The sequence below is a fragment of the Aquarana catesbeiana genome, linkage group LG02 (assembly GCF_042186555.1).
Source record: "Aquarana catesbeiana isolate 2022-GZ linkage group LG02, ASM4218655v1, whole genome shotgun sequence".
Lineage (NCBI taxonomy): Eukaryota > Metazoa > Chordata > Amphibia > Anura > Ranidae > Aquarana > Aquarana catesbeiana.
Genome location: NC_133325.1, coordinates 427,172,195 through 427,244,283, shown reverse-complemented (window position 1 = coordinate 427,244,283; position 72,089 = coordinate 427,172,195).

Genomic DNA, 72,089 nt, shown 5'->3' with positions numbered 1-72,089 from the left:
TGAGGGCATGTGGCCTGGTACGGTTCAGGAGGGGGGCCGCTCTCTCGTCCCCCCTCTTTTCCTGTGGCCTGCCAGGTTGCGTGCTCGGATAAGGGTCTGGTATGGATTTTTGGGGGGACCCCACGCCGTTTTTTTTTTTAATTTTGACACGGGGTTCCTCTTAAAATCCATACCAGCACTGAAGGGTCTGGTATGGAATTTAGGGGGACCCCCACGTCATTTTTTAAAAAATTTTGGCCGGGGTCCCCCTTAATATCCATACCAGACCTGAAGGGCCTGGTATGGAATTTAGGGGGACCCCCACGTCATTTTTTTTTTTTAATTTTGGTTCGGGGTTCCCCTGTGGGGAATTCCCATGCCGTTTTTATCAATGAACTTCTATGTGTATTGTCGGACCGGCAATGCAATAGCCGCAAGTAGTTTTAAATGACTTTTTTTCCTTTGAAATTTCATTTTGCTGTCAGACTGTCCTAAACACGGGAATCATGCGCCCCTTTACAGGCATACTATAGACACCCCCCAGGTACGAAATTTAAAGGGATATTACACTTTTATTGTTTGACTTTAAGCATTATTAAAATCACTGCTCCCAAAAAAACAGCCGTTTTTAAAACTTTTTTTTGCATTGATCCATGTCCCCTGGGGCAGGACCCAGGTCCCCAAACACTTTTTATGACAATAACTTGTATATAAGCCTTTAAAATTAGCACTTTTGATTATTCATGTTTGTGTCCCATAGACTTTAATGGTGTTTGCGTGTTCGAACAAACTTTTTTCCTGTTCGCATGTTACTACTATTACTGGTGGAAGCAATATACTGACATCTCTGGAGTAAAAAGGACTTCTTAGTTCTTTTAAGCATTTTTTGTGTGTGATTTTTACTTTCACATTTGTATGCAGATGATTTATAGTGGATGTTTTAATTTATTATTTACTTGGTTATTTAATGTGTTGCTGCTATATTAAGGCGCTTCACCTTTATTACTACTAATTTGTTTACATGCCTGGGGATTCTGGCATCCTGCTACTACATATGATGTTTGATACTACCAAATGGGCTGAAAATGTAATTTTTAGGTGAAGACCAGAACAAGGAAAGTTCAGTCTGAGCCTGTGTTTGGACTGAACCCAGAGCTCATGTCTAAATGGGACCGTGTCCAAGTTTTCCCACCTAAATGCCTGGCCCAGTCTTTGTGTTGAACTGAAAACTTCTTTAACATACAGCACTGGTCTAATCATAGCCTGCTACCTATTCAGATAACAGACACACATCTTAACATTTAAAACATATTTGACCCATAAACAAATATCTGAAAGGTTGCAGCTTACCAGTTACTAGATGTGGTGGCTGCATTAGTGTTGTTATTTCAGCCTTTTTTCCCCTTTATTTTTTCCTAGTAATCCTGCAAATATTACACTTCCTATCCTTGAGTGGCTATGCCAACTCCTTCACTGTGTCTATTGAGGGAGCCATGATTGTCATCCAGGCCGCTCCCCCAATTTGTACTACAAACTGGTCTTTTTCTGTTTATCTACATTACATTGGTAGTTATGTCTGCTTGCTATTATACTTTGCATTGTTTTAAGGAGTATGCCAAAAAAGTGTCACACTTACAGACTATTTTGTTACATATAAAAACAGTATAAAAGAACAAAAATCAGATTAATACTGTTCAAAATGTATGTGTTCTTTGTACCCATGTGTTTAATTGTTAAATGACAAGAGAACAGACAGATCCAAGCTAACTATGAGACATATATCACAAGATGAGGTGATACAATGACTGTGTCCTGCGTGGTCTGCTGTCAATCAGCAGTGTCATGAGTGCTGTGCTTTCTACAAACAAAAAAGAAAATCTATTGGCTTGTGAAATGACAAAGCAAGCTGAGCATATGCTGCTATATAATGTACCCACACAAGCTAATTTCAGAATGCCATCCAAAGTGTCTTCTGCTCTATAAATAAGTGGAAAACAAGTTAGACATGTTTCACATAACAGGAAAGTCCCTTAAAATGATCACAGCTTGAACTTGAAATAAAATACACTGTATTAAAGGAATAATAAAAATCCTGTATTGAAGATTTGGTTATTTCTATAGAAAGTCCAGTGAAATATACAATACACTATATTGTCAAAAATATTGGGACTCCTGCCTTTACATGCACATGAAATTTAATGGCATCCCAGTCTTAGTCCGTAGGGTTCAATATTGAGTTGGCCTACCCTTTGCAGCTATAACAGCTTCAACTCTTCTGGTAAGGCTGTCCACAAGGTTTAGGAGTAGTTATGAGCTTCGTGTTCGGGTCAAACCCATGTTCGACTCGAACATCATCTGTTCGATCATTCACCGAATTGCGAACGATATGGGCCGTTCGTGCCAAATTCGTATGGCGCGTCATGGCCCATAATTCACTGCGGCATCGCAGTGCATTGCTGGCTGATGATTGGTCAAGCATGCACTATGACCCGCATGCTTGGCCAATCACAGCGCCGTCTGTAGAGAGAGCTGTAATTGGCCAAAGCCAGGGTGGCTTTGGCCAATTATGGCTCAGGGGGTTTAGTACACGCCCCACACTATATAAGGCTGCCTACACGGCGGCCCTGTGTAGTGTGTTCCGGCGTTGAGAGACAGAGACAGAGACAGAGAGACAGTGTCATTTGATTTAAGTTAGATAGATTAGGCAGGACAGTCAGTCAGTTAGCTGCACTTACAGTGTATATATATGCATGCCAGGTGTTGTATATATATATATATATATATATATTGTGTTGTTACAGTATTTACAGCTACTTGAAGAAAATTGCTGGTGTTCTTCTGATCCTATTAGTACCACAGTCAGGCAGCTAGACTATTTACAGTTAGTGTAGTGCGTCCTCCTCACAGTGTTCAGCTAAAGCTACACGTTAGTTTAGTGTGACCTCTGCACAGTGTTCAGCTAAAGCTACAAGTTAGTGTAGTGCGTCCTCTGAACAGTGTTCAGCTAAAGCTACAAGTTAGTGTAGTGCACAGTGTTCAGCTAAAGCTACAAGTTAGTGTAGTGCGTCCTCCTCACAGTGTTCAGCTAAAGCTACAAGTTAGTGTAGTGTGACCTCTGCACAGTGTTCAGCTAAAGCTACAAGTTAGTGTAGTGCGACCTCTGCACAGTGTTCAGCTAAAGCTACAAGTTAGTGTAGTGCGACCTCTGCACAGTGTTCAGCTAAAGCTACCTGTAGAAGGTTGATGGTGTTTTCCTGATCCTATCACTACCGCAGGCAGCTACATTATTTACACGTTAGTGTAGTGCGTTCTCTGCACAGTGTTCAGCTAAAGCTACCTGTAGAAGGTTGGTGGTGTTTTCCTGATCCTATCACTACCACAGGCAGCTACATTATTTTAACGTTAGTGTAGTGCGTCCTCTTCACAGTGTTCAGCTAAAGCTACCTGTAGAAGGTTGGTGGTGTTTTCCTGATCCTATCACTACCGCAGGCAGCTACATTATTTTAACGTTAGTGTAGTGCGTCCTCTTCACAGTGTTCAGCTAAAGCTACCTGTAGAAGGTTGGTGGTGTTTTCCTGATCCTATCACTACCGCAGGCAGCTATATTATTTTAACATTAGTGTAGTGCGACCTCTGCACAGTGTTCAGCTAAAGCTACCTGTAGAAGGTTGATGGTGTTTTCCTGATCCTATCACTACCGCAGACAGCTACATTATTTTAACGTTAGTGTAGTGCGACCTCTGCACAGTATTCAGCTAAAGCTACCTGTAGAAGGTTGGTGGTGTTTTCCTGATCCTATCACTACCGCAGGCAGCTACATTATTTACACATTATTGTAGTGCGACCTCTGCACAGTGTTCAGCTAAAGCTACCTGTAGAAGGTTGGTGATGTTTTCCTGATCCTATCACTACCACAGGCAGCTACATTATTTACACGTTAGTGTAGTGCGACCTCTGCACAGTGTTCAGCTAAAGCTACCTGTAGAAGGTTGGTGGTGTTTTCCTGATCCTATCACTACCGCAGGCAGCTACATTATTTACATGTTAGTGTAGTGCGACCTCTGCACAGTGTTCAGCTAAAGCTACCTGTAGAAGGTTGGTGGTGTTTTCCTGATCCTATCACTACTGCAGGCAGCTACATTATTTACATGTTAGTGTAGTGCGACCTCTGCACAGTGTTCAGCTAAAGCTACCTGTAGAAGGTTGGTGGTGTTTTCCTGATCCTATCACTACCGCAGGCAGCTACATTATTTTAACGTTGGTGTAGTGCGTCCTCTGCACAGTGGTCAGCTAAAGCTACAAGTTAGTGTAGTGCGACCTCTGAACAGTGTTCATCTAAAGCTACCTAGAGAAGATTGGTGGTGTTCTCATACTACAGGCAGGCAGTTGATTTTGCTAGCTGCAGTATCAGTAGATATATATATATATATATATATATATATATATATATATATATATATATATCCCAGCTACAAGTTAGTGTAGTGTGACCTCTGCACAGTGTTCAGCTAAAGCTACAAGTTAGTGTAGTGCGACCTCTGCACAGTGTTCAGCTAAAGCTACAAGTTAGTGTAGTGCGACCTCTGCACAGTGTTCAGCTAAAGCTACCTGTAGAAGGTTGATGGTGTTTTTCTGATCCTATCACTACCGCAGGCAGCTACATTATTTACACGTTAGTGTAGTGCGTTCTCTGCACAGTGTTCAGCTAAAGCTACCTGTAGAAGGTTGGTGGTGTTTTCCTGATCCTATCACTACCACAGGCAGCTACATTATTTTAACGTTAGTGTAGTGCGTCCTCTTCACAGTGTTCAGCTAAAGCTACCTGTAGAAGGTTGGTGGTGTTTTCCTGATCCTATCACTACCGCAGGCAGCTACATTATTTTAACGTTAGTGTAGTGCGTCCTCTTCACAGTGTTCAGCTAAAGCTACCTGTAGAAGGTTGGTGGTGTTTTCCTGATCCTATCACTACCGCAGGCAGCTATATTATTTTAACATTAGTGTAGTGCGACCTCTGCACAGTGTTCAGCTAAAGCTACCTGTAGAAGGTTGATGGTGTTTTCCTGATCCTATCACTACCGCAGACAGCTACATTATTTTAACATTAGTGTAGTGCGACCTCTGCACAGTGTTCAGCTAAAGCTACCTGTAGAAGGTTGGTGGTGTTTTCCTGATCCTATCACTACCGCAGGCAGCTACATTATTTACACATTATTGTAGTGCGACCTCTGCACAGTGTTCAGCTAAAGCTACCTGTAGAAGGTTGGTGATTTTTTCCTGATCCTATCACTACCACAGGCAGCTACATTATTTACACGTTAGTGTAGTGCGACCTCTGCACAGTGTTCAGCTAAAGCTACCTGTAGAAGGTTGGTGGTGTTTTCCTGATCCTATCACTACCGCAGGCAGCTACATTATTTACATGTTAGTGTAGTGCGACCTCTGCACAGTGTTCAGCTAAAGCTACCTGTAGAAGGTTGGTGGTGTTTTCCTGATCCTATCACTACTGCAGGCAGCTACATTATTTACTCGTTAGTGTAGTGCATCCTCTGCACAGTGTTCAGCTAAAGCTACCTGTAGAAGGTTGGTGGTGTTTTCCTGATCCTATCACTACCGCAGGCAGCTAAATTATTTACACGTTAGTGTAGTGCGTCCTCTGCACAGTGTTCAGCTAAAGCTACCTGTAGAAGGTTGGTGGTGTTTTCCTGATCCTATCACTACCGCAGGCAGCTACATTATTTTAACGTTGGTGTAGTGCATCCTCTGCACAGTGGTCAGCTAAAGCTACAAGTTAGTGTAGTGCGACCTCTGAACAGTGTTCATCTAAAGCTACCTGTAGAAGATTGGTGGTGTTCTCATACTACAGGCAGGCAGCTGCAGTATCAGTAGATATATATATATATATATATATATATATATATATATATATATATATATATATATATATATATATATATATATATATATCCCAGCTTAGTGCAGCTACATCTCACTGCAGGCCATTAGTATGTCTGGAAGGCCAACAAGGAGAGGCAGACAGTCACAAGCCAATAAAAGAGGGCAAGTAGGCTCTGTGTCTAGAGGCAACAGTGCTGGTCGTGAAAACAGTGCATCCTCATCAGCACGTGGCCGTGGGACACGCTTGGCCTTTTTCTCGGCAGCTGGCCATGTTGAGCCGCAACATGTGGAAGACTTGGTCGAGTGGATGACCAAGCCATCCTCATCCGCCTCATCCTCTCTCACCCATGCTCAGGGAACTTTGTCTGGCAAAGCAGCTGCCAACGCGGCCTCTTCCCTCAGCTCAATGGCATCAGTGACTCTTTCCCTAGCCCCACCATGTCCTGCTGAGGAGTCCCTCGAACTGTTTGACCACAGTGTTGGGTACATGCTCCAGAAGGCTCTGATGATGATACTAAGCTAGATGAAGGCAGTAACGTGAGCACGGACAGAGGGGGTGCCCAAGAAGGACAGCAATCTGGCAGTCATGCTCCCCCTGCTGCAGCATACTGCCAGGTTTGCTCCAGTGATGAGGAGGGAGGGGATGATGAGGTCACTGACTCAACGTGGGTGCCTGATAGGAGAGAGGAGGAGGCACATCACCAATGAGGCAGGATGCCCTCCAGGGGCCAGCCTAAGGGCAGCACACTGACTGCATCACACCGCAAAGCTCCGCATGTGCAGGTCGCTGTTGTCTCTCCGCGTTATTCCAAAAGTTCTTTGGTGTGGGGCTTTTTTGAGATGAGTGCATAAGATTGCACCGCTGCTATTTGAAACATATGTCTCAAGCGTATCTCGCGTGGCCAAAACATCTCCCGCTTGGGCACCACATGCTTGACCAGACATATGTTGACCTGCCATGCAGTTCATTGGCAAACGTATCTAAAAGACCCACACCAAAGAACAAAGAGGACCTCTCCTTGCTCCTCATCAGCTGAGATCTCCAACCCCACTATACCTTCAGTCCTCTCTGAGACCTGCACTGAGAGGAATGAAGGTGTAGAATTAGGTGTGTCACAGCCAAGTACTTGTGGGCAATATGCTTTCGGTACACCGATGTCAGATTGTACCAGGCAAATTTCCCTGCCCCAGCTGCTGCAGTTCGCACCCAGCCATCCACATGCCCAGAGGTTGAATGCTAGCTTGGCAAAATTGCTAGCACTTCATCTGCTACCTTTTCAGTTGGTAGACTCTGCCCCCTTTTGTGAGTTTGTGGAATCTGCGATTCCTCAGTGGCAGGTACCCAAATGCCACTTTTTCTCGTGGAAGGCGATTCTGGCTCTCTACCGGCATGTGGAAGGCGATGTCCATGCCTCGCTGAACAGGGCGGTTAGCGGTAAGGTGCATATTACCGCTGACTCATGGCCCAGCAGGCATGGACAGGGACGTTACTTAAGTTTCACGGCGCATTGGGTGACTTTGCTGGCAGCTGGGAAGGATGCAGGACAAGGTGCAGTAGTGTTGGAGGTTGTTCCGCCACCACGGCTCCAAAATGCCACTACTAATGATTCTGACATACCTCTCTCCTCCACCCTCTCCTCTTCTTCTTCCTCCATGGCATCTTCCTGTACTTTGTCCTCAGAACCAGTGATGCTCCGTAGGCGTTCAAGGGGCTACTCAAGTATGCAGGCTAAAGATGCCATGCGGTGCTTGAGCTGGTGTGCTTGGGGGACAGGAGCCACACTGGGGCAGAGGTTCTGTCAGCTCTGCAGGGGCAGGTTCAGAGGTGGTTGATGCCACGCCAACTTAAGGCAGGAATGGTGGTTTGCGACATTGACACCAACCTCCTCTCCGCCCTCCGACAGGGACAAATGACCCATGTGCCCTGTTTGGCTCACATCCTTAACTTGGTGCAGCGGTTCTGGGGCAGGTACCCGTGCTTACAGGATGTCCTGAGGCAGGCCAGGAAAGTCTGTGTGCATTTCCGCCAGTCATATAATGCCAGTGCTCGGCTGGCAGACCTCCAAAAGGAATTTAACCTGCCCAAGAACCGCCTAATTTGTTACATGCCCACCAGGTGGAACTCAACGTTGGCCATGCTGCAGTGGCTGCACACGCAGCAGAGGGCCATCAATGAGTACCTGTGCGACTATGGCACCCAGACAGGGTCAGGGGAGCTTGTTTTTTTTCCCCACGCCAGTGGGTCATGATCAGGGATGCATGCACTGTCCTGTCACCATTTGAGGAGGCCACGAGGATGGTGAGCAGTGACAGTGCATGCATCAGTGACACTGTCCCCCTTGTCCACCTGTTGGAGCACACGCTACGTGGAATAATGGACAGGGCACTTGAGGCAGAACAGAGGCAGTAAGAGGAGGACTTCCTTAGCTCTCAAGGCCCTCTTTATCCAGGCAGTGTTCCTGAGTGCCCGCCGATCACACAGGAAGAAGACGAGGAGGAGGAGGAGGATTGTGTCAGTATGGAGGTGGAGCCTGGCACTCAGCATCAGCAGCAGTCTTTAAGGGATCATTTACAATCCCAAGAAACACATGGACTTGTACGTGGCTGGGAGGAGGTGGCTGTGGATCATGTCGTCCTTAGTGACCCAGAGGACTCCGGACCAAATGCCTCAGTAAACCTATGCTGCATGGCCTCCCTGATCCTGCAAAGTGTATTCGTGGTATCAAGGAGAAGGAACAATACTAGCTGGCAACCCTCCTTGATCCACGTTATAAGGGTAAGGTTGCGGACCTTATCTTGCCGTCGCAGAGGGAGCAGAGGATGAAACATCTTCGGGAGGCCTTGCAGAAAGGTCTGTGCAATGTGTTCCCAGAGACTGGGAGGTTACACACTCCTGTTTCTGGACAACGTGTTGCTGAGGCTTCAGTCAGTCAAAGAAGGAGCGCTGGAGAAGGTGGCCGTCTGACCGATGCGTTCAGACAATTTTTTAGTCCACAGCCCCAAGGTATGATCGGTTCCAGCAACCATCGCCAGCGTCTGTTTTACATGGTGCAGGAATACCTAGGGGCAAGATCTGACTTGGACACCTTTCCCACCGAAAATCCTCTGGGTTACTGGGTCTTGAAAAAGAGTAAAAAGAGCAATCAAAAGCTAAGTACAAACAGGTTAAATAAACTTGATGGGGATATCTGTATAAGTAGATGTCAGCTTCTTCCCGTATTGGGTCATACAAACGAAAAAAAAAGTTCTATACAGTATTCATGTTTCGGACAGAAAAAAAAAAAAAGTAAGATTATATAAATGAAGAAACATAATGTATCAACTACAAGTTCAAACAAAAGGATGCTCAAAGAGTAGTGCTAATGGGAATCAAGAAGATGCGGGGTTGTGAGGATCAGGAGAAAATATTGAATCGTCCCAATGTTTCCAAATTTTTCCAAATTGGGGAAGTTTACCTTCCATTTTTGCGGTTAAGTGTTCCATTCTGCGCATATCTGTTACTATGGAAAGAACATGGTGTAAAGTGGGAGAGGAGGTAGATAGCCAAAGTCTAGGGATGGCTCTTTTTGCTGCCAAAAGTATGAAAGACCCGAGTTTCTGTAATGATTTAGGGATGCCCGGGAAAGGTAGACCCAAAAGAAAGTGTATGGGGTTTAATGGGATAGATGTTGGGAAAAGTGTTTGTAATAAATTTTGTATCTCAGTCCAATACGTACTTAAGATATGGCAGTCCCAGAAGATGTGAAGATGAGTACCTACGGACTGCCCATACCTCCAGCACAAATCAGAAAGAGAAGGGTTTTGGGCATGTAACAGCTCAGGAGTTCTGTACCAAAGAAATAATATCTTAATAGCGGTCTCCTTTTGTGCCACACACCTTGAAACTTTGAAAGCTGACTCCCAGATTTTCCCCCAATCCAACAATGAGATTGGTCTATTTAGCATTCTGGACCATTTTGTCATTTATTTATGTGTGGAGTTAGTTAGAGGGGGTACTGCATGGAGTATTTTATATATAGATGAAATTAGTTTTGGTTCATATGGGCCATTTGCACACAATATTTCAAAGTCTGTGGGTTTCTAAGGATAATGAAGGGAAGTTGGATTGGAAAAAATGTTTAATTTGTAAATAAAAGTATTCTATAGAGGTTGGTAAATCATGTTTTTCTTTGAGATCTGAAAATGATAGAAGCTTACGTGTGACCGGATGCACCAGGTGTCGCGGTTGAAATATGCCTGCATGAGTCCATGAGAGTGTTCGCAGATAGGATAGTCCATCTGGGATGTCTGGGTTAAAGAGAATATTCTGGAGTGGGGAGCAAGGTAAGGAAAGAGAAAATTTGTCTTTACATCTTTTCCAAATAGATAGAGTAAAAAGCATCGGGGACAAACATAAAGACCTTAGTTGGGGTATGAATTTCTTTGAAGATGGCCATAACATGTAACAAGGATGTACTGGGGCAGTAATCCCCATTTCAATTTCAGCCCATCTACTTGTGGCTTTCCTTGAGGTCCAGGTGGTCAGTACCCTAAGATGAGAGGCATAATAGTACTTAATGAGATTAGGGGCGGCCAATCCACCTTTAGCTCTAGGGGAGAAGACTACTGATTGAGCAATTCTATGGGATGCATTGTTCCAAATAAAATTGAGGCACTTTCTCTGGAGATTTTTCAACTGCGACAGTGGGACTAAGATTGGTAGCGTTTCAAATAAATACAATAATTTGGGTAGTACCGACATTTTGAGGATGTTAATTCCGCCAAGGAGAGAGAGTGGGATGGAAGACCAAAGTTGCAGGAGTCTAGAGATTTCTGCAAACAAAGGAGGGAAGTTAGCTTGGTAAAGTGAGTGATATGAGGGGGTAAGATGAATTCCTAAATACTTCAGTGAGGTCTGACACCAGCTATATTTAAATCTGTTTTGTAAAGAGCTAAGCATGTCTGAGGGTATATTGATGAGAAGAGCTTCTGTTTTGGTCTGGTTAACACGAAAACCTGATAAGGATCCAAAAATGGAAAGGATTTTATGTAAAAAGGGTAGGGAAGTGTCGGGATGAGTGATGGTTAGTAAGATGTCATCTGCGAATAGGGATAGTTTGTAATCTTGTTGTCGCAATGGGTCTCCCCTGATATTAGGATGGGATCTGATAGCTGCTGCTAAAGGTTCGAGACTTAGTATGAATAATAAGGGTGACAAAGGACATCCTTGTCTGGTGCCGTTGCTGAGAGTAAACCGTTGTGACATATAGGAGGACATCTGGACTAGAGATGTAGGGAGGGAATATAGGGTTCGTAGAGCCTGTATAAAGGGACCTGAGAATCCGAATCTGGTTAAGACTGCAAAGATGAAGGCCAAAATATAATTTAGAATTTAGAAAGTGCAGCGCTGGACATGTGAGGTGAATTATGAAATTTGATAAACAAATTAATAAATTAATAAAGAAAATTAATCAAAAAATAAAAAACAGTGATACAGTCATACGTGTTAATTATGTGAAGTGTTTCTTGAAACGTGAACATATAAACAAAAAAGGAGTCTTTCCTTATAAAAAACTTAAGAAAACACATAAACGTCCACAACAGTGTATTTGATACAAGTGTAGATTTCAGGGGTACATTCTTCAATGTTCCATGTTGCCCACCACCGAATAGAAGAATGAAAGGCTTACCAGAAAGCCTGTGACCGCCCTTACTCAGGGGGGTCAAAACAGGCTTAGTAGATATGCTGAAACCGCCACAGGGATACTCCAAGGGCCACCGATGGATAGGTGCGTCAGGAATCCTCGCCAGATAGCCGACCAGCCAACAACCGCTGTAGATGTTCTCCTGAGTACTATCCTCTCATGGGGCAAGCTTGAGATTTTCCACAGATCCAATGCAAAAAGGGGTAGTTATCATGCCAAAAGAAACAAAAAAGGAGATGCTCCGCTGGTGCAGATAACTTTTGGTTTTCTTTTTATTGGCAAAATAACGTTAAAATAACAAAAAAGAGGAGCAAAATAAAAAAACGACACTACCGCCGTTTATTTTAAAATCGCGCATGCGCGGTGCGTGCAATGTTGTGACCCTACGGCCGTTTCGTCACAACTGACGTCATCAGGGGTACGCACCGACGCTCGCGCATGCGCACTAAATACACAAGCGTCAAAAGAGAGGACGCTATGATTGGTTCACAAGAGGCTCTGCTTCATTTTGATAGGTTCCAAAAAATTAGCTGCAGAGGGTAATTGCCATCTACATGGAGATCATTAATCAATTAGAAAGGAGGATCGTCAAGCCATTAAACTTCACCCCATGAAGATAACAGCAAAAGGACATTCCACCTATGCCACCTAGTGACTTTTCAAAAGTATTACACTAAAGTTCACCAGCTGCCACCTAGTCACTAGGTTTTCCTAGGTTTTCCAAAAAGCTTAAAATAGATTTTTTGGCTGGAGCTAAACATGTTAAAAATGCACCAGTTCAAAATTACAAACAGATTCTACTTAACAACAAACCTACAGTCCCTGTCTTGTTTGTAATTTGGGTGCGGGGTTCCCCTTAATATCCATACAAGACCCAAAGGGCCTGGTAATGGACTGGGGAGTACCCATGCCGTTTGTCTCACTGATTTTCATCCATATTGCCAGGACCCGACATTACATTAAAGCCGCAAGCAGTTTTAAATTACTTTTTTCCTTTAACCACTTCCCACCCGCCCTATAGCAGCTTTGTCCGGGAAGTGGTTCCGTTATCCTGACTGGACGTCATATGACGTCCAGCAGGATAACATGCCGCCGTGCGCCTGTGGGGGCGCGCATCGCGGCGATCGGTGGAGCGGTGTGTCAGCCTGACACACCGCTCCACCGATCTTGGTAAAGATCACGGCTGATCACGCTGTCAATAGGAAGAGCCATTGATCAGCTTTACCTCACTCGCTTCTGACAGACACGAGTAGAGGAGAGCCGATCGGCGGTTCTCCTGACAGGGGGGTCTGTGCTGATTGTTTATCAGCGCAGCCCCCCTCAGATCACCACACTGGACCACCAGGGATGCCACTAGGACCACCAGGGAAGGGGGCAACATGTGGATGGCCAGGTATGTACCCCATGGCCATCCACATGTGCCCAATGTGCCCAATCTGTGCCAATCAGTGCCCACAAATGGGCACTGATTGGCACCATTATATTTTAGTTATGCCCAGCAATGCCACCAATACATTTTATCAGTGCTACCAATCAGTGTCATCAGTGCCACCTGTCATTGCCCATTGGTGCCACCTGTCAGTGCCCATCTGTGCCCATCAGTGCCCATCAGTGCCCACCTATTAGTGCCCATCAGTGGCACCCATCAGTGCCACCCATAAGTACCCATCAGTGCCACCCATATGTACCAACCAATGCCACCTACGAGCTCCCATCAGTGCCGCCTATGAGTGCCCATCGGTGCCACCTATGAGTGCCCATCAGTGCCGCATACCAGTGCCACCTATCAGTGCCCATCAGTCCCACCTATCAGTGCCCATCAGTACTGCCTATCAGTGCCCATCATCAGTGCCCATCAGTGCCACCTCATTGGTGCCACCTCATTGATGCCACCTCATCTGTGCCCATCAGTGCCGCCGTATCAGTGCCCGTCCGTTTTTAAAAGTTTTTTTTGCATTGATACATGTCCCCTGGGGCAGGACCAGAGTCCCCAAACCCTTTTTAGGTCAATACCATGCAAATTAGCCTTTAAAATGAGCACTTTTGATTTTGAACGTTCAAGTCCCATAGACGTCAATGGGGTTCTAACGTTCGTGCAAATTTTCGGTCCGTTCGCAGGTTCTGGTGCTAACCGAAACGGGGGGTGTTCGGCTCATCCCTATTTAGTAGTGTATCTATGGGAATGTTCGACCATTCTTCCAGAAGATCATTTGTGAGATCAGGCATTGATGTGGACAAGAAGGCAGCAGTGTCTTCTCTAATTCATTCCAAAGGTGTTCTATAGGGTTGAGGTCAGGACTCTGTACAGGCCAGTCATGTTCCTCCACCCCAAACTTGCTCATCCATGTCTTTATGGACCTTGTTTGTGCACTGGTCCAAATCATTTGGTGGAGGGGGGATTGTGGTGTGGAGTTGTTTTTCAATGGTTGGGCCTGGCCCCTTAGTTCCAGTGAGAGGAAGCCTTAAGGTGTCAGCGTACCAAGACATTTTGGACAATTTCATGCTCTCAACTTTGTGGGAACAGTTTGGGGGTGGCCTCTTCCTGTTCCAACATGACTGCACACCAGTGCACAAAACAAGATCCATAAAGACATTGATGAGCGAGTTTGGGGTGGAGGAACTTCACTGGCCTGCACAGTGTCCTGAACTCACAAATGCGCTTCTCTAAGAATGGTCTAACATTCCCATAGACACACTCCTAAACCTTGTGGACAGCCCTCCCAGAAGAGTTGAAGCTGTTATAGCTGCAAAGGGTGAGCAAACTCAATATTGAACCCTACGGCCTAAGACTGAATTGCCATTAAAATGTATGTGTGTGTAAAGGCAGGTGTCCCAATACTTTTGACAATATAGTGTATCTTCATTAGTCCATGCCCTAACCCCAGGGTTAGATTAAAGTAAAACTGTATCAAGGAAGGTGTGCAAAGTAAGCATAACATCGTATAGCTCCTACCTTTATTGAGGGCTTTCACCAATCCTAGACATAGTATTTCTTGACATGGGAAACAAGTGTACAATACCACTTGCCACCCAAAGGTAAAACTTAAGCCAATACCCTTCCAAGGAAGTTGGAACTCTCCCTTTTTCTGACCTATCTCTCATGTTCTGTAAGTTTATATCCTCCCTGTGGATTACTCTGTAAGTTAAAATAATATCCTTTGGAAGTACTCTGTTCTGTAGTACATCTCATTACTCATGTATACTATGCAAGACATCATTGACACCGCTTTTTTCTCTCTCTCTTTGTAAAGAACAGTAGGAACGCATAAAGGATGAACTGGCAAAAACATGTTTTTGTTTAATCATGTTTGGAAAGGAACAGAGATTTTATTAATGCTTAAAGTGAAACATTAAAAATGCTTGAGGGATGCCCCAAACCTACCCGTTAAGTGGCACATCTGTGTGTTGTGTAAATTGACAGTTAAAAAAAAAAAGGGGGGGGGATTCCTTTCATAGTTACCAGACCTTAATATTGGATACACATACCAGACCCTTATCCTTGGTGAGCATCTGATATGGACGTCAATGGGGACCCACACAAAAAACAAACAGTAAAAAATATTGGCCCCTCTCCATACCAGACTCTTAACCCATCATACAACATGGCAAGCCAAGCAGGCCAAGAAAGAGCAGTACGTGTGTACCCCCCTCCTAAATCATTCCAGGAGACCTGACCTCAACATGGGGGGATCTATAACAAGGGGGACTTGATGTTGATGAGGACAAGAATTTGAAAGTCTCATGACATATATGATTATGGGGCTAAATTACCTTATGTTTTTTCCCAAAACTGTATGGTAAAGCTAATCAAGGAGAACCTGGTAAGAGGTTGCACCTTGAAGTCCACATTTCCAGTTGATGTCTCCTTTCCTGTAGTAAAATAGCAGGATATAGAAAATGTGTCAGAAACAAATTTAAAACATATCAGTTTTGCTTTCAAGTTACAAAATAGCATCCTTTGTTGGCATTTGCAGCTTAAGAAAACAAATTCTTTGCCTTTTACATTTCTACAAGACCATTAGCTTTGGGGGACTTGCAAATTAAATCATTATAAGTGGAAAATGGTATCCAACACTGCACACTATGAATAATAAATTATGCCTCTTGGGTTAGAAAACGCCTATGTAATGCACCACATTCCCAGTTCTTGCACAAGTTAGGTCACTATGTGGGGTAGGCTGTAATGCTAGGACCAATTAAAAATTGAAATTGCAAACTTAAACGCATATGCACTTCCGGGAGTATGTGATGCCAACATGGAACCACAGGCATGTGGTTTATTATCACCTAACAAAAAGCCTGAAATTATTCAGACCTACTGCTAAGCACTGGGCCCATCGCTTGACTCTTTTGCGCCATTGGTACCCAAAACTGCAGAAATCAGCCAATGTTTATCCACAATTTACTTATCCTTCCCTTTGCTAGTAAATTGGTAAAGAGGACCTCTTCACCAAAAATTCTCCCTCACCAAAACACCCACTGCTTTATTTAATGAGAAAAATGTAGTTACATGATCAAAGCCATGGTGAATGGCTTTGTTTTACCAGGGTTCTGTGTAGCCCAATTTCGCTGAACGCTGCCTGCACTTCTGCCTCCTACAGTGCCCCTTTATATTATTAATCACAATCCAGACACTTGGCGCGCTTCTTTCCAGGGTTGGATGGTGGCTGGCCAATGCTCTTTTGTCAAAGAGAACTGTATACTGTACACAGCAGCCTGAGATACTCCATATGCAGCTAACTATTTAAACAAGACCTTCGTAACTTAAATGTAGCTCGTGATTTCAATGCCACCATTGATCATTTCCTAAATTGCTTCAATCCATGTAATAATGCACCCTATACATCCACAGGAGATCTAAAGCACCTACTTACCCATACTTTCTTAGTGAACGCCTGAAGACTCCTAAACCCAACAGAGTTGGATTTTACTTGCTACTTTTGCACGCATGCCACATTCTTAAGAATCAATCACATTTTTGTTGATGACACCCAATTCCCCAGAGTAACTAATGTGGACTAACAGAGTATTGGTAACTGTAAGCGCAAACACACAAGTCCATAAATAACAGGAGATATAAAGGGCTGGGCAACTTAGTCCATAGGGGACAGGCTGGAAGTTCAAGGGTTAAGTGGTAACCGGTAATGTAATGGTTAAAGTAGGCTGGTAGGCTAGGCGGCTGCTGTTTCCTTAGAGAGCTGGCTCTGTGATGGATGAGAGAGGGGTAGAGAAGGAAGCACCACCTGAGTGTAGTATTAACAAATGATGTTTAATGACACCAGGTAAAAACACACTTACAGGATAAAAACATATAAAAGGCTCATCTGTATGAGTATGTGGTCCTCAGTGTTCCCTCTGATCCTGTGGTGGTGACGCTGCAGGGATGCTGGGCTGCAGAAGGTGGATTACCAGCCAGGAGCTCCTTCTGTGGCCATCAGGAAGAGACGCTTCACGTGCGCTCCACGCCGGCCCCTAGTCTGAGGACCACATACTCATACAGATGAGCCTATTATATGTTTTTATCCTGTAAGTGTGTTTTTACCTGGTGTCATTAAACATCATTTGTTAATACTACACTCAGGTGGCGCTTCCTTCTCTACCCCTCTAACTAATGTGGACTATAGGTAATCTCAAAAAAGTAAAGATGGCTAGATGGTACCAGAGGATACAGCACCTCATCCCCTAAATAATCAAACGTTAGATGGGTGTGTGGACAAGGGATTATAGCGGTGCTAGGGTCAGGAAGATTAGAGAAGAAAAGATAAAACAAAAAATACAAAAAATAATAATAATTATGACACATGACTATCTTTACATTCCTTTGCCAGGTCTACTGTATGCCCCCTGCAGGCATAATTTACGGCGCGGTCTGCCTGCTCCGCGGTGGGGATCTCCTTGGGTGGCTGTGTTCCCCCTCTCCCTCTCTTCCCTCCCGTCTTGGGCACTGACGCCCCAGGTATGTCCGCAGTTCCGTTTAGTGGTGTGGAGCTTAGGGTCGCATGAATGTCCAGCCACAGTTGCAATGTGTCATTGTTTTTACTATGCAGTGTTTGGTCAAATTAATATTTCTAACATGTGTTTTCATGTCCACCACACAGAATTTTTTATATATATCCACCCTATGAGCTCCTGTTCCCTGAAGAAGCCAATGTTTTGGCGAAACATGTAGGAAAACGAGCCCCCCCTCCTTCAACGGCCACTTGCCATCTGGCCCACTTGACCATTCTTAGGGTCACTTACAGTACATGTATCCACAAAATTTGTATAATTACTGTATGAATTGTTTATAATGTACATTGTATTTTTGATAGACTATTAATAAAATTTGTAATTTTAGTATTTTTTGTTTTATCTTTTCTTCTCTAATCTTCCTGACCCTAGCACCGCTATAATCCCTTGTCCACACACCCATCTAACTATAGGTAATCTCACACGTTCAGATCATACTCCATTAACTTTATCTGTTTCCTTACTGTGGCACCCTCTGGTGTGCTAGGTTTGTTAGTGTAGGTTTGTTAATGCAGAATTGTTAGTGTAGGAAAATTTAGTTCAGCTCAGGGCTAAGCCTGAGCTGTAAATCTGGGCCAGGGTTCAGTGACGCAGGACTGCATGACTCATCCTAGCAGCCTCTCCGGTGCCTCCCCCTGTTTTCTGGGACATTGAAAAATGTTCTAGACATAGTGGCTGGAGGTTAGGAGGCGCTGCTTGGCATATTTATGAGGGCCTCAGCCAATCTCCAGTAAAAGTATGGCAGGGGGCAGGCCCCCTCATAAATAGGCATGAGTAATGCTAGCAGGGGCAGTTGGGTGGAAGATGAAGATGGAGTGCTGAGGAGGCTGTCAGTGGCTCTCAGGGGTGCCCCCTAGTCTGGGGGGTGACCTTGGGCCAGGGGGTTGGGTGCTGGAAGGATCCTGCCAAAACACACAGAGGAAGCCCTTCCTGGAGGCATGGGAGCAAGGAAAGAGGACAGCAGGTCAGCACTACTGGGAGGTCTCCTGAGAGTCAGCCAGGCAGGCTGGTGAGTGTCAGTCTGGAGGACTGTGGGGAAAAGTTAGCCCGCAGAGCGAGTGAAAGGGGCAGCTGCAGTCAGATGGGTCAGCAGTGCCTGAAGAGGTGGTGCTGGGATCAGCAGCCATAGGAGTGATGCAAGCTAGACACTGTTCTTTTTGCTATATATTTTTGCACATACAGATATGAAAGCACATAGGGCTTTTTTATATATAAAAGCAAATTCCAGTTAATAGTGGTAAAAGTTGTCAATGATCAAGGGGGACCCAAGGAACTCTGGGAACGTGGGGGGGGGGGACTCTGTTGACCAAGGGGGAAACCTTTATATCAGTTCCTCCTTACATTATTGTATTCACTCCTCCCTTATGTCAGTGACCCCCCCAGACTGGCCTGATGGCGATGTCACTGACCTCCTCTCAGGTGCACAGTGCAGGGCTCAGTCAATCGGCTCCAGCTTGGTGGCTCTGGTTTAATCAAATAGTCTCCTCTTCACAGTCCACACACGTCTGACTTCTCCCATGAACCCCATCCTGGTGGCACTCCCACTCTTGACTCCTCTCCAGATTCCTTCAGAGACTGCAGACATGATATAAAACAAGAGATGGTCAAAGGTTGTGGACATGATACAAGAGATGGTTAGAGGCTGCGGACATGATACAGGGGATGTCAGAGGCTGCGGGCATGATACCAGACATGGTTAGAGACTGAGGACATCATACTAAAGATGGTCAGAGACTGCAGACATGGTACAAGAAATGGTCAGAGAATGCGGACTTGATACAAGAGATGGTAAGAGACTGCGGACATGATACAAGAAATCAATGCAGTGTCACCTGTGCCCATCAAATGCAGCCTCACTATGCCCATCAATGCAACCTCACATTGCCAATAAATACAGCCTCACTGTGCCCATCAAATGCAGCCTCAGTGTGCCCATCAATGCAGCCTCACTGTGCCCATCAATGCAGCCTCGCTGTGCCCATCAATGCAGCCTCACTGTGCCCATAAAATGCAGATTTACGGTGCCCTTGAATGCAACCTCACTTTCCCCATCAATGCAGCTTCACTGTGCCCATCAATGCAGCCTTATTTTGTCCATCATTGCAGCCTCACTGTGGCCATCAAATGCAGCTTTACAGTGCCCATGAATGCAGCCTCAATGTGCCCATGAATGCAGCCTCACTTGGTGCACAATTGCAGCCTAACTGTCCATTAATGCAGCCTCACTGTGCCCATCACTGCAGCCTCACTGTGTCCACGAATGCAGCCTCACCATGCCCATCAATGTAGCCTCACTGTGCCCATGAATGCAGCCTCACTGCCCATCAATGCAGCCTCACTGTGCCCATGAATGCAGCATCACTGTGCCCATGAATGCAGCATCACTGTGCCCATGAATGCAGCCTCACTGCCCATCAATGCAGCCTCAGCCCATGAATGCAGCCTCACTGTGTCCATCAAATGCAGCTTTACTCTACCCGTGAATGCAGCCTCACTGTACCCGTGAATGCAGCTCCACTGTGCCCATGAATGCAGCCTCACTGTGCCCATGAATGCAGCCTCACTGTGCCAGTGAATGCAGCCTCACTGTCCATCAATGCAGCCTCATTGTGCCCATGAATGCAGCCTCACTGTGCCCATGAATGCAGCCTCACTGTCCTCATCAATGCAGCCTCACTGTGCCCATGCAGCTTTACTGTGCCCATCAAAAGCAGCTTTACCGTGCCCATGAATGCAGCCTCACTGTGCCCATGAATGCAGCCTCACTTTGCGCATGAATGCAGCCTAACTGTCCATCAATGCAGCCTCACTGTGTTCATCAATGCAGCCTCAATGTGTCCATGAATGCAGCCTCACCGTGCCCATGAATGCAACCTCACTGTGCCCATCAATGCAGCCTCACTGCCCATTAATGCAGCCTCACTGTGCCCGTGAATGCAGCCTCACTGTGCCCATCAATGCTGCCTCATTGTGCCCATTAATGCAGCCTTACTGTGCCCATGAATGCAGCTTCATTGTGTCCATGAATGCAGCCTCACTGTGCCCATCAAATGCAGCTTTACTGTGCCTGTGAATGCAGCCTCACTGTGCCCATGAAAGCAGCCTTACTGTACCCATGAATGCAGCCTCACTGCCCATCAATGCAGCCTCAGACCATCAATGCAGCCTCATTGTGTCCATCAAATGCAGCTTTACTGTGCCCGTGAATACAACCTCACTGTGCCCGTGACTGCAGCTCCACTGTGCCCGTGAATGCAGCCCAACTGTGCCCATGAATGCAGCCTCACTCTGCCCGTGAATGCAGCCTCACTGTCCATCAATGCAGCCTCATTGTGCCCATGAATGCAGCCTCACTGTGCCCATGAATGCAGCCTCACTGTCCCCATCAATGCAGCCTCACTGTGCCCATGAATGCACCCTCACTGTGCCCTTGAATGCAGCCTAACTGTGCCTGTGAATGCAGCCTCAATGTGCCCATGAATGCAGCCTCACTGTGGCCATGAATGCAGCCTCACTGTGGCCATCATTTCAGCCTCACTGTGCCCATCAATGCAGATTCACTGTGCCCATCAATGCAGTCTCATTGTGCCCATCAATGCAGCTTCACTGTGCCCATCAAATGCAGCCTCACTGTGCCCATGAATGCAGCCTTACTGTGCCAGTGAATGAAGCCTCACTGTGCCTGTGATTGCAGCCTCAATGTGCACATCAATGCAGCCTCGCTGTGTCTGTGAATGCAGTATCATTGTGCCCAGTAATGCAGGCCCACTGTGCCCATCTTTGCAGCCTCACTATGCCCACCAATGCAGCTTCACCGTGCCCATGAATGCAGCCTCACTGTGCTCTTGAATGCAGTCTCACTGTGCCCATGAATGCAGCTTCACAGTGCCCATGAATGCAGCCTCACTGTGTCCATGAATGCAGCCTCATTATGCCAATTAATGCAGCCTCACTGTACCCACCATTGCAGCCTCACTGTGCCCATCAATGCAGCCTCACTGTGCCCATCAATGCAGCCTCACTGTGCCCATCAATACAGACTCACCATAGCCTGTATCACACACACACAGTGGGCATCTCCCGCTGTGTGTCATGGAGCTGGGTCTGTGTTCGGCGGTGTTGTAACAAGGTCCCGCCCCCCCTAGACCGGCTTGTGTGATAGACAGAACACTGATTCACACACAGTGAAGATGCCTGCTGTGTGTGACAAATAAGAGTAGGATTAGAGAGGGAGGGAGGGGAGCGCTGCAGCCACAGCTCAAAGTGGCTTCAGGGCAGGTATCCTGCTGGGAAATTCCCTGGTATTCCGGTAGGCCGGTCTGGCCGTGATGCCAGTTTATCTGCGGCCCTTAAGGGCGTGTGCTACATTACAAAATCCCCTATGCAAATTCCAGACATGGAAATTCCCTAATTTTCTTTCCAAGTCCCCACAGTTCAGGGCATTGAATTGTGGCGAACTTGAAAGCTGGTTATGTGATTAGGTGGTATATGGTTAGGTGGCATCACATTGTAGCGTATGTTGCTCTTCCTTTTAGGGAAGCGCTTAAAAAGTATTCGGACATACAAATAAGCTTACACAGGTTTATAAACATCACCTTGAGCATAATACACTACAGTCTAATACAGTCTAAATGGGAATGGCAGAAGGCAATGATCTATCGTCCTGGAACCCTGAATGCTAGAGTAGGAATATCCAAATAAATTTTGGAATAGCCTGACACTTTACCACTGATGATATCCAGATAGCAATTAGAACCCAGACTAACAACAAGACCCTGGATTTAATGAAGCACATACTACACTAATAATAAAGTAGGTAAAGCTGTGGATAAAGCTGTGGATAAAGGGGAGAGACAAAGATGAAAGCTGTAGATGGAGGGGGTGTGCAGAGGTGATATCTGTAGACAGAGGTGAGGGAGAAGTGAACAGGTGAGAGCTGTGGGTTAAGTGTGGAGGTACAGAGGGAGAGCTGGGTGCAGAGTTTTGGACAGGGAGGGTGGTGTCCATAGATGGGACATGTAGATGGGAATGACTGGGTGAAGAAGTGAGAGCTTTGGGCAAGTGAAACTGTAGTTAAAGTGGAGCTGCACCCAAAAGGGGACAATCTGCTTGTTTGCTCCCTCTCCCCTCCACTACCACGTTTGGCACCTGTGGGGGGAAGGGGGGAGCGGGTACCTGTTTTTGACAGGTACCCAACCCCACTTCCGATAGACCTTGCCGTGGCGAGGTACCCAGAAGTACAGCACCCCTGCTTCTTTCCACCTCCGCCGGGCCATTCAGAAAGCACAGTGTGCTTTGCGCATTCGCAGTAGGGAACCAGGTTCTCTTACAAGGAATGGCAACGGCAGCACCCGAGAGCCGATTGAAAAATCAGCTGGGGTGCTGACATTGCGAGATCCCTGGACAGGTAAGTGTCCTAATAATAAAAGGCAGCAGCTAAAGCATTTGCAACTGCAGACTTTTAATTTTTTTGTTGGGGGGCTGGACCTCCTCTTTAAGGTTGCAGAAGTGAAACTTCTCAAAGGCAGAGATACAGAGTTTAATGGTCAAGTGTATGTTATGTATGGGATGGCATACTGAATGCAGCAGTCAGGATTTTGTATCATAACATGTACAGTATATTACATACACAGAATTGCTATATGTTACACGTTTCTTATTGTCATATAATATATATTAATGGCTGCTGGACTGTACTCCTGAATGCTACACTCTGTAAGATGAGTTGTATATTACATATTACTAAAACCTGCAACCTGTATGCTGGGCTGCACATTACATGATCTGTCCAATACACTCTTTATGCTAGACTGTATGATACATACTTTTGATCACTGCACTCTGTACACTAGGCTGTATAATACATAATCCTGGCCAGTAGCTGTGCGTACATACGGGCGCTCGGGCGCCGCCCCCTCTCTCCAGCCACCCCTCTAGCACCAATAATTAGATTCAGGCATTGCATATCTATGGCTGCCGCTGCCACCCCCTATTCAGGCGCCCAGGCCCCTTTTCAGGTGTCGGGCGCCTGAATTACAGCAGCAGGGTTTTTTTAAGTACCTGATTAGAGCCATAGGCTCTAATAGGCATCAAAAAAGTGACCTGCGAGTGCCATGCTGGGCGCTCACAGGTCACTCAGCTGTGTTAGAAAAGTGAATCAATATTCACTTTCCTAACACTAAACCGCCTCTCCGCCAATCAGGTTCTCTGATCTGTTACCCGTCACCTGATTGGTGGCTGAAATGACAGGGGCTGTGATTGGATGCCTATCAGGCGTCCAATCATAGCAGAGGATGGGAAGAAAGGATGGGAGAAGACATCAAAGTGCTGTCCCACCGCCACAAAGACAGGGTAACTACAGACGGCGGGCGGGGGGCACACTGACAGCATTTGATATGGCACAGTGGCTGCATTTGATGGGGCACAGTGGGAGCATTTGATGGGGCACAGTGAGGCTGCATTTGATGGGGCACAGTGAGGCTGCATTTGATGGGCACAGTGAGGCTGCATTTGATGGGCACAGTGAGGCTGCATTTGATGGGACACCATGAGGCTGCATTTGATAGGCACAGTAACTGCATTTGATGGGCACAGTGGCTGAATTTGATGGGCACAGTGGCTGCATATGATGTCACAGTGGATGCATATGATGGGGACAGTGGCTGCATTCGATGCCGCACAGTGGCTGTATTCGATGGGGCAAAGTGGCTGCATAAGATGGGCACAGTGGCTGTATTTGATGGGGCACAGTACCAGCATATGATATGGCACAGTGGCAGCATATGATATGGCACAGTGGCTGCATTTGATGGACACAGTGGCTGCTTTTGATGGGCACAGTGGCTGCATTGGATGGCACAGTGGTGGCAATTGTTGGGCACAGTGGCTACATTAGATGGCACAGTGGCTGTGTTTGATGGTATAGTGGCAGCAATTGATGGGCACAGTGGCTGCGTTTGATGGCACAGTGGCTGCGTTTGAAGGTACAGTGGCGGTAATTGATGGCACATTGGCTGCAATTGATGGGGTTATTTTTCAGAATTTTTCAGTTTGTTTGCGCCCCCCAAAAAATTTTGAGCACCAGCTGCCACTGATCCTGATAACTCTGGAGGTGCAGCACTCTGGAGTGTGCAAAATACAGCACAGCATATAGAGTTCAGCACTCAGAAGAATGTAATGCACAGTACAGCTGACAGAATGTAGTGATCAGGGTATGTGATATATTATTTAATGTATAGCTTAGTATACAGGGGCAGCAGTCAGCAGTATGCAATGTATGACACAGCATACAGATTGCAGCAGTCAGGATTATCATGTGACATACAGTGTACATTACATACTTCCTTCTCTGTTTTGTGCTATCTGGTACGTATTCTTTATTGTTGTATTTTACTTACTTATGGCTACTGCACTCTGTATTCTTGACTTTACATTGAATAACCATGAAAGCTGGACTCTGTAAGCTGGGCGACACATGAGACCCGTTGTATATTGCACTTGCATTAATTTTATGTATTTATGTATTTTTTTTTATTTATTTTAGGTCTTTTTTCTTTATTTTCACCTGGTGATACAGCCAATAAAGGTGGCCATACATGGAACAAAATTTGGCTTGTTCAGCAGGGAACAGACAAATTTCGATCCATATATCGCCACTGTGGTCAGAATACAAAGATATCGTGTGGAGGATTTCCCTATCCACAACAAATGTTAGCTGAGGTTTGGTTTAGATTTGTTTAGTGCATCTAAATCAGCTAGTCATTTTAACACTATCCTCCTCCTAGACTGACAATGCTGCTATTCAAAGGTTTCTCTATTGTTCCTCCATCCAGAACAGGCCCGCAGCTAAAGGGAACCTGGGTGGAGAGCCAGCATGACTGGGGGGGGCAGCTGTGGTAGGTAGCACAGGGAATTTCCTGTTAGGAAGTGGGTTAGGGTTAAAAGAGGGGAAGTTATGGTCAGTGGTGAGGGGTAGGTGTGGCTGTAGTTAATTTTGACCCCTGCAGAGGGAGGGGTAAGCTCACTCGTGGGGCAGCAGTGTAGGAGACAGGACACAGGCAGTAAGTTTTTCCTGTATGCAACTAGGGATGAGCTTCGAGTTTGAGTCGAACTCATGTTCAACTTGAACATCGGCTGTTCGCCAGTTCCCCGAACAGCGAACAATTTGGGGTGTTCGTGGCAAATTCAAAAGCCGCGGAACACCCTTTAAAAGTCTATGGGAGAAATCAAAAGTGCTAATTTTAAAGTTTATATGCATGGTATTGTCATAAAAAGTGTTTGGGGACCTGGGTCCTGCCCCAGGGGACATGGATCAATGCAAAAAAAAAGTTTTAAAAACAGCCGTTTTTTTGGGAGCAGTGATTTTAATAATGCTTAAAGTGAAACAATAAAAGTCTAATATTCCTTTAAATTTCGTACCTGGGGGGTGGCCTGAACCGTACCAGCCCACATGCCCTCAACATTGGGAGGGTGCTTTGGGGTAGCCCCCCAAAACACCTTGTCCTCATGTTGATGGGGACAAGGGCCTCATCCCCACAACCCTTTCCCGGTGGTTGTGGGGGTCTGTGGGCGGGGGGCTTATCGGAATCTGGAAGCCCCCTTTAACAAGGGGACCCCCAGATCCCGGCCTTCCCCCCTGTGTGAAATGGTAAGGGGGTACAAAAGTACCCCTACCATTTCACAAAAAAACTGTCAAAAATGTTAAAAATGACAAGAGACAGTTTTTGACAATCCCTTTATTTAAATGCTTCTTCTTTCTTCTGTCTTCTTTCTTCTATCTTCTATCTTCTATCTTCCTTCGATTTCTTATTCCATCTTCTTCTTCTGGCTCTTCTGGTTCTTCCTCCGGTGTTCTCGTCCGGCATCTTCCTCCGCGGCGTCTTCTTCCCTTCTTCTCCTCGGGCTGCTCCGCATCCATGATGGCATGGAGGGAGGCTCCCGCTGTGTGACGCTTCTCCTCTTCTGATGGTTCTTAAAAAACGGGGGGGTGGGACCACCCGGTGCTTCCGCCCCCCTCTGACGCACGGGGACTTGACGGGGACTTCCCTGTGGCATTCCCCGTGATATCAGAAGGGGGTGGGGTTACGTAACGGGTGACCCCGCCCCATCTGACGTTACGGGGAATGCCACAGGGAAGTCCCCGTCAAGTCCCTGTGCGTTAGAGGGGGGTGGGGTCACCGGGTGGCCCCGCCCCCGTTATTTAAGAACCATCAGAAAAGGAAAAGCATCATACAGCGGGAGCCTCCCTCCATGCCATCATGGATGCAGAGCGGCCTGAGGAGAAGAAGGGAAGAAGACGCTGCAGAGGAAGATGCCCGACGAGAACACCGGAGGAAGAACCAGAAGAACCAGAAGAAGAAGATGGAGGAAGAAACCGAAGGAAGATAGAAGATAGAAGAAAGAAGATAGAAGAAAGAAGAAGCATTTAAATAAAGGAATTGTCAAAAACTGTCTCTTGTCATTTTTAACATTTTTGACAGTTATTTTGTGAAATGGTAGGGGTACTTTTGTACCCCCTTACATTTCAAACAGGGGGGAGGTTCGGGATCTGGGGGTCCCCTTGTTAAAGGGGGCTTCCAGATTCTGATAAACCCCCCGCCCGCAGACCCCCACAACCACCGGGCAAGGGTTGTGGGGATGAGGCCCTTGTCCCCATTAACATGGGGACAAGATGTTTTAGGGGGGCTACCCCAAAGCACCCTCCCAATGTTGAGGGCATGTGGCCTGGTACAGTTCAGGGGGGGCACTCTCTCGTCCCCCCCTTTTTTCCTGCGGCCTGCCAGGTTGCGTGCTTGGATAAGGGTCTGGTATGGATTTTTTGGGGGACCCCACGCCATTTTTTAAAAAAATGTTGGCACGGGGTTCCCCTTAAAATCCATACCAGACCTGAAGGGTCTGGTATAGATTTTGAGGGGGACCCCACGCCATTTTTAAATTTTGGTTCAGGGTTCCCCTGTGGGGAATTCCCATGCCACTTTTATCAATGAACTTTTATGTGTATTGTCGGACCGGCAATTCATTAATAGCCGCGAGTAGTTTTAAATGACTTTTTTCCTTTGAAATGTCATTTTGCTGTCAGACTGTTCTAAACACGGGAAACATGCGCCCCTTTACAGGCATACTATAGACACCCCCCAGGTACGAAATTTAAAGAAATATTGCACTTTTATTGTTTCACTTTAACCACTTGCCGACCGCCTCACGACAATGTACGTTGGCAGAATGGCACGGGCAGGCAGAATCACGTACCTGTACGTGATCTGCCTCCCGCGGGCGGGGGGTCCGATCGGACTCCCCCGGTGCCCGAGGCGGTCGGCATTTGTCCCCCGGCGATCGGAGGTGAGGGGGAGGCCATCCATTCGTGGCCCCCCCTCCCAATCGCTCCCAGCCAATGGGATCATTTCCCTGCCTCTGTATAGTACACAGAGGCAGAGGAAATGATGTCATCTCTCCTCGGCTCGGTATTTTCCCTTCCGGCGCCGAGGAGAGAAGACTGCAATGTGAGTGCACCAACACACACACATACAGTAGAACATGCCAGGCACACATTACACCCCCAATCCCCCCCAATCCCCCCCTGATCCCCCCTAATCACCCCTCCCCCCGTCACACTGACACCAAGCAGTTTTTTTTTTCTGATTACTGCATTGGTGTCAGTTTGTGACAGTTAGTGTGGTAGGGCAGTTAGTATTAGACCCCTTTAGGTCTAGGATACCCCCTAACCCCCCTAATAAAGTTTTAACCCCTTGATCACCCCCTGTCGCCAGTTTCGCTAAGCGATCATTTTTCTGATCGCTGTATTAGTGTCACTGGTTACACTAGTTAGGGAGGTAAATATTTAGGTTCGCTGTCAGCGTTTTATAGCGTCAGGGACCCCCATATACTAACTAATAAATGTTTTAACCCCTTGATTGCCCCCTAGTTAACCCTTTCACCACTGATCACCGTATAACCGTTACGGGTGACGCTGGTTAGATTGTTTACTTTTTATAGTGTCAGGGCACCCGCCGTTTATTACCAAATAAAGGTTTAGCCCCCTGATCGCCCGGCGGTGATATGCGTCGCCCCAGACAGCGTCAGGTTAGCGCCAGTAGCGATAACACCCACGCATGCACCATACACCTCCCTTAGTGGTATAGTATCTAAACGGATCAATATCTGATCTGATCAGATCTATACTAGCGTCCCCAGCAGTTTAGGGTTCCCAAAAACGCAGTGTTAGCGGGATCAGCCCAGATTTGGTAGCGTTTTGGTGAACTGGCAAGCACCAGTGGCCTAGTACATCCCGGTCGTAGTCAAACCAGCACTGCAGTAACACTTGGTGACGTGGCGAGTCCCATAAGTGCAGTTCAAGCTGGTGAGATGGCAAGCACAAGTAGTGTCCCGCTGCCACCAAGAAGAAGACAAACACAGGCCCGTCGTGCCCATAGTGCCCTTCCTGCTACATTCGCCAATCCTAATTGGGAACCCACCACTTCTGCAGCACCCGTACTTCCCCCATTCACATCCCCAACCAAATGCAGTCGGCTGCATGTGAGGCATTTTCTTTAGGTCCTCCCGAGTACCCCTACCCAATGAACCCCCCCAAAAAAGATGTCGTGTCTGCTGCAAGCGCGGATATAGGCGTGACACCGTTATTATTGTCCCTCCTGTCCTGACAATCCTGGTCTTTGCATTGGTAAATGTTTTGAACGCTACCATACACTAGTTGAGTATTAGCGTAGGGTACAGCATGGCACACTTTCACAGGGTCTCCCAAGATGCCATCGCATTTTGAGAGACCCGAACCTGGAACCAATTACAGTTATAACAGTTAGTTACAAAAAAAAGTGTAAAAAAAAAAAAAAAAATATAAAATAAAAAAGAAACAGTTGTCGTTTTATTGTTCTCTCTCTCTATTCTCTCTCTATCGTTCTGCTCTTTTTTTTACTGTATTCTATTCTGCAATGTTTTATTGTTATTATGTTTTATCATGTTTGCTTTTCAGGTATGCAATTTTTTATACTTTACCGTTTACTGTGTTTTATTGTTAACCATTTTTTTTGTCTTCAGGTACGCCATTCACGACTTTGAGTGGTTATACCAGAATGATGCCTGCAGATTTAGGTATCATCTTGGTATCATTCTTTTCAGCCAGCGGTTGGCTTTCATGTAAAAGCAATTCTAGCAGCTAATTAGCATCTAGACTGCTTTTACAAGCAGTGGGAGGGAATGCCCCCCCACCATCTTCCGTGTTTTTCTCTGGCTCTCCTGTCTCAACAGGGAACCTGAGAATGCAGCCAGTGATTCAGCCAGCTGACCATAGAGCTGATCAGAGACCAGAGTGGCTCCAAACATCTCTATGGCCTAAGAAACCGGAAGCTACGAGCATTTCATGACTTAGATTTTGCCGTATGTAAACAGTGCCATTGGGAAATTGGGAAAGCATTTTATCACACCGATCTTGGTGTGGTCAGATGCTTTGAGGGCAGAGGAGATATCTAGGGTCTAATAGACCCCAATTTTTTCAAAAAAGAGTACCTGTCATTAACTATTGCTATCATAGGGGATATTTACATTCGCTGAGATAACAATAAAAATGATTTAAAAAAAAGTGAAAGGAACAGTTTAAAAATAAGATAAAAAAGCAAAAAAATAATAAATAATAATAAAAAAAAAAGCACCCCTGTCCCCCCCCTGCTCTCGCGCTAAGGCGAACGCAAGCGTCGGTCTGGCGTCAAATGTAAACAGCAATTGCACCACGCATGTGAGGTATCACCGCAAAGGTCAGATCGACAGTAATTTTAGCAGTAGACCTCCTCTGTAAATCTAAAGTGGTAACCTGTAAAGGCTTTTAAAGGCTTTTAAAAATGTATTTATTTTGTTGCCACTGCACGTTTGTGTGCAATTTTAAAGCATGTCATGTTTGGTATCCATGTACTCGGCCTAAGATCATCTTTTTTATTTCATCAAACATTTGGGCAATATAGTGTGTTTTAGTGCATTAAAATTTAAAAAAGTGTGTTTTTTCCCAAAAAAATGCGTTTGAAAAATCGCTGCTCAAATACTGTGTGAAAAAAAAAAATGAAACACCCACCATTTTAATCTGTAGGGCATTTGCTTTAAAAAATATATAATGTTTGGGGGTTCAAAGTAATTTTCTTGCAAAAAAAAATAATTTTTTTCATGTAAACAAAAAGTGTCAGAAAGGGCTTTGTCTTCAAGTGGTTAGAAGAGTGGGTGATGTGTGACATAAGCTTCTAAATGTTGTGCATAAAATGCCAGGACAGTTCAAAACCCCCCCAAATGACCCCATTTTGGAAAGTAGACACCCCAAGCTATTTGCTGAGAGGCATGTCGAGTCCATGGAATATTTTATATTGTGACACAAGTTGCGGGAAAGAGACAAATTTTTTTTTTTTTTTTTTTGCACAAAGTTGTCACTAAATGATATATTGCTCAAACATGCCATGGGAATATGTGAAATTACACCCCAAAATATATTTTGTTGTTTCTCCTGAGTATGGGGATACCACATGTGTGAGACTTTTTGGGAGCCTAGCCGCGTACGGGACCCAGAAAACCAAGCACCGCCTTCAGGCTTTCTAAGGGCGTAAATTTTGGATTTCACTCTTCACTGCCTGTCACAGTTTCGGAGGCCATGGAATGCCCAGGTGGCACAAACCCCCCCAGTGACCCTATTTTGGAAAGTAGACACCCCAAGCTATTTGCTGAGAGGTATAGTGAGTATTTTGCAGACCTCACTTTTTGCCACAAAGTTTTGAAAATTGAAAAAAGAAAAAAAAATGTTTTTTCTTGCCTTTCTTCATTTTCAAAAACAAATGAGAGCAGCAAAATACTCACCATGCCTCTCAGCAAATAGCTTGGGGTGTCTACTTTCCAAAATTGGGTCATTTGGGGGGGGGGGGGGTTGTGCCACCTGGGCATTCCATGGCCTCCGAAACTGTGATAGGCAGTGAAGAGTGAAATCAAAAATTTACACCCTTAGAAATCCTGAAGGTGGTGATTGGTTTTCGGGGCCCCGTACGCGGCTAGGCTCCCAAAAAGTCCCACACATGTGGTATCCCCATACTCAGGAGAAGCAGCTAAATGTATTTTGGGGTGCAATTCCACATATGCCCATGGCCTGTGTGAGCAATATATCATTTAGTGACAACTTTGTGCAAAAAAAAAAAAATGTGTCACTTTCCCGCAACTTGTGTCAAAATATAAACTATTCCATGGACTCGACATGCCTCTCAGCAAATAGCTTGGGGTGTCTACTTTCCAAAATGGGGTCATTTGGGGGGGGGTGCCATCTGGACATTTTATGGCCTTCAAAACTGTGATAGGTAGTGAGGAGTGAAATCAAAAATTTACGCCCTTAGAAATCCTGAAGGCGGTGATTGGTTTTCGGGGCCCCGTACACAGCTAGGCTCCCAAAAAGTCCCACGTATGTGGTATCCCCGTACTCAGGAGAAGCAGCTAAATGTATTTTGGGGTGCAATTCCACATATGCCCATGGCTTGTGTGAGCAATATATCATTTAGTGACAACTTTTTGTAAATTGTTTTTTTTTTTTGTCATTATTCAATCACTTGGGACAAAAAAAATTAATATTCAATGGGCTCAACACGCCTCTCAGCAATTTCCTTGGGGTGTCTATTTTCCAAAATGGGGTACTGCCCTGCCATTTTAGCACCTCAAGAAATGACATAGGCAGTCATAAACTAAAAGCTGTGTAAATTCCAGAAAATGTACCCTAGCTTGTAGACACTATAACTTTTGCACAAACAAATAAATATACGCTTATTGACATTTTTTTTTTGCAAAGACATGTGGCCGAATACATTTTGGCCTAAATGTATGACTAAAATTGAGTTTATTGGATTTTTTTTATAACAAAAAGTAGAAAATATCATTTTTTTTCAAAATTTTCGGTCTTTTTCCGTTTAGAGCGCAAAAAATAAAAACCGCAGAGGTGATCAAATACCCTCAAAAGAAAGCTCTATTTGTGGGAAGAAAAGGATGCAAATTTCGTTTGGGTACAGCATTGCATGACCGTGCAATTAGCAGTTAAAGCGACGCAGTGCCAAATTGTAAAAAGTGCTCTGGTCAGGAGGGGGGTAAATCCTTCCGGGGCTAAAGTGGTTACGCATTATTAAAATCACTGCTTCCGAAAAAACGACCATTTTTAGAACTTTTTTTTGCATTTATCCACGTCCCCTGGGGCAGGACCCAGGTCCCCAAACACTTTTTATGGCAATAACTTGCATATAAGCCTTTAAAATTAGCACTTTTGATTATTCATGTTCGTGTCCCATAGACTTTAATGGTGTTCGCGTGTTAGAACAAATTTTTTGCCTGTTCGCAAGTTGTGGTGCGAACCGAACAGGGGGGTGTTCGGCTCATCCCTATATGCAACCATGGAGACTTTAGATAGGCTGATCGAGCAGCTGTGGATGGCTGCTGAGGAGAACGGCACATAGTGGGCTGAACTCTCAGCTCACTGTGTTGCTTCAGGGGTCGGGGCAGGGCTCAGCTACTCCTGCCCCTGTACTACCACGTGCGAGGAGGTTGCGGCCTCCTGCGCGTTTTCGACCTGACGTGACCCCCCCGGGTGAGCCGCCTCCCTGGGAGCTCAGTTACAGACCCATCATGGGCAGGACCCGGCTGGGAGAGCGCCATCTGCATCCCCCTCCAGGCCTCCTTCTGCTGGGGAACGGGACCCGACAGCACACTGTGCAGGGCCTTCCCCTGCGCCCAGCGATGTTTGGTGAGGACGGTCTGCAGCTGCTGGCACGGGCCCCTCCCCCGGGCAGCCGCGGCCATTGGTGGAGGAAGAAAAGGTTTCCCTGGTGACGGCGGCAGTGCTAGAGCGGCGTCTGTCAGCCGGCAGAGTGCTCAGAGGGGGAGATCTGCTGGAGCCAGCAACGAGGCACTGAGGGCGTGGGCTGAAGACGTCACAGACGGGTGACCAGGTCCTTCCACATCCACAGCGTCCCCTGTAGGACCAGGGGGACCAACGATCCGAGGGAAAATATCTGATTCAGACTATAATGTGCCTGGTGAGGGAGGGACCTCTTCAGGGATCTGGGGCAGTGGCTGGCCGGTCGGTTTCCCCTGGGCAGCCTGGTAAGTCCTTGTCTATTCCTTTAACTGTACCTGTTGTGTCTGTGTCCCCCCCTCCACCCGGTTAGTTCCCCTTTGGGTTTTTGGTGGGGGGTGGGCCGGCCCCGGTGCCTTTTGTTGCTGCTGGGGTTGGTTCCATGGGTGCTAGCGGGGCCTCTCAGGGAGTTTGGATATCCTGGGCATGAGTGCTAGTGACATGCTTTTGCAGCATTTGCTGGCAGCGCTGGTGGCAGGTAGGGACCTGGGGTCCAGGGGTCCTGTGGCAGGTACCCCCCGGTTCTCTGGTCTCACCGGTCTCTTCTTGGCTGGTGGGGGGTGGGCCATCGGTCGTATTGGCTCTGACTTGCTGGAGTGGTGGCCCCACCAGCGCCTGCGGTGGTGGTGCCCCTGCCACCGCTTGCTGTGGTGGCGGCCCCGCTGACGCCTGCCATAGTGGCGGCTCCGCCGACACCTGCTGTAGTGGTGGCTGTGTCGCCTCTTGCCGTGGTGGCGACAGCGGCTGTGGTTCCTGTGCCGCTGCATGGATCTTCCCAGGTGAGTACAAGTGCAGTGACTCCAGGGGGGTCAGTGGTGGACAGTGTGAGATTGGCGATGCGGCGTGGTGTGAGGTCTACGTTTGTTACAAGGGACCCCTTGGTTCCCATCTGAAGGCGGAGGTTAGGGAGAGGATCTGGAAAGGGGAGTATGTGGAGATCTTCTTGCTGCTTCCGCTGGAAAAGTTTAACCTGGACAAGGTTAAGCCGGATGAGAGCAAAAAAGAGGAGGAAGAGAAACGGTGCTATCGGCTTATCCCGAGAACATTTGCAAATTGGTCACAGGAGTTTCACATTCTGGTGAGCATCATAGGGGAGAAGGCTCCAGACAATTGTTCGGGGTTATTCTGCTACCTGGATTCCATCAGTGAAAAGCAAAGGGTTTATGGGGGAATGGCTTGGCTTCGGTACGATGAGCAGTTCCGGCAGCGGAAGGCTTTTCGGCCGTCTTTGCGGTGGGACCACAAAGATATCGGGTTGTGGATGAAGCTCATGACACAAGCCGGGGCTGTGCTGCCACCCTTTCATGGAGGGGCTGGGGATGCCAACACCTCATCACCATCGGCCACAAAGCCTAAGGGGTTCTGCTGGCAGTTTAATGAAGGGACCTGCAAATTTGGGAGACCTGCTGTTTCCGGTTGTGGAGGTGCCCACCCTTGGTCCAAGTGCTTCTGAAAAGGTAAGAATCCGGGCCGACGCTGGGAAAAGGGATGACTCCGGTGAAGGTGGAGAAAATGGCACCGTACCTAAGTAGGTATCCTAACAGGGGGCTGCCTGGACGTTGTGGTTGGGTTTTCGGGAGGGCTTCCCCATTCCAAGCATGTTAAATAGGGTCCCCCCTGTTTCGGCTAATCTTAGATCGGCGTACGAGCATCCGGAGGTGGTGGAGAGTAAGTTACATAAGGAGGTTGCTTTGGGGAGGGTGGCAGGCCCATTTGATAGGCCACCGGTGGGGAACTTGGTGGTTTCCCCCTTGGGTGTGGTGCCCAAGAGGGAGCCGAATCAAATCTGACTGATCCACCTTTTTTTTTTGTAACTCAAGTTTATTGAGGATTTTACATAGTTAACAGGTTACAAAGCAAACAATGAATAACATACAGGTATACAGGTAGTGATCAAGTCATTACATCAATGGAGGGTCTACCTAGGGTTGGGAGTCATTCATGGGTATATGCATTTAGGATGTGTGAGCCAAAGGTCCCAGTTCTTTTGGAATCTAGGAAGTTGTAAGTAGGCTTTGGCGTGCATAAATTCCATCAGGCAGTGGTTGTTCAAGAGGGCAGTTATTTCCGTGTTAGATGGGGGATTGGGAGATTTCCAATGTTTGGCAATAGCCAAGCGCGTTGCAATATATATATGGGAGATGATCGTGCGTGAGCAACGAGGCCATAGTTCCATGTCTAGTCCCAATAAAACCATTTGGGGGGTACAGGATCCGGTAGAATGGAAAGGAGGAGTTTAGAGAGCATAGTCCACACTTTGGTGAGGATGGGGCAGTCCCACCATATGTGGAGTGGAGTTCCTGGGGATCCAAAGTTTCTCCAGCAGAGATTAGTTAAATTCGGGTAGATCCGGGCAAGTTTAGATGGTGTGAGGTACCAGTTGTGAAATAATTTTTGGACAGTTTCCCAATAGAGGAGACATCTGGAGATTTTCAGAGGTGCCTGTAGTGCGCAATGCCATTGCTGGGGAGTGTAGGAACATTGTAGTTTCTGCTCCCATTGCAGTATCGTTGGTGGCTTAGAGGTGTGGCCGGTGCCAGTAAGAAGTTTATAGCAAAAGGAGATTCCACGTTGTCGAGGTGTTTTGAGGTTAAAGAATGTGATTATATGCCATGGTTGTAGGTCATCAGTCCATTGTACCTTAGAGAGGATCGAGCGCATCCTGAGGTATTTAAAAAAATCTTTGTGTCCAATGTGGTAATCAGTTTGTAGTTTTTGGAAGGACATGAGGGTGGGGCCTTGATATAGGGTTCCAAGGTTGGAGATGCCTTTGCTGATCCATTCAGAGATGTTGATGTCGGACGTGAGAATGTGGAGGACTTCCAGTGGTATTTGCTTGAGTAGACATAGAGGCGTAACTTGAGAGGATTGTATGGTGGCTTACCATATCCTTCCTTCCTATGGTGGCTTAACGCTATCCTTATGGTAGCGTTAATAGTGTCGAGGTATGAGTGAGTTTCTGGATGTTGCACAAGAAGTGCACAGAGAGTTAGTTTAGGATGGGACATTAGTGCTGCTTTTTCTATTTGAAGGCAGGTGGTTTGTTGCACAGGGTTCCACCAGATTCTGGTTTGATCAAGTATGGTTGTGTTGTAATAGGCTAATAAGTCAGGTGCTCCCATCCCTCCTGCCGTGACTGGTTTGCAGAGAGTGCTGCTCCTGAGACGGGATCGTTTTCCTCCCCATATGAAGGTTGTGATGATAGACTGTAGCTGCAGCAGTTGTCGTTTGAGAAAGGATATCTGTAGAGTCTGAAATGTATACAAGGCATGGGGTAGAAGATACATTTTGGCAAGTTGGTGGAGCGTAAGTGGGATGAGGGTGCGGTTAATTGTATGCCCAGGTATGTGAGTATGGAATTAGGGGCCCATGAGAAAGACGTGTGGTTGGTAATATCAGTTTTGGTGCTTTGGTCTAGGCCTATACCGAGCATGCTGCATTTGGAGAAGTTGATTTTATATAGCGAGGCTTTACTGAATGCTTCTAGAGTTTGATGGAGAGCAGGGAGTGAGTTGGTGGGGTCAGTCAGGGAAATGATGACATCGTCTGCGTACAGGCCTATCTTGTGATTTTCAGCTGCGGTAGATATCCCCGAAATGAGTGGATTGTGTCTAATGGATTGGGACAGGGGTTCATGACAAGGGCGAAAATCAAGGGTGAGAGTGGGCACCCTTGACGTGTCCCATTAGAGATGTGAAAGGGGTCCGAGAGTAGTCCGGAGGTCATTACTCTAGCGCTGGGTGAGGAGTAGAGGGATAGTATAGCTTGTAGGATGGTCCCTGAAAAGCCAAATTTCTGAAGGACTGTCTGTAGGTAGGACCAGTCTACTCTATCAACGCCTTCTCCGCGTCAAGAGAGATGAGCAGAGAAGGCGTTTGATTATGTTCCACCCATTGTATCAGGTCTATGAACCTACGGGTACCGTCTGACGCTTGTCTGCCAGCCACAAAGCCCACTTGGTCAATATGCACAAGTTGTGGAATGATGTCTGAGAGTCACGTGGCCAAGATTTTGGCATAAAGCTTGGTGTCAGTGTTTAGCAGGGAGATGGGTCTGTAGCTGGCAGGTTCATCGGTTGGTTTGCTTGGCTTAGGAACAGTGACAATAGTGGCTTGGAGGGATTCCGATGGGATGGAGCCGGTACTGGTGGTGAAGTTGAAGGAGCGGCATAGATGGGGGGTAAGGAGCTTAGAGAATGTTTTGTAGTACTCATTGCAGAACCCGTCAGGGCCTGGGGCTTTATGAAGTGGTAAGGCGGCAATGGCTGATCCCACTTCTGTAAGGGAGAACGGGGTAGACAGTTGCTGTAGTTGGTCTTGTGAAAGTGATGGGAGTTGTATGTCTTTGAGGAAGTTAGTAATGTCGGTAGAGGATGGTGGTGGAGCAAGGTTGGAACTGGTAAGGTTGTATAGTTTAGAGTAGTAAAGACTAAATTGGTCTGCAATGTCTTTAGGGTTGGTGTGTTTTATGCCGCGTTCGTCGGTAAGGTATGCTATTTTAGTTTGTGTAAATTTGCGTTTAAATTGTCTAGCTAGGTATGCCCCAGGTTTGTTGTGTTGGGAGTAGGATTGTAGTCGGAGACGTTTAAGGTGGAAATCAAAGTTCGCATGTAGGTGGTCACTGAGGGCCTGTCTAGCTGTGTGCAGTTCAGAGCTGAGTAGAGGGGAAGGTTGGAGTTTGTTGGCTTGCTCGAGCAAGCGTATTTGTTCTAGGAGTTTGTTCGTGGCGGCATTGTGTTGTTTTTTCACATGGGCTCCCAACTTAATCAGGAGACCTCTGGCGCAGGGTTTGTGGGCGCTCCAAAGTGTGGTGGGGTTGTTTACTGATCCAGTGTTAGTTGTGAAATACTGGTGGAGCTCGGATAAGATCTGTTTTTGATATAAGGGACGTGCGATAATGGAGGTGTTAAGCCTCCAAGTGGTGAATTTTCTGTCAGTAGTTGCTGGAAATAGCCTCATTGATATTGGTGCGTAGTCCGACAATGTAATGAGTCCAATTTTAGATTCCTGTACCATTTATAGGGTATGTTTGTCGGTCAAAAAGAGATCTATCCGAGAGTAAGTGTTTTGTGTGTGTGTGAGAAGAATGTGTAATCTCTTTCAGTGCTGTGGAGGCATCTCCAGGGGTCGTATAAATCTTCCGAGTGGAGTAGGGAGGAGAGTGAGGTAGAACGTTTATGAGCAGGATTAGAAGTGTCAAGTGAGGCATCAACAATTTGGTTGAAGTCACCGCAGATAACTAAGGGGCCCTGTCTGAAAGCTTCCAGCTTTTTAAGAATGGTCTTGTAGAAGCGATGTTGTTTGGTGTTTGGGGAGTAAATGTTAGCAATGGTGATGTTACGATTATTAATAGTGGCGTTTAAAATTAAGAAACTACCTTCAGGATCTATCTCAGTGTGGAGCGGCTGGAGTGAGACCATGGAACGTATATCAATCATAACTCCTGATTTTTTTTTAGCGGAGTTGGCAAAGTAATAGTGTGGGTACTGTTTATGGGAGCAGCAGGGGGGTTTGCTGGAGGAAAAGTGAGTTTCCTGTACACACAGTATGTTGGAGGTGAGGGTTAAAGCTTCTTTCCATAATAGATTCCTTTTGTAAGGGGAGTTTATACCTTTGGCGTTGATGGAGGTGATGGTAAATGACATTTTGGGAAGTGAATAGGAGGGGGGGGTGCAGGATTACCGCTGTGATGTATTGCACAGTAGTGCGTATAGGTGGAGGTAGACCAGTGATGGTGTTATATAAGAATCAAAATGTAGCCAATTATTTAAGGCAACCAAGTGAACAGTGTTGTAATAAGCACAAGCTATGAAAAACAAAGTTAGAAATGCAAATGTAAAGGATATAAATAAGAGACAACAGAAGAGTTTCAAAGTGCATAGCACTTTCTTTCCAGTGGGGGATGAGTGAAGAGCGGAACAGGTGGTGCGCTCATTAGGGACATCGTTGAAGTGTGCAATTGCAAAATTGGTATATTAAAGGTTTTCAATGAGTACCTGTGATCAGGACCAGAGGAGGTGAAGGCAGTCTTTACTTGCAAGTGGTGTTAGGAGCGTAACGCCTGGAATCCTGTGCGCTAGATTGTCTCTAGGTACTGAGGCAGGGAGGTGGCTAGGTTTGACAATGCGGTGCGCCCGGTCAATAATCATGTCAGTTTGATGTAATTGGGGGATAAGTGTGAGGAATAATTGCTGGATGTAAGGGATCAGTTCGGGGCACTTAACGGATTCCGGTACACCCCTGAATTTAATGTTGTTTCTCCTCGAACGATCCTCTAAATCAGCGACTTTGGTGCGTAAATAGTTAATCTCCTCAGTGTGCTGATCATGGAATTCCGCCATTTCGTTGTATGCCGCAGTGTGCTCAGTGAGCGTTTTTTTCAATGTCATCAGTGCGGTCTTCTAAGTGATCTATTCTGGTGTGTAACATAGAGGTGGAGGACCGTAATTCATTACACATATCATGCTGCAATGACATCAACATGAGTTTGAGTGTGTGTTCAGATGCTGGCTGGTCAGAGGCAGGAAGTGTGGCTAGGGAGTCAGAGTGTGGCACTTCAGGGCCTGTGGTTGCTGGAGTATCCCAGTGCTGTTTTTTAAGCTGAGGAGCTTTAGTGGGAGAGAGGGCTGGAGACTGTGCGGCTCTCTTACCTCGATTAGCAGATGAGGGCTGAGAGGTTTCCGTGTGTGGAGCTGAGCTGTCCATCTCCTCCATGTTGCCAGGGTGTTCCTGCGGGCTCCTTTGGTCCGGCGGTGAGGGACAGGGCGGCGCGCCGGCGCCTTCTTTGTTAGTCAGCATGTCGGCTCTCCCGAAATAGTCTGTGAGACGGCGCGGCTGATGCAGGCTGGCGGCTCTCCTCCTGGACATGCCAATCAGGTGTCCACTGATTCCTCTCCTCTCTGGAGTGTCAGAGGGGGGATATGCACTGTTCAAGTGCTAAATGTCGCTGGTTGTCCCTCGGCTGAATGGAGCAGAGATTTCAAGCAGCCATCTCTCTCCGCTGATCCACCATTTATCTCATCCAAAGGGGGATCAGTGAATGATGCCATCAATCCGTCATTGTGTACTGTGTCTTAAGTCTCATTTGACGAGGCGGTGCGGTGGGTGCAAAGATATGGAAAGGGGGCGCTCATGACCAAGACTGACATTGAGTCAGCTTTTTGCCACTATCCGGATAGTGTTCATTTTTTGGGCTGTTGTTGGGAGGGCCAGTTCTTCGTGGATAGGTGCCTACCTATGGGCTGCGCTATCTCTTGTTCCTACTTTGAGTTGTTCAGTTCCTTTCTGGAATGGGTCATCAAGGACTTGTCCGGCTTTGGTTCTGTTTTGCATCTGGACGATTTCTTGGTGATAGGTTCACTGGGGGAGCGGTCTTGTCTCATTCCGTTGACTATTTTGCAGCATATCTTTCAGGTTTTTGGGGTTCCCCTGGCACGAAAAAAAATGGAGGGCCCGACCACGGTCTTGAAGTTTTTGGGTATCATAATGGATACTACATTGATGGAGTGCAGGTTATCAAGTAATAAACTTGAGGATCTTCGGGTGACCGTGGCTGCAGTCGCTTGGCGTTCTAAGGTTCAGCTGAAGGAGTTGCAGTCCTTGTTGGGAAAACTGAATTTCGCGTGCAGAATTATGCCAATGGGGAGGGTTTTGTTTGCAGGCGCCTGGCAGCCGCAACTGCGGGAGTCAAGGCGCATATCATTTTGTGCGTCTGGGTCGGGAATATCGGGATTATCTGCAGGTGTGGGATTCATTTTTGGAGCAATATAATGGTAGATCCTTTTGGCTGGGGCCAATGGTCCAGGCTGCAGAGCTTGAGCTGTTCACCGATGCGGCGGGGTTGGTGGGATATGCGACTTACTTTGATGGGCGGTGGTGTGTGGATCGGTGGCTGGAGGAGTTAGGGGGGTCTGCTCTCATCCGTAACCTTATGCTGTTGGAGCTGTTTCCTATAGTGCTCGCGGTGGAACTTCGGGGCTTGGAATTTGCGAACCGGAGGGTTCGTTTCCATTGCCATAATTTGGGGGTGGTACAGGCCACCAATTCCCTGTCGGCATCTTCTTTACCGCTAGTACGACTGCTGCGACATCTGGTATTACTGTGTTTGCGACTGAATATTTGTGTGTCTGCCGTGCATATCCCTGGGATGGAGAATGAAGTGGCTGATGCGCTTTCTCGTTTACAATGGGAACGGTTCCAGCAGTTGGCACCGGGGGAGGAGCAGCAGGGAGTCCCGTTCCCCAGGGTATGTGGGAGCTCGTCTTGACACCGTGATGGCATTGGTGTAGTGCTCGGTGGTGGACACTACGTGGTGTGCGTATGAGCGGGTATGGCAAGAATGGCGTGAGTTGGTGAGTAGTGTCAGCGGTTGTTCCAGCGACAAGGATAGACTACAGGTACTGTCGTATTTCCTGGGTAAGAACTGTGAAGAAGGGGTGTCCTTTGCTTCGGTCAACAGGAAGATGTCGGGCCTTGCGTTTATGTTTCAGCTGAGTGGGGTGGAGGATGTTATGAAGGCATTTATAGTGCGTAAGGCTTTGAGGGGTTACAGAAGGGGGTGCTGTAAGCCGGATTCCCGGCAACCAGTGTCGTTGGGGATGTTAGCCTTTTTGATGGGTGTTTTACCCCAGGTCTGTTTTTCGCCATTTGAGGTACAGTTGTTCAGAACAGCTTTTGTGTTAGCTTTTTCCGGGGCGTTACAGGTGGGTGAATTGGTTAGCTTGGAGGGGGGCCCGGTCGGTTGCATCGATCATGGCGAAGTTCGTGGTGCGTAATGGGGGACTGGTGGTCCTCCACTGCGAGTTGGAGAAGAACATTGGCCTGTATTTGAGGGCCGATGGGGTTCACTTGTCAGCAGTGGGGATTGACATGTGGTTTCTGGAGCTCCAGGATGGGCTACAGTGGGCCTGGCAGCTGTGGCGGGTCTCCCACACTTGAGGTGGTCACTGGTGGGAGTCTGTGGCAGGGGTCTCTGGTTCGTGAAGGTTGGAATGGTGGAAGGTAAACATGATATGGTGTGGGGACGGGTTGTACCTATTTCGGTATGGGTACCCTCTCTATCTGGAAATAATGGGCTACCGGTCATCGGGCTGCAGTGGCAAGAAGGTGACAATAGTTCGTCCCTGAGTTCGTAGGATCATGGTTAGGGGCCAGGATGCAGAGGTGTTGGTGGTGCAGCCGATGCGGTATATTACCTTCCTTCATGAACCTCAGACATAGTGGTAGTTTAAAAAGTTGGTGTTATTATATGTTATATATATATATATATATATATATATATATATATATATATATAGAGAGAGAGAGAGAGAGAGAGAGAGAACGAGAGAGAGAGAGAGAGATAGAGAGAGTTAATTTGATAAAATTTGTAATACGTTAATAAAGGGGCCAGATGGCCATTTAATCCAGATGGTGTGATGTACTTATTTATTAAGTAAGGCAAGATAAATAAGTTGGGGTTATGGTTTGAGGTGGGGCATACAGGACATCAGCTATACACCAGTCAAGACTGTAGGCTATACCGCTTTAAAGGGGTTGTAAACCCTGTTTTTTGGGGGGTTTTTTTGTTTTAAAAAAAAAAATAACAAACATGCCTATACTTACCTGCTCTGTGCAATTTTTTTCTTTACAGAGCAGCCCCGATCCTCTTCTTCTGGGGTGCCCCTGGCGCTGCAGGCTCCTCATCTTCATCTGGTGCCCCCATGGAAAGCCACTTTCCCTGGGGGCACTCCTGCAGGCTCACTCCCAAGTTCTGCTGCTGCGTCCATTGACACAGACAGCGGGAATCGACCCCGGCTCCTGCGTCACTGGATTTGATTGACAGCATCGGGAGCCAATGGCTCCTGCTGCTATCAATCTGTCCAACGAGCAGAGAGACAGAGGCTGGAGCAGCTCTGTTCATGAACATCACTGAATACGTTCGAGCTCAGGTAAGAAAAAGAAGAGGGGGGGTCTGAGGGAAGCTGCAGCACAGAAGGTTTTCACCTTAATACATAGAATGCATTAAGGTGAAAAACCTTACACCCCCATACACCCAGATACATTGCACCCCCATACACCCAGATACATTACACCCCCATACACACAGATACAGTACATTACACTCCCATACACACAGATACAGTACACCCCCATGCACCCAGATACATTACACCCCCATACACACACAATCATTAGTATGACAAACTCCCCTCCAATTTCTATATTGCAAGCTTCAGACAACATTTCTATTTACCCGAGTCATTCCTACATTTGCAATTTGCAGGTCTAACTTCAGTGTTATATATTTGATGACCAATACACATACGTTTTTTGGTCATTGGCCTTTTTGCTCACCTGTTTGTGCTTACTGGTTTTCCTTTTTGTATTTCACCAACCTTGATGATTTTAATAAACCTCCTGAAGAAGCGTGTTAGTCGGGAAACATGTTGAGCTAGATCTAGAGCTGGACTTACCCATCCCAGACTGTGGCCTTCCACGACCATTGTTTACTTTGAGGAATTTTAGTGCACAATTACCAATAGGCATAGCAAGTTGGCTCAGCTTCCATCTAAACAAAAGGGAAAAAGGGGGAAGTGGGACTTTATATGAAGTATGTGGTTGCAAAACAATAAGTTGGTAAAAAATTATATTTATTGGTACATGTAATTTATAATATACACAATACTTACATAGGACTGCATCAAGGTGCAATTGTACATAACAATAATAGTATTAAATAAAATAAAATTCATACACATATTACAAAATAATACCTAGGCGACCTGTATTCTCTCAAATTCCGGCCATTGTCGTTGGATAAAGATCATAGAATTATAAATCGCATGATTGTATGGAATTCATGCAAAATTCCTGGAATACATGATAAATGTCGAAAAGTTCCATAAAACACCTGTAAAAAGTATGACAATATTGAACAGAGCATCTGATAGCTTGATGGTATGTTGGTGGTAGGGTGCTAAGAGTTGTATGCCCCTTGGAGGGATAAACATCCACCTTGGCCATTGTTTGTGCTGGCTTTCTGTCACGGAACACACTACCTCAGTTCCTGGAAATTATTCCTCCAGGGGGCAAACAACTCTTAGCACCTTACCACCAACATACCAATAATATTTGTAAGTAATATAGTAGGGCCCTTTTACCATTTTTGTTTTCATATCATATTGTATATCCTTTTATCATGCTAGACCATTTAGCAACCCATGTGATTTATTACAGATACTTACCACATGCTCGCTCCTGAAGAGTGGCTATAAGCCATGAAATGCGTCACGCTATCAGATGCCGTGTTCAATATTACCATACCTTTTACAGGTGTTTTATGGAACTTTTCTACATGTATCATGTGTTCCAGGATTTTTGCATGAATTCCATACAATATATATTTTATTCAATATAATTACTGTTATGTACAATTGTACCTTGATTCAGACCTATGTAAGGATTGTATATATTATATATTATATGTGCCAATAATGATTTTTTACCAACTTATTGCTTTGCAACCATGTACTTCATATAAAGTCCCACTTCCCCCTTTTTCCATTTGTTCATATTGACAGGGATGGAGGCATATGACTAGGACATTGCCTCATATAAAGTCCCAAACTTTTCTTTTTTATATTACAGTTTCCATCTAAGGTTAGGTATTACATCAGCCGTTTTTTTATGCTGTTCATTACTTATATGCATTTTAAAAGTTTTTTTTTTAAAGTTTATGTTTAATAAAGCTAAACTATTTTAAAACAATCTATAATTTTGGTGCCTACAAAGTCCTCCTCTGTGTAAATCAATTGTGTTCAATATTAGGACATGGCACAGTTTACTAATTGATGTCTGCAGTACCATGCTGTGGGGACATAACCATTTTCTTAGTTCTCCCTTGAACCAATGTCCCCATTGAATAATTTAATATCACTTCTGGTTCTGGTGACAACTTTAAAATGTAGAATTTTCCCTAGATAGAGAGGTGACACTCCTTCCTGGGAACACAGACAGCAATAAATACTCTTCAAACAAAACATCTAAAGCAAAACAGTTTTGCATTTACATACGTTGTACACTTTACCACAAATTCACATGGTATGACTGAGTCTCTTAGATATTCTTGATTTGAACTCTCTCCAATGGGTAACAGATAGTGACAAAAATGTGACAGGTGCAATGGGGTTTTTATGGAGAGTTAAAATACCTATTAGGTTTGATTGCTTTTTCTGTCTTCATTAGGGAGAGTTCTAACTTTGTATCTCAGTGACCAAAGCGGCAAGAGGAAAACATTTTACTATAGACATAGCCAACAGTAAAAACCTGAAAGAGTTTCTAAACCTTCCCTACTCTATTATTCAGTTCTATGCTTATGTCCCTGTTGGAAAGTTCTATCCTAACTTCCTGTCCAAGTGACCACACAAAAAAGGCACAAAAAATGAGAAAGAAAATGGGTTTTCCATGGTACTATACAGTACATGTCCATCATACACCATACAAAGATATTTTTTTTTATAAAGCAATAGTTTTTATTAAAAAAAAAAAAAAAAAAAAAACACAGTAAAAATGGGATATCCCTTACATACAAAATATGCTGAAAATAGAGCCACCAAGCCTATATGGAAAACTGTCCCAAAAAAAAATATCAAACACTCTGGGGGAGATTTACCAAAACTGGAGCACTCACAAACTGGTGCAGCTGTGCATGGTAGCCAAACAGATTCTAACTTCAGCTTGTCCAATTAGGCTTTGACAAAAAAATTGAAGCTGATTGGTTTCCATGCAGAGCTGCACCAGATTTTGCACTCTCCAGTTTTAGTAAATTAACCCCACTGTCTACCATTTCATTATCTATATATGCATTTATGTTGATAGGTTTGAAATCCAGTGGAGGAGGTAGTAAACTCTATGTGTTTCATGGATTAATGTCCACTTTTTCAGGAGACAGATTCCTCTAAAATCTGTGTGATCAATCCTGATTAGTACAAAGGGAAATTTCTCCAGTGGGGACACAGAATTTATAACTTCCCCACATTTTCCCCCCCAAAAAAGTTTGAAAAAGTTGAAGAGTTTACAGATGTGGTAAGTAATTGTAGCACAATGGTAATCTCTTGGCTTGCATATCACAGCTCGACAATGGCATTTACAAATACAACATAAGGATGATAATGGTCCCACCTCCAAACTAGAACAGCCGGGTATAGTATGCTAGCTTAGAGGTGTCTAACAAAGGCACAACACACTTCCTGTTTGCTTGAGTAGGTATCTTGCAAAGCTGACCTTCTCCATCACTTTGCCCATGTAAAGCCTCTGAGCTCATTTCAAACGGAGTACAAATCACCTACTGTAGCCTAAACACATCTGAATCACTGGAAGCATGTGTAGGACCTCCTTCTATACTTGATCAGAGTCAGAGGAAGTTTCTAGTTTGTTAATATTTCTATAATCCTAATTTTGTATCTGATGTCAACCCAAGCTAGAATCAAAATTAATCAACCAACCCCCATATTCTTTATCTATTCTTTGAAACAATACATGTAGTGATTCTTTATTTTCACGGCCAAAAGAGAGAATTACCTGTGAAAATCTGAATCATTAACAAATTCCACTCCTTGCTCACCTAAATGTTGCCTGGAGTCCCTTTGTATCAGTTAGTCAGGATGTCATATCAGATGATTCAACTGTCATTTTAAACAGTGTCCTTTTTTTGTGCCATTTTATTTAACAGGCTTAATGATCATTTAATTTTCCCCCCCAAAAAAAAAAAAATTAGAAGATTCTCCCATAAAATATGCAAAACTATCCATCCTCTCAAGACTTAATCCTTCTCATGAGCATTGCGTAGATAATATATGCAGAGTGGCAGAATCCTGGGACACAATTAACTTAATCATTTTATGCCATGGAATAAGAGAGCATTCATTAAAGCCCCTGGCAGGTAAGGGCCGTTAGTACATGTAGAATAAATTGGACAATCTAGAATATTGTTTCTAAGCAGCTGGATGGGGTGGATGTTTTACAAAGAGTTTATTAGATAAATTTGAGAAATCCACTGGTCCTTTAAATCCAAATCATTTTGCAAAATCGTTCAGAGGCATTTTGTTGCAGAGACATCCACGTGTGCAAATTTAGAAGAAAAAAGTAAAAAGTGCAATAATGTCTGAGATGTAAAACCAACATACATTATGAAGAACATACACTATATTACCAAAAGTGTTGGGACGCCTACCTTTACAGGTACATGAACTTTAATGGCATCCCAGTCTTAGTACGTAGGGTTCAATATTGAGTTGGTCCACCCTTTGCAACTGTAACAGCTTCAACTCTTCTGGGAAGGCTGTCCACAAGGTTTAGGAGTGTGTCTATGGGAATGTTTGACCATTCTTTCAGAAGCGCATTTGTGAGGTCAGGCACTGATGTGGACGAGAAGGCCTGGCTGGCGGTCTCTGCTCTAATTCACCCCAAAGGTTTTCTATTGGGTTGAGGTCAGGACTCTGTGCAGGCCAGTCAAATTCCTCCACCCCACCTTGCTCATTCTTGTCTTTTTGGACCTTGCTTTTTGCACTAGTGCGCAGTCTTGTTGGAACAGAGAGGGGCCATCCCCAAACTGTTCCCACAATGTTGGGTGAATTAAATTGTCCAAAATGTCTTGGTATGCTGATGCCTTAAGAGTTCCCTTCACTGGAACTAAGCCAAGCCCAACCCCTGAAAAACAACCCCACACCATAATCCCCCCTCCACCAAATGATTTGGAGCAGTACACAAAGCAAGAACAATAAAGACATGGATAAGTGAGTTTGGGGTGGAGGAACTTGACTGGCCTGCACAGTCCTGACCTCAACCCGATGGGATGAATTAGAGCAGAGACTGCGAGCCAGGCCTTCTTGTCCAACATCAGTGCCTGATCTCACAAATGCGCTTCTGGAAGTATGGCAAACATTCCCATAGACACACTCCTAAACTTTGTGGACAGCCTTCCCAGAAGAGTTGAAGCTGTTTTAGCTGTAAAGGGTGTGCCAACTCAATATTGAACCCTACGGACCAAGACTGGGATGCCATTAGAGTCCTTGTACGTATAAAGGCAGGTGTCAAAAAATACTTTTGACAATGTAGCGTATCTAGTAATTTTATACAGTGGTCTATGATGCTTTGAATAACTTTTGAAATGAAAGAGGCTGAAAGCTATCTACATTTTCTTTAGACTAGAATCACACCTGGGTGTGCACATTGTAATGCATGTTGGCACTCTCATTGTGTGTGTATTCCTATTCATTTCTTTTGTAATAATTTTTTTAACATGAGAGATAAATTGGAATAGCAGTAATTGAGGATTTATACGGCAAACAAGTATGTAGCAAGTCAAATATAAACATTAACAGGTATTCAAACATTTTAAAATTTGACCTTGCTTAGTCATGATGGGATGGGTTGCATGGGGAGTCCCACACAAGATAACACAAGGTAGTCTCCAGCTAACAATGCATATGCAGATGCATGTGCAAGAATGCAGGTGGGTGTATCAGGAATGGTATGAAAGGGCTTATGTGCTACTGAGGTTGGAATCGTTATGTATGGAGGGCGAGAAAAGGGTAATGAGAAAGTTACAAAAAAAGGGGGGATAGGCAATATAGGAAAAGTAGGAGGGGGAAGAACAAAAGGGGGGGAGATGAGGGTATAGGGGTTGGAAGAGGGTCAATGAGGCATAAGGAGAGGAAGGAATTGGTATAGGTAGGGAATTAGGGGAATAAGGGGGCTCCTAGGAATTTCTGATGGGCCCCCAAGTCTTATGCTCCATACACACGGTCAGATTTTCCGATGGAAAATGTGTGATAGGACCTTGTTGTCGGAAATTCCGACCATGTGTAGGCTTCATCACACACTGTCCATCGGATTTTCCGACACACAAAGTTTGAGAGCAGGCTATAAAATTTTGCGACAACAAAATCCGTTGTCGGAATTTGCGATCGTGTGCACACAAATCCGACGCACAAAGTGCCACGCATGCTCATAATAAATAAAGAGATGAAAGCTATTGGCTACTGCCCCGTTTATAGTCCCGACGTACGTGTTTTACGTCACCGCGTTCAGAATGATCGGATTTTCCGACAACTTTGTGTGACTGTGTGTATGCAAGACAAGTTTGAGCCAACATCCGTCGGAAAAAATCCTAGGATTTTGTTGTCGAAATGTCGGATCAATGTTCGACCGTGTGTACGGGGCATAATTCACACAATAAACAATGCACCTGTTCTTAGTGCACTACAACTCATTCATCAGAAAATATATGTTCTATGTTGCAGTGTGTTGAAAAAAAAGATTTTTTTTTTGGCATGTGGACCAGCGATGAGCCAAACCACCCTGGGTTCAGTTAACCAGGGGTTTGCGAACTTCAAAGAAGTTTGGGAGGCCAAACTGAAACGCCATTGAAATCAACCCCATGGAAATCAATCGGAACAGAATAAGTCAAATTAAAAATGCAAATTTTCTGGGCTAATAGGAAAGGGGTATAAAAAATTAGCATGGTGGTGAGCACCACCCTTAAGAACATGTGCCAATGAAAAAAAAAAAAGAAAGAAATTTCCAACGGGGAGCAGTGATTTTTACAAAATACATTTACAAATGAGAAAATTGCAGGCAAATGACATCTCTCTCTTGCTTCTTTAAAAAACCAAATGGCACACAGACCCCAAAGGTTCCCCAAAATACACAGTAGACCCCTAAGATTTGTGTGATTTTTTTTTTTTAAGAAGCTGTCAATGCAGTGTTCTTTGCTGGCAATTTAATTTTTTTTTTCTTTCATACATCAAAGTTTATTGCAAGAGGAAAATGAGAATACAAATAAGGATTCGCAGCTCCAATTGAACAAATGGCAGATATTTGTGGAAATAATTTATTATAGAGCATATACAATCAGATCATTAATAGTGCTTAGATAGCATGCATATTTAGTTAAGTAGGATCAAGTGATTGGATATCATTTGTATGTATATCCTCCTTTGAGGAGTATTGGGGTTTCAGATTAGAACAACTGGAGTTATTTGCCTTGGAGAGGTAAGGAAATAGACCAGAGAAAAGTAGAGAAAATTTTGAGAAAAGGAGTACGGGAGGATAGGGGGTGGGGGGTAATTATCCGAATGTGGTTTATTTAGATCATTTACTATATGAGTATGTCTCTATACAACAGATATACCATTCATAACATCATCAAGTCTATATACAGTATCTAGTAAATAAAATATATTCAGAATTTGTACAGTGTTTTAGATCTTACTCATGGAACACCTAGAAGGTAGGGCCATTCCACACTGTCTACCAGTGTGGTTTTCATATGCCTGGGAGTGTTTAAACATGAACCAGGGAAGCAGAATTTCATTTTTTTGCTTTGTAAATATAATTTTTGCTGTAGCACATCTTACAGTAAAAATAAAAAAAAAACTGCATAGAGTCCCCCCCAAAATGCACATCAGACCTTTTGAGTCCGGTATGAATTTGAAGGGGGACTCATACATAGAAAATCATGAGGTTCCCCTAAAAATCCATACCTGACCCCTAATACGAGTATTCAGCCTGACAGAAAGGGGAGGGACAAGCTTGCAAGCCCCATCCTGAACCATACCAGGCCATATGTACTCAACATGGGGGGGAGTGAAGTCCAGTGGTTGTGGGGGTCTGTGATGGGGGGGCTTATTGGAATCTGAAAGTCCCCTTTAATAATAAGGGGTTTCCCAGATACTGCTCCCCCTACAAGGATGAGTAAGGAGTACATAGTACCCCTACTTATCAAAAAGAAATGTAACCTAGAAATAAAGATACCCAAGTGTTTGACAAGTCCTTTTTTTTAAATAAATAAAAATTCACCAAAAAGTCCCTTGTTGCAAATACCTCATCAATCATAATGTTATTGCCCAAATATGGCCAGTGGGCATATTCAGGCAATGATGTAAGTCTCCATCCCCTGCCCATTTGACCGCGTGGCCAGGGATTCCTGGCCATGTAAGTGAATGGGCCTGGTGACATCAGTGGTTGGTAAGGACGTAGTGATAGCAAGCATTCGCTACTTCCTTAGCCACCATTGACAGCTGTAAACTGCCATATTCATTAACGATGAACTCACTAATTGTTCAGTGTTCAGAGAAACGTCTGAACAGCCCGTGTTTGGTTTGAAATAACTAAGGTTTGGAAAGCACACTAAGGTCATCCTTAAAGTGGACTCATGTTGAAAATGAATGGAAACATGTACAAGAACAACAATCGAAGTTTCAAGCCATGCATGTAAATAGGTGAGAATGGTGCTTGTTATATTTTGTGACTCCAGTAAGTGCTCAGTTCAGAAGAATTTAGACTTTTATTATTTTTTTATTATTATTTGAAGCCATTATTGTATTGTTTATAACAGAACCCTACCACAAGAGAAATCTGTGGTACTCATCTGCTAAGTTATTTCTGATAATGCCGTTTCCATCGCTTGCTGCAATGCTGATTTTGGCTTCAGGGCTTCTTTCCTGTGTCTGCATTTTTTTATCCTCTTTTTTTTTTCAGACAAGCTTTATTAAGAGACAATGAAGTGGTACAAAGGTCTGTTAGGTTACAGTAACAGTATTTGAGCCATGTAAAAACTTGTCAGAATCGTACAAACATGCATTTTATATAAACTGAGAGGGATTGTCAAGTACATTCAAACATACTGGGTAGCTGCATACCAGAGTAACGATGAAGTGTCCATGTCCTGTTGTAACAAAAACAGTATGTTGCCTCTGTTCCTCATGTGTAAAATGAGGTGTACTGAAGGTTAAAGAGCATTACATTTAAATTGAGTCTTGAATTTGTACTGTAATGTTTAGGTCGGTAATTCTGTGTCATCTAGGAGACTGGGTCTATACATGGTCATCAAGGGGAATGTGTGCATTGTATGTAGATGTGTCATGTGCGTACAATCCAGTATGGTTTGTCCAGTGTGAGGTGGTAGCAATGACAGTCGGAATCTCAAAAGTTGTCTTTCAACAGTATAGAAGTGGTCACCGGACCTCTAGCAACCAATACGGAGGCCTATTTTATGCTCGAGTCTCTCAGGCGAGATAATTTGGATTGTTTGCTACCTATTCTAGACGGGGAACCTGGAAGTGTTTCGTATCGGGTAAGGGGGGTAGTGAAGAGAAATAGTGAGTCTGGGGGAGGGGGGTATTATATGGTTAGGGAAACATTCTCTGGGGGATAGAGGCTATGTAGGGGGTATTATCAGTGGTAGAGAGATAGGGAAATCGAGAGGGAAGTGGGACGATGGAGATTGGGGGGCCTTCCTCCTCCTGCGATCTGGTAAAGTGTATGACCGATCTTTAATGGATCATTATTTGGGAGTACTCATTAGTTGTTTTAAAGTGTCGCCAACAAGACCAAGTTTTCAGAAAATTGGAGGATGTGTCATTGGCTTTATGGACCAGGTCTTCCATTTCCTCAACCTTGTTTATGCGCCTGACCCAGTCCGCAATGGTTAGCGAGTTGGGTGATTTTCACTTGGCTGGTATGGTCATTCTGGCTGCGTTAACTAAGTGTAAGGTAGCTTGTAGTCTTTTTGATGAGTAGAAGAATGATGTAGGAGCATTTGGGCCTGAGAGAAGTCAATCGAGTAGGTGGTGATATGAGTAATTAGGCGGTGTACTTCTGTCCAGAAGGGTTGGATTATGGGACAGGACCACCATATGTATAGAAGTGATCCTTCCTTGTCTGAGCAGTTCCAGCAGTTTGGGGGTGTCTGCATTTTTTGTTTGGGTACACTGGTAGAAATGTGGTCCAACCTTGAGCCTTCTGTAACTTTACAAGGCTGCTTGCGGGGATTTCTGTATATGTCCAGAACCACTGGGACCCTGAATATACACAGTCTGAGTCATAAGAGCAAAAAGTAGCCCCATACAAAATGTAGTTAAGCCAATGTTACATTGGCTTAACTCCAATGTAAAAATGCATATAAAAGAAAAAGAGAAGGCCTTCAAAAAATACAAGGTTGAGGGATCATCATCAGCATTCAGACTTTAAAAGAATGCAACAAGAAATGTAAGGGTGCAATTAGGGCGGCTAAGATAGAACACGAAAGACACATAGCGGAGGAGAGCAGAAAAAATCCCAAGAAATTCTTTAAGTATGTAAACAGTAAAAAAGGGAGGACAGACCATATTGGCCTCATAAAGAATGAGGGTGGACATCTGGTTACAAAGGATGGGGAGATGGCGAAGGTATTGAGTTTATTCTTCTCAGTCTTCCCGAGGGAATCGGGGGGCTTCAGTAACCAAAACTGCAGTGTTTATCTACATGACACATCACAGGATGCACCCTCATGGCAAACAGAGGACAGAATTAGAATTAGACTTGGAAAACTTAACATTAATAAATCACCGGGACTGGATGGCTTGCACCCAAGGGTACTTAGGGAACTCAGTCAAGTAATTGCCAGTCCATTGTTCCTAGTTTTTACTGACAGTCAATTGACTGGTACTAGCGGATTGGAGAAAAGCCAATGTAGCCCCAATTTTTAAAAAGGGCACTAAATACATTGTTGGGTATTACAGACCAGTTAGCCTAACATTAATAGTATGCAAGCTCTTGGAGGGGATGATAAAGGACTATTTACAAGATTTTAGTAATGAAAACTGTATCATTGGCAGTAATCAGCATGGATTCATGAAGAATCGTTCTTTCCAAACCAATCTATTAAGCTTCTATGAGGAGAGGAGTTGCCATCTAGATAAAGGAAGGCCCGCAGACGTGGTGTATCTGGATATTGCAAAAGCATTTGACACAGTTCCCCATAAACATACAAAATAAGGTCCGTTGGCATGGACCATAGGGTGAGTACGTGGATTGAAAACTGGCTACAAGGGCGAGTTCAGAAGGTGGTGATAAATGGGGAATACTCAGAATGGTCAGGGGTGGGTAGTGGGGTCCCACAGGGTTCTGTGCTGGGGCCAGTCCTATTTAATTTGTTCATAAACGACCTGGAGGATAGGGTAAACAGTTCAATCTCTGTATTTGCGGACGATACTAAGCTAAGCAGGACAATAACTTCTCTGCAGGATGTGGAAACCTTGCAAGAAGATCTGAACAAATTAATGTAAAATAAAAAAATGCATTTGGGTGGCAAAAATATGAGTGCAATCTATACATTAGGGGGAGAACCTCTGGGGGAATCTAGGATGGAAAAGGACCTGGAGGTCCTAGTAGATGATAGGCTCAGCAATGGCATGCAATGCCAAGACGCTGCTAACAAAGCAAAAAGAATATTGGCATCCGTTAAAAAAGGGATTAACTTCAGGGATAAAGCAACAATTCTCCCACTCTACAAGACTCTGGTCCGGCCGCACCTGGAGTATTCTGTCCATTTCTGGGCACCAATCCTCAGGAAGGATGTACTGGAAATGGAGCAAGTACAAAGAAGGGCAACAAAGCTAATAAAGGGTCTAGGGAATAGTAGTTATGAAGAAAGGTTGCGAGCACTGAACTTATTCTCTCTGGAGAAGAGAAGCTTGAGAGGGGATATGATTTAAATTTACAAATGCCGTACTAGTGGCCCCACAATAGGGATATAACTTTTTTGCAGAAGGAGGTTTAACAAGACACTTGGCCACTCATTAAAATTTGAAGAAAAGAGGTTGAACTGTAAACTACATAGAGGGTTCTTTACTGTAAAAGCGGCAAAGATGTGGAATACCCTTCCACAGGTGGTGGTCTCAGAGGGGGCATCAGTAGTTTAAAAAAAATATTAGATAAGCACCTGAACGACCGCAACATACAGGGATACAAGGTAATACTGACATATAATCACACACATAGGTTGGACTTGATGGACTTGTGTCTTTTTTCAACCTCACCTACTATGTAATGTAAAACATTCATACAAAATTTGTACAAAAAAATATGTACTTTTTTAATTCTCCTCATTTGTGTCTTCACATTACACAATGCTAAGGAAAAGTTAGTTGATGGCCAACTAAAGATAAATGAAATGAAATTAAATGAACTGAAGAGATAATTTGAAAGAATCAACCACAGCAGCATGCGGCAGTCCTACCCATGTTATCTTTGCTGTGTCCTGTAGTTTTAACCGCTTCCAGACCAGTTATACTGTGGCAGGTTGGCCCGGCTGTGCGAAGAGTCATAGATATACGCCCCCTCGCCGGCCGTGATGATGGGATTCGATCCAGAACCGATCAATCTCCAGGCCCAGGCCAATGAAATCTGGCATGGACCTGGTGATCGGTCCTGGCAAATGAGATCCTTCCCCTGACTGTGTAACTGTAAACACTGACAGGGAAAGTGATGTCATCTCTCCGCGTGTCGGTCTTTTCCATTCCAGACCGAGGAGAGAGAGCATCTCAGAGTAAGTGCACCAACACTACACCGACACCAGTTCACGTAGGTACACTTGCCACCCTCGATCACCCCCAATCACCCACCCCAGGTAACTCCTTCACCCCGTCACTGTGTCACCCAGTGCAGCATTCAGATTTTTTTTTTATCGCTGTACTGGTGTCATTAGTGACAAAAATCAGTGTTGGGGTAATTAGTATTAGGCTCAGATAGGTCTAGGGACCCCCCCTAACCCCCCCTAATAAAGGTTTAACCCCTTGATCACCCCCTGTCATCAGTGATCACTGTATAAGTGTCACAGGTGAAGTAGTTTAGCTAGTTTATTTTTTATTTTACCTAAATAAAGGTTTAACCTCCTGATCACCTGACGGGTGATCAAAGTTAGGTTTTACCATCAGATAAGGTCTGTGTCACCCCAGGCAGCGTCAGATTAGTGCCAGTAGCGCTAACACCCACGCACGCACCATACACCTCCCTTAGTAGTATAGTGTCTGAACGGATCGATATCTGATCTGATCAGATCTATATTAGTGTCCACAGCAGTTTAGGGTTCCCAAAAGCACAGTGTTAGCGGGATCAGCCCAGATAGCTGCTAGCACCTGCGTTTAGCCCCTCCGCCCAGCCCACCCAAGTGCAGTGTCAATCCCTGCGTCAATCAGGCCTGATCCCTGCAAATGCTAACAGGTTTTTTTTTGCAGCATTTGAAACAGTCGCTGACAGTCAGGTGCTTTTTTTCTTGTGAGTCTCACTACTGTACCAGTAAATTTAGAGACCAAAATGTCAAATCGAAGGTACAGTAGTGAAGAGGCCTACACGTTTCTGAGCATGACAGATAGTGAAGAGGAAGTCACTCATCTTCAGCAGCGGCTCCCTGACAGATAGCTCTGATGATGGAGTTGTGGTCCCTGCCAAGGTCAGGCGTACCAGACCCCGTTCTTCTATTGTCATTGAGGTGCAAGATCCACAGGGCTCTCATACAGAGCAGAGAGCCAGTATTAGTGCTTCATCCTTCTGGTGAACTGGCAAGCACCAGCGGCCTAGTACATCCTGGTCGTACATCTAGCACTCCAGTAACACTTGGTGATGTGGCAAGTCCCATAAGTGCAGTTCAAGCTGGCAAGGTGGCTAGCACGAGTAATGTCCCGCTTCCACCAAGAAGAAGACAAACACAGGCCTGTTGAGCTCATAGTGCCCTTCCTGCTGCATTCGCCAATCCTAATTGGGAGCCCACCACTTCTGCAGCACCCGTACTTCCCCCATTCACTGGCCAGGTGGAAACAGTTGATTTTATGTCACTTGATTTTTATTTGCTGTTTTTCACCAAAGATCTCTATAGATCTATTGTGGACCAAAGCAATTTGTATGCTGGTCAATTCATCGCCGCTAATCCCCATTTGACCCTTGCCAGAGATTGGAGACCAATTACGGTTTGCGAATTTAAGACCTTTCTGGGCCTATCCCTCCTCATCGGCATAACTAAAAAGAGTGAGTTGTGGTCATATTGGTTCACTGACCCAATTCACCATATTCCCGTGTTCTCTGCCTCCATGTGTCACCCTTATTTGGAAAGGGGTACCTTGTACGTGGACAATTATTACATGAGCGTGCCACTTTTTAGTCACCTTTTTGATTATGATTAAACAAATAAGTGCAGCGCAAAAGGAAACTAAAAAATATGTATTTTATGAAAGTCCATATGATCAAAACTGAGATACAATTCCTCTTGATACCGACAGGCCAATCACTTTTCGTAACTCATCAGATGTGGTAAGTATAATCATGAGAGTGCGCTTACCGGACACGGTGGACCCCTTAATTACAGGGGGTCAGACAAGCCTGAATGAGCCAATGGTAAACAGCTACACTGGATCTCATCTGCAGGGCACAATCATCGGTTGTTCTGGGTAAATCCGTACCGGACACAGTGGACCCCTTAATTACAGGGGGTCAGACAAGCCTTGAATGCAGGATGGACAGCAGCAATCCACCAAGAAAAAAGGGAAACTCTAAGAGCGATCCACCTTCCAAATTTATTCAGTAAAAATAATCACTGTATAAAAGCGCTCAGCGGCGCAACAATTGGAGAAAGACTCTCGTTCAATAGGGACAGTCTGTTCGCGTCCGAACAGCTGTTAGCATGAGATGGCAGCGGGTGACGTCGGCCGTGAAGCTCCGCCCCCGTATGCGGCGTTACGTCTACAAGGACTTCGTCAGCGAGGGTGGAGCTAGCCCATCACCCGGGGAGATAGATATACACGCTAGATGTCTACAGGGAGTGTCCGATTACCGGATACAGAAACCGAGGCTGGAAATCTTTAAAAGTATAAATGGGGACATCAACCAAGGACATAGCTAATAGTTAAATAAAAAATAAAGGAAGTTAAATATAAAAATGCATAGGTCCTAAGGATTATACAATCTATATAATAAACCAATATGGCTATATTATACAACCCTACTGGACACGTTAATGCAAATAAATCTAGACCCACGGCCATCTCTTACAATTTTTTATTAATTCAGAACCTTAAAAATGATCAACCAAAATATAAAAACAAGCAAGAATATAAATATGTGCACATTACTAATAGCAGATAAGAGGAAAAAGCTTAAAGAACAGCAAATTAGGCTAAGAAATGGTCAGTATTTACATACCCCGAGAACGGTCAATTATTTATTAGAGATAAAACAGTTGAGATCAAACTCAACGTTTAATCCTCTAGGGACCGACACTCTGGTTTCATGAATCCAGAAGGATTCTCTCTGGCTAAGTTGCCTAATAAAATTACCACCCCTCCAGTGTTTTGTGACCTTTTCAATACCCCAAAATAACATTTTTTAGGGTCCCTGTTGTGGCATGATCTAAAATGTTTAGAGACAAAGTCAGTCTTAAGGCCTCGTTTGATGTTATTTACATGCTCAGAGATACGGACTCCCATTGATCTAGAGGTCCTCCCCACATACTGGAGACCACATTCACACTGCAGCATGTATACTACACCAACAGTATCGCATGTAATTAAATTTTTAATCTGATAGGTTTTCCCAGTGGCACTAGCAGAAAAATCCTTCTTTCTCTTATTATTAAATTTACATTGTCTACAAGCTGGACATTTTCCGCACGCGTAGAAACCTGACATAGAATTAAAGATGCGATTTTCTTTAATAACAGGAGGATCCACCACACCAGGGGCTATTAAGTCTCGTAAGGTGGGTGGCCATCTATAAATAAATTTGGGACGAGCTGGGAGGGTGGGCCCTAAGATGTTATCTTTTTTTAAAATATCCCAGTGTTTTAAAATGATTTGTTCAATCTTCTTATGCTGAATGTTGTAATCAAGGATTATCCTGTATTGGGAATCATCCTGGATCACATTCTTGTTCCTATTTGAGTCTGCTACTAATGTAGATCTGTCAAGGTATCCAACTCTCAATAACTCCTCCGTGACATGTGACTTAGTATAACCTTTCTGCACAAATTTTTCTGCCATAATATTGGCTTGCGAAAAGTTGTCAGTTACGCCAAAGGCGAATAAACTGCCCTCTAGGTATATTCAGTAACCATGTATTGTGATGGCAACTATCCAAGGGAATGTAACCATTCCTATCAGTTGGTTTACAGTAATTACGTGTTCTATAAGCGCCTTCATGTTTGAAAATTTCCTGAAAAAGTCTAGAAATGCTATGCTTTCAGCATTAGCATTCCATGAGAGATGGATATTCTTGGTATTGCCATTAAGCCTAGACATGAATAACTGGAGACTAATTAAGTCTCCCTCCCATATCATGAACAAGTCATCTATATATCTTTGGTAGCAGACCAGCTGTGCTGGTCTGCTACCAAAGACAAACTCTTCCTTCCAGTGTGCCAAAAATAGGTTAGCAACACTCGGCGCAAACCTAGCGCCCATGGCAACACCGAGGGTTTGCAAGAAGAATTTCCCACCATACCAAAAGTAATTTCTGCTAAGGCAAAACTCTAGCACTCTTAAAATAAAGCTATTTAGTTGAGGGGATAAGTTCGACTTATCAAGAGCCCATTGGACAGAGCGGACAGCGTCAGAGTGCCCAATAATAGTATATAGTGAGCCAACATCGGCTGTCACCAATAAACTATTATCACTGAAGGGTAGGTTTTCACGATTTGTATGATATGTCTCGTGTCCTTAAGGAAGGCTGTCGTAGTAGTAACCATAGGTTTCAAAAAGTAATCTATATACTGACCCAAACGCGCCGATACAGAATCTATGCCGTTTACAATGGGTCTACCAGGAGGAGCCTGGAGATCCTTGTGAATTTTAGGTAAGAAGTATATGGTCGGTCTTCTGCAGGCGCTTGGGTTCAAATATGATGCTTCTTTTCTATTCAGCACTCCCTCTGTCTTTCATAAGGTGACAAGTGCCTCCAACTCCTTCTTGAATTGGAAAACTGGATCTTCTATCCGACAGTAATCGATCCATTTCTCCCTGATAATAACATTTGCTCATGACCACTAACCCGCCCCCCTTGTCGGCGGGTCGGATCACCACATTTTTGTTTTTTTCCAATAAACTAATTCCCTTTTTAAGAAAGGAAGGGTCACCAACTTTTCTAACTTTCAGGTCCTCTAAGCCACTAGACACCATGTTTTTAAAGACCTCTACGTGTCGATGGTCATTTTTTGGCGGGTTGAAAACCGATTTATTGGCTAGATTGGAGTGTGTACCCACATTCATTGTAGGGTTACCACAAGCAGACCTTTCCCCAGGTTTAGAAAGAAAGTACCTCAAGGATCTAACAAATTTTTGCAAACTAATATGCATTTTAAATTTGCTGAGGTTGCATGCTGGGGCGAATTTAAGACCCTTATCCAACACTCTTATTTTATCCTCTGAAAGGTCTACCCCACTAATATTAAATATACCCCTACCTAGTGGGATTTCTGTCTTTTTTGTTTTACGTCCTGCTCTTCTCCCTCTCTTTGTCTTTGTTTTCCCCCCTGTCTGCTTCCGGTAAGGGGTGAAATCTCCTAGGTCCGGCCACTGGGGTTGAGGATTCCCTAAAAAATGGTTCTGGTAATATGTATTATCCTGAGAGAGAGGGGTAAATCTATTTTTTAAGGCAATCGGAGTTCTTACATACTGTTGATCATAATTATCATAATGTAAATTCTGTTCAGAATGTGAGTTATAATCCCTATGTGGAAAAGCACCAGGATTCCTACCTCTAGGGGGGCGTGAGGGCCTCCAATTATCACCTCTCTGTTCTTGATCATACTGAAGTGGCTGCTGATGATAATTAGCCCTATCAATGCTCCTCCTAGAGGGATTACCCCTACCTCTCTTAGTTCTATTAAGTTTCTTGGGAATAGCTCCCTGAGAAACATGCCCATCCCACTGTGGAGATTGGAACGTAGATCTAGGAGTACCGGGAGGTAATGCATTTGGAATCTGAGAGGTGGGGATTAAAGGAACCGGGGCTTGGGTTTGTAATTTGGTATGGTGGGAAATTCTTCTTGCAAACCCTCGGTGTTGCCATGGGCGCTAGGTTTGCGCCGAGTGTTGCTAACCTATTCATGGCACACTGGAAGGAAGAGTTTGTCTTTGGTAGCAGACCGGCACAGCTGGTCTGCTACCAAAGATATATAGATGACTTGTTCATGATATGGGAGGGAGACTTAATTAGTCTCCAGTTATTCATGTCTAAGCTTAATGGCAATACCAAGAATATCCATCTCTCATGGAATACTAATGCTGAAAGCATAGCATTTCTAGACTTGGAAATTTTCAAACATGAAGGTGCTTATAGAACACGTAATTACTGTAAACCAACTGATAGGAATGGTTACATTCCCTTGGATAGTTGCCATCACAATACATGGTTACTGAATATACCTAGAGGGCAGTTTATTCGCCTTCGGCGTAACTGCTTTTTGGATAGTGACTACTTTTCACAAGCCAATATTATGGCAGAAAAATTTGTGCAGAAAGGTTATACTAAGTCACATGTCACGGAGGAGTTACTGAGAGTTGGATCCCTTGACAGATCTACTTTAGTAGCAGACTCAAATAGGAACAAGAATGTAATCCAGGATGATTCCCAATACAGGATCCTTGATTATAACATTCAGTATAAGAAGATTGAACAAATCATTTTAAAACACTGGGATATTTTAAAAAAAGATAACATCTTAGGGTCCACCCTCCCAGCTCATCCCAAATTTATTTATAGACGGCCACCCACCTTACGAGACTTAATAGCCCCTGGTGTGGTGGATCCTCCTGTTATTAAAGAAAATCGCATCTTTAATTTTATGTCAGGTTTCTACGCGTGCGGAAAATGTCCAGCTTGTAGACAATGTAAATTTAATAATAAGAGAAAGAAGGATTTTTCTGCTAGTGCCACTGGGAAAACCTATCAGATTAAAAATTTAATTACATGCGATACTGTTGGTGTAGTATACATGCTGCAGTGTGAATGCGGTCTCCAGTATGTGGGGAGGACCTCTAGATCAATGGGAGTCCGTATCTCTGAGCATGTAAATAACATCAAACGAGGCCTTAAGACTGACTTTGTCTTTAAACATTTTAGGTCATGCCACAACAGGGACCCTAAAAAAATGTTATTTTGGGGTATTGAAAAGGTCACAAAACACTGGAGGGGTGGTAATTTTATTAGGCAACTTAGCCAGAGAGAATCCTTCTGGATTCATGAAACCAGAGTGTCGGTCCCTAGAGGATTAAACGTTGAGTTTGATCTCAACTGTTTTATCTCTAATAAATAATTGACCGTACTTGGGGTATGTAAATACTGACCATTTTTTAGCTTCATTTGCTGTTCTTTAAGCTTTTTCCTCTTTAAGCTTTTTTGCATTAACGTGTCCAGTAGGGTTGTATAATACAGCCATATTGATTTATTATATAGATTGTATAATCCTTAGGACCTATGCATTTTTATATTTAACTTCCTTTATTTTTTATTTAACTATTAGCTGGTCCTTGATGTCCCCGTTTATACTTTTAAAGATTTCCAGCCTCGGTTTCCGTATCCGATAATCGGACACTCCCTGTAGACATCTATCGTGCATACCTATCTTCCCGGGTGATGGGCTAGCTCCACCCTCGTTGATGAAGTCATTGTAGACGTAACGCCGCGTACGGGGTGGAGCTTCACGGCCAACGTCACCCGCTGTCATCTCATGCTAACAGCTGTTCGGACGCGAACAGACTGTCCCTATTGAACGAGAGTCTTTCTCCAATTGTTGCGCCGCTGAGCGCTTTTATACAGTGATTATTTTTACTGAATAAATTTGGAAGGTGTTTTATATGGACCGCTCTTAGAGTTTCCCTTTTTTCTTGGTGGATTGCTGCTGTCCATCCTGCATTCAAGGCTTGTCTGACCCCCTGTAATTAAGGGGTCCACCGTGTCCGGTACGGATTTACCCAGAACAACCGATGATTGTGCCCTGCAGACGAGATCCAGCGTAGCTGTTTACTAGGGATGAGCTTCGAGTTCGAGTCGAACTCATGTTCGACTCGAACATTGACTGTTCGCAAGTTCGCCGAACAGCGAACAATTTGGGGTGTTCGCGGCAAATTCGAATGCTGCGGAACACCCTTTAAAAGTCTATGTGAGAAATCAAAAGTGCTAATTTTAAAGGCTTATATGCAAGTTATTGTCATAAAAAGTGTTTGGGGACCTGGGTCCTGCCCCAGGAGACATGGATCAATACAAAAAAAAGTTTTAAAAACGGAAGTTTTTTGAGGAGCAGTGATTTTAATAATGCTTAAAGTCAAACAATAAAAGTGTAATATCCCTTTAAATTTCGTAGCTGGGAGGTGTCTATAGTATGCCTGTAAAGGGGCGCATGTTTCCTGTGTTTAGAACAGTCTGACAGCAAAATGACATTTCAAAGGAAAAAAGTCATTTAAAACTACTCGCGGCTATTGCATTGCCGGTCCGACAATACACATATAAGTTCATTGATAAAAACGGCATGGGAATTCCCCACAGGGGAACCCCGAACCAAAAAAAAAAAATGATGTGGAGGTCCCCCTAAATTCCATACCAGGCCCTTCAGGTCTGGTATGAATATTAAGGGGAACCCCGGCCAAAAAAAAACAGCGTGGGGTCCACGAAATTTAAAGGGATATTACACTTTTATTGTTTGACTTTAAGCATTATTAAAATCACTGCTCCTGAAAAAACGGACGTTTTTAAAAGTTTTTTTGCATTGATCCATGTCCCCTGGGGCAGGACCCAGGTCCCCAAAGACTTTTTATGACAATAACTTGCATATAAGCCTTTAAAATTAGCACTTTTGATTATTCATGTTCGTGTCCCATAAACTTTAACGGTGTTCGCGTGTTCGAACAAACTTTTTTCCTGTTCGCATGTTCTAGTGCGAACCGAACAGGGGGGTGTTCGGCTCATCCCTACTGTTTACCATTGGCTCATTCAGGCTTGTCTGACCCCCTGTAATTAAGGGGTCCACCGTGTCCAGTAAGCGCACTCTCATGATTATACTTACCACATCTGATGAGTTATGAAAAGTGATTGGCCTGTCGGTATCAAGAGGAATTGTATCTCAGTTTTGATCATATGGACTTTCATAAAATACATATTTTTTAGTTTCCTTTTGCGCTGCACTTATTTGTTTAATGATTGTTGTTGAGGTTGGTGAATTCCTTTAGTGTTCAGCTTGCATCTGTCATTACATAAAGTTTGCGCTGATTGTCCTTTGTTTTTTAATTTACCTTTTTGATTATGGAATTGGTGCATGTGGCACTGTGCGATCTAATCGCTGGGGCTTCCCCCAACGGCCTGTAGAATCCCGACTTAAACGGGGGAGAGAGCCTGCTTGAAGTGTAATAATTTGTTAGCAGTGAAGTGGAGGGATTTATGGAATGTTTTCGTTCTGTCCTCGCTTTACACAGATACGACAGTCCAAATTCCTACGGTGACTGGTGTTGTGGAGAAACCCCTCTGTGTCCACGAATACAACCTTAATATGGGAGGGGTGGACCTCAATAACTAGTTGTTGGTGCCGTGCCTAATTGCCCGTAAGGCCAGACATTGGTACAAAAAAGTGTTTGTTTATTTCAATTGGCTCTTCTGAATGCTTTTATGCTATACAAAGCTTGAGGACGGACTGGATCCTTCCTTAAATTCCAGGAAGAGATCATCACAGCCCTTCTGTTTCCAGACAGTGCTTTGGCCCACCTTCCCAACGCAAATGCAGTGAGCCGGCTGCATGAGAGGCATTTTCCGCATGTCCTCCCTGGTATCCCTACCCAAAGAACACCCCAAAGAAGATGTCGTGTCTGCAGGGCATGACACCCGCTTTTATTTTCCCTCCTGTCCTGACCAACCTGGTTTCTGCATCAGTGACTGTTTCAAAGGCTACCACACACTAGTTGAGTATTAGTGTAGGGTACAGCACCACACAGTCCAAGACACACATACACAGGGTCTCGAAAGATGTGATGGCCATCACATTTTGAGAGACCCTAAACTGCAACGTTCAGTTTACAGTTTTTTTTTACAGTTTTTATAAAAGTGAAAAAAGTGAAAAAAAAAAAACACAAAAAAAATCTAAAATAAAAAATCCAAAAATAGTTGTGGTTGTATTTTTCTTCTCTCTCTCTATTGTTCTTTCTCTTATGTTCGCTCTCTACTGTCCGCTTTGCTGTTCACTCACAGTGTTTGCTCCCACGATACGTAAATCAGCGACTCCAGTACTGTAGGAGGTGATTTCACCATCACAGTTAAAAAAAATGGTGCATGTATGCCCATCATTAAAAGTGGCTGGATGAAGGGCAGTATTCTCATGGTGGGCATACCCACCGATCAATCTCATTTTTTTCGTTCAGCCCACAGGCTGCATGAAAAAAAGAACATTGCAATGTATGGCCAACAAGGACCAGCAACGTACTGGTATGTTGCTGGACTTTGAGTGGTTATACCAGAATGATGCCTGTAGGTTTAGGTATCATTCTTTTCAGCCAGAGGTCAGTTTTCATGTAAAAGCAATCCTAGTGGCTGATTCGCCTACAGACTGCTTTTATAAGCAATAGAAGGGAACACCCCCCCCCCCCACGTCTTCCATGGTTTTCTCAGGCCCTCCTGTCCCAACAGGGAACCCGAGAATGCAGCCGGTAGTTCCGCCAGCTGATCATAGAGCTGATCAGAGACCAGAACGGCTCCAATCATCTCTATGGCCTAAGAAACCGGAAGCTACGAGCATTTCATGACTTAGGTTTTACCGGATATAAACAGCGCCATTGGGAAATTGGCAAAGCATTTTATCACACCGATCTTGGTGTGGTCAGATGCTTTGAGGGCAGAGAAGAGATCTAGGGTCTAATAGACCCCAATTTTTTCAAAGAAGAGTACCTGTCACTACCTATTGCTGTCATAGGGGATATTTACATTCCCTGAGATAACAATAAAAATGATAAAAATTAATGGAACAGTTTAAAAGTATAATAAAAAAACTAAATAAATAATTACCAAAAAAAAAAGCACCCCTGTCCCACCGTGCTCAATGGCAAAGGCGAACGCAAGCATCGGTCTGGTGTCGTATGTAAACAGCAATTGCACCCTGCATGTGAGGTATTACCGCGAAGGTCAGATCGAGGGAAGTAATTTTAGTAGTAGACCTCCTCTGTAAATCGAAAATGGTAACCTGTAAAGGCTTTTAAAGGCTTTTAAAAATGTAGGCAGTTTGTCGCCGCTGCACGTTTGTGTGCAATTTTAAAGCATGTCGTGTTTGGTATCCATGTACTCGGCATAAGATCATCTTTTTTATTTCATCAAACATTTGGGCAATATAGTGTGTTTTAGTGCATTAAAATTTAAAAAAGTGTGTTTCTCCCAAAAAATTGCGTTTGAAAAATCGCTGCACAAATACTCTGTGAAAAAAAAAAAAATTCAACACCCACCATTTTAATCTGTAGGGCCTTTGCTTTAAAAAAATATATCATGTTTGGGGGTTCAAAGTAATTTTCTTGCAAAAAAAAAAATATTTTTTCATGTAAACAAAAAGTGTCAGAAAGGGCTTTGTCTTCAAGTGGTTAGAAGAGTGGGTGATGTGTGACATAAGCTTCTAAATGTTGTGCATAAAATGCCAGGACAGTTCAACCCCCCCCCCAAATGACCACTTTTTGGAAAGTAGACACCCCAACCTATTTGCTGATAGGGATGTTGAGTCCATGGAATATTTTATATTTTGCCACAAGTTTCGGGAAAAATTACACTTTTTTTTGCACAAAGTTGTCACTAAATGATATATTGTTCAAACATGGCATGGTTATATGTGGAATTACACCCCAAAATGCATTCTTCTGCTTCTCCTGAGTATGGGGATACCTCATGTGTGAGACTTTTTGGGAGCCTAGCCACGTACAGGACCCCGAAAATCAATCACCGCCTTCAGGATTTCTAAGGGTGTAAATTTTTGATGTCACTCCTCACTACCTATCACAGTTTTGAAGGCCATAAAATGCCAAGATAGCACAACCCCCACCCCCCCAAATGACCCCATTTTGGAAAGTATACACCCCAAGCTATTTGATGAGAGGCATGTTCAGTCCATGGAATATTTTATATTTTGCCACAAGTTGCGGGAAAATGAAAAAATATTTTTTTTTGCACAAAGTTGTTACTAAATGATCTATTGCTCATACATGCAATAGGCATATGTGAAATTACACCCCAAAATACATTCTGCTGCTTCTCCTGACTACGGGGATACCACATGTGTGAGACTTTTTTGGAGCCTAGCCGTGTACAGGACCCGGAAATCAAATCACCGCCTTCAGGCTTTCTAAGGGCGTAAAATGGTGATTTCACTTCCTCACTACCTATCACAGTTTCGGAGGCCCTGAAATGTCAAAATAGCACAACCCCCCCAAAATGACCCCATTTTGGAAATAAGACACTTCAAGCTTTTTGCTGAGAGGCATGTTGTGTCCATGGAATATTTGATATTTTGTCACAAGTTTCGGGAAAATTACAATTTTTTTTTTTACACAAAGTTGTCACTAAATGATATATTGTTCAAACATGGCATGGTTATATGTGGAACTACACCCCAAAATTCATTCTTCTGCTTCTCCTGTGAACGGGGATACCTCATGTGTAAGACTTTTTGAGAGCCTAGCCACTTACAGGACCCCAAAAACCAAGCACCGCCTTCAGGCTTTCTAAAGGCATAAAATAGTGATTTTACTCCTCACTACCTTTCACAGTTACGGAGGCCCTGAAATGTCCAGATAGCACAAAACCCCCCAAAATGACAAAATTTTGGAAAGTAGACACCCCAAGGTATTTGCTAAGAGGCATGGTGAGTATTTTTCAGATCTCATTTATTTTTCAACATGAAGAAAGAAAAGAAAAACATTTTTTTTTCTTTTTTTAATTTTCAAAACTTTGTGACAAAAAGCAAGATCTGCAAAATACTCAACATGCCTCTCAGCAGATAGCTTGGGGTGTCTATTTTCCAAAATGGGCTCATTTGGGTGGTTTTGTGCTATCTGGGCATTTCATAGCCTCCGAAACTGTGATAGGCAGTGAGGTGTAAAATCAAAAATGTATGCCCTTAGAAAGCCTGAAGGCGGTGATTGGGATAGGATAGGATAGGCTTTTTTTCCCGAAATTTGTGGCAAAATATAAAATATTCCATGGACTCAACATTCCTCTCAGCTAATAGCTTGAAGTGTCTTCTATCCAAAATTGGGTAATTTGGGGGGGTTTGTGCATTTTGTCATTTCATATTCCTCCGAAACTGTGATACAGTAGGTAGTGAGGAAGTGAAATCACCATTTTACGCCCTTAGAAAGCCTGAAGGCGGTGCTTGGTTTTCAGGGTCTTGTACACGGCTAGGCTCCCAAAAAGTCTCACACATGTGGTATTCCCGTACTCAGGAGAAGCAGCAGAATGTATTTTGTGGTGTAATTTCACACATGCCCATGGCATGTTTGAGCAACAGATTATTTAGTGACAACTTTGTGAATTTATTTTTTTTTTTTAATTTTTCCGCAACTTGTGGCAAAATATAAAATATTCCATGGACTCAACATGCATATAAGCAAATAGCTTGGGGTATCTACTTTCCAAAATGGTGTCATTTGGGGGCGTTTTGTGCTATCTTGGCATTTTATGCCTTCGAAATTGTGATAGGTAGTGAGGAGTGAAATCAAAAATTTACATCCTTAGAAATCCTGAAGGCAGTCCTGTACGCGGCTAGGCTCCCAAAAAGCCTCACACATGAGGTATCCTCATACTCAGGAGAAGCAGCAGAATGTATTTCGGGGTGTAATTCCACATATAACCATGGCATGTGTGAGCAATATATCATTTAGTGACATCTTAGTGTAATTTATTTTTATTTTTTTGTCATTTTTCAATCACTTGTGACAAAAAAATAAAATATTCAATGGGCTCAACATGCCTCTCAGCAATTTCCTTGGGGTGGCTACTTTCCAAAATGGGGTAATTGGGGGGGGGGTTGTACTGCCTTGCCATTTTAGCACCTCAAGAAATGAGATAGGCAGTCATAAACTAAAAGCTGCCTAAATTCCAGAAAATGTACCCTAGTTTGTAGGTGGAGATGTTTCACGTTAAACAGTTTTGAAATTGCTGCTCCCCACCAAACAGAATAGAAAAATATATCTTTTTTTTCTTTGGTACATGTTGTGTAGAGCAGTATCCAGCCCCTATGGCATTTGTTTTGTAATCTCTTGCCTATTAGCCTAGAAAATGGCAGACATTTGTAACATGTGGCTCCCAATGATTTCAGTGGGACTCAGATTTTGTACCAGAATTTCAGTAAAGTTCACTGAACTCACCTTGAATCGAATTCAGGTACGTTCAGCGCATCCCTTCCGCTGGGGAGACATACAGCTTGGGGATATATACTGTACAAGTGGAACTTATACTACTAAGGGGAAAAAAATGCTGCTGGGGAGATACTAAGCTTGGAAATATATTGTATACTTTCCAAGGGAAACTTATAATACTAGGGGAGATATACCTGCTGGGGAGATATATTGCAGCTATACTGCTGACAGCTCTGCCAACTTGTCACAGACCTTCGCATGCTTAAGGGCTCACATCGACAGGGGCTCTTTTCAAATGCTGTGTTTTCTATGCGAATACAAATTCACGCGTTGAATAGCAGATGCATTGTTATGACAGGAAAAGTACGCATTTGACGTGATTTACCTGCAGTACAAATGCACCTGATGTCGATATGCTATACATCAAGAAATGCAGCACAAAGCAAAGCAAGTCAAACGCAGCCTCTGAACTGCCATGTGTAGTGCTCAAATAAAGCCAGTGGGATTTTTTTGACCTGGATTTGATGCGCATTCAAAATGCCTGTCACTTGCAGGAACACAAATCCCCATTGACATGAGCCCATTGACATGGCTGAAGGGTGGCTTCTCAACTTTGCTATGAGTGACCTAAGCTTTGAGACTTTATCTCAGAATTATAAAATACTATTAAATACTATCCAAAAATGATGACCTAAGTTGAACACTTATTACAATTTTATGTGATTTTTTTTTCGAACCCTGTTTACCTGGTAAATGACAGCTAGATACTGAGTGTGCTTGAACACTGAAGAAAACCAGACTCCATATAGTTCCTGCATGTTACTGGTGTGTTTGAATTTAGCCAACTTGCTGCAAGTCAACCTTAGGCAACATAAAACTCTCTGTCTAAAGTAGGACTACAAGTTCCTTCATGCCCTGTCACTCTTTGTTATATGCGCTGGTTGGTCTGGCGCACTGGGACTTGGTGTTCCTCTGGAGCTGGACTATCAAAGGTTCCTTTTACAACTAAATGCCTCAGTAACATAGCTTCCAACTCTTTGAGATGGGAAAGAGGGAAACATTACAGCACAAAATATATAGGCAATGGGCATGCCCCTACCATAACTCCAGTAACATGGACCATGAAGATTAATGCACAAAAATGATTGGTTTTGTCCCATTTTTTTATAATTATCTTTCCTTTATTTTGGCTATTCATAATAACAAATAGAATAAGTTTTATATAAACGGTTTAGTACAGTAAAACATTTCTCACAATTAAAGTGGTTGTAAACCTCTAACATAATGAAATTTGAACAAAGCATATCCTTCTATATTGTTTGTTTGTCTCAATTCAGAGCACGATGTGTCATTTCTGTCTGCTGCTTTGTTCCTCTCTACATGAGTCACTTTTAATGAGTTTTTCTGACACCAAGATATGAAAAGGTGGTGGGGGAGGGAACTCCAGCACACAGCTCTGTTCCTGTGTGTTGTGTGAAGGGGATGTGACAGACCTAGCCGGGACAGGGGCTTTTGGAAGGGACTGGGAGCAAGCCTCTTACCGACTGACTATGGGCCCTGGTATTTAAGGGAACACTACTTTTTGGACAGTGTATACCGAGGGGATCCATGGAGTGGTCTTGTTACTTTAGATTCAAGTCCATGTCTCCCCAGGACACACAGACTCTGGGACTCTAAGCCCGGGGTCCATGTTAAGGGTCTAGATGCCACATTTCCAGCAAGGACTGCTTTACACTGTGGGACTCATAGCAGATGATGATGTCATCAGCAAGCCACCTGTCTGGGGCCCCCTGCCATAATGTGTTTATTGAAAGTAGGTCTCCTGCTTTTGTCTGAAGCTGTTCTGTGTTTATACTTATCTTAATGTGTATTGCACTGTGTGAAGCTCGGTGACAGCAAGTCTGACCAGGAATGAAACCTCCGAGTCATCTATGTGGCTAATTAACATAAGGCTTATAGTATATGTCTATTGTTCTAATTGTTATCCTGTGTACAGTTTGTATTGTTAGGGTAAAATGATCAGGATAGGGATGTCCTCCTGTGCTGTATAAATTCTGTGTTAGTTTGTTCAAATAAATGTGTTCCAGCTTTGCAGCTAAATGAGTCCTGCCTAGTTCTTGGTTGCAATATCCCTTCAAATGAGGGACAGATGAGAAGTATGCTGTATTCCCTTAAAACCTCTATCATAAACACAGGGTCTTGCTGGCATAACATGATGGGACTTGTAGCAGCTGGAGAGATTAAGTGCGAGAAATGTTGTCAGGGAATTACAAATCGCTGAATATCCTGACATTCTCTGCACATACAGGATCCTACTGGCAAGGTATGCTGGGAGTTGTAGTGCAAAGAAACTGAGAAAAGATTCAGCAAGAAAATTTCCACTTGTAAGAATTCTGTTCAGTTACAGACACTCAATTGAAAATGTTAGGCCTTTTTCTGAGACACTATACCTGGTTTACTAAACCCTGCATTGCCAACATCCAAGCTTCTACAGGTA